The following is a 72,089-nucleotide window of genomic DNA, read 5'->3' as shown; positions in this document are numbered from 1 at the left end:
GAAGGGAAGGGAAGGGAAGGGAAGGGAAGGGAAGGGAAGGGAAGGGAAGGGAAGGGAAGGGAAGGGAAGGGAAGGGAAGGGAAGGGAAGGGAAGGGAAGGGAAGGGAAGGGAAGGGAAGGGGAGGGAAGGGAAGGGAAGGGAAGGGAAGGGAAGGGAAGGGAAGGGAAGGGGAGGGAAGGGGAGGGAAGGGGAGGGGAGGGGAGGGGAGGGGAGGGGAGGGGAGGGGAGGGGAGGGGAGGGGAGGGGAGGGGAGGGGAGGGGAGGGGAGGGGAGGGGAGGGGAGGGGAGGGGAGGGGAGGGGAGGGGAGGGGAGGGGAGGGGAGGGGAGGGGAGGGGAGGGGAGGGGAGGGGAGGGGAGGGGAGGGGAGGGAAGGTGTAGCAGGTGACTGAATGAAAGCTTCAAAACACAGTTCAAATTGGTGACATCTGTTGCACATTGTGCTCCCATGGCCGATACCCAGGAACACCAATTCTATGAAGTTTCAACAAGGGTCCATCAGAGCCCTCTTATTGTGTCTGTGTGATCAAGGCCGCCATGCTCTGCTCTCTGCAGAGCCCTATGCCTCCACCCACAAGGACCATAGAGTTTTTTTTCAGCTGCACTGTTCTTGCAATTTAAGGAAGAGCTGCACACCAAGAACCTTCATCATCATGGATGCAAGAGTACAATCACGGTGTTCAGCTATAGATCAGTGCTTCTTCTGGCATTACATCCCAGAGTCCTGATATCCAGAGCCCAGTCACTTGCAGCAATGCTGATTACCCTTGGTGTAGAAAGCATCCATTAAAATGAGATAATATGAGTCTCTGTACTTTTCATGATGCAGAATGTGGTAACATTACATTTAACATTAAATTTCCATTTACAAATAGCTAAAACCACTAACAGACCTTCTAACTGATGTTATGTCAGTAACATATCTATCTGCTATACTACACAGCTATAGGCAAGTATACAAGCAAACTATGGAATGATGACAGCAAACCATTGGACACGTGCTTCATCTGGAAGAATTCTGAGAAGTTCAATTGTGCAAAACTATCAACAGAAGTTTAAAAAGCTACATAAAGATTTTCTGTTTTTGAGAAAATGGTGTCACTATCTGAGATTTCAGTTTTCAAAAAGAATATTTTCAAGGAATATCTCACTGCAATTGGCCTTAGGATAGCTATTTGAATGGCCCTCCTGGCCTCCTAGACAGTGACTCAGAACTGATATTAAACAAGAAACTCATTGAAAAGCAAGGGGAAATATTTTAAGTGAATGAAATTGTGCAGCAGATTAGAAAACACTATTCTCAATTAAGGTTTTGAATGGTGATGCTGTCATCTCTTATTTTTCCAACCAACTAGGATGCTAATGTTTCAAAACATTTCTAACTGTTAATATATGCAGTAAAATGAAACCTGAACTGACAGGAGGGGACATCGCGTTTGAAGTGGCTGTGCTCCCTCATGATTCTTGTGGAGGCAAAGAAACCATCAGACAAACAAAGAGGCCCAGCACAGGTTTAACAGAGCAGAGATTTTCTTGCTTCACTCAGATATACCAATTAAACCAAATTACTCTCCTCTGGAAGACTATGGGTGGCCCCACTGGACCAGCCTGGCACCTCAAAACCCTTGGAAGCACCGTGCTACCCATGTGATTGAGTAGACATGGAGGGCAGTGAAAGAGGACAGAAGAAAAATAAACTGCAGTTCCTGTGGAGAGCACCATTCTCATGGGGTAGTCTATTGTTACCATACTTGGAAGAGAAATGAAGGCTCAATCAGCACCGTGAAAAGAGCTAAGATTCCCATTTCAGGCTTTCCTGCAACCTCTTCTTTGGTCACATCACTTCTTTCTTCTTCTTGCTCAACCCATTTTTCATCCTTACCTCCTCTTGGCCAGTCCCTCTTCACTCTTCTACACGGACTGCAGAGCTGTCAGCCCCTTCATGCTCACATTTCTTGAGGTGAGACCGACCCCATCACTGCCAGCCACAGGGCAAACCTTTACTCCCAGGACTGGAAAGCAAGTGAGAGAGAGCATGGGAACTAAAGATAGATCAGTGGCCATACATTGGATATGCCCCTATGGTTTTACTGTTGTGGTCCATTCAGACATATGCCTAGCAGAGTCAGAGCAGCCAAGGAAAATCCAGACAAGCACCAGCAAGGAAGAAATGACTGAATATCTTTTCTAGACAACAACAAACATGCATTAGCTTCTTAAACCTACATTTAGGAAGACTTTGTTGATCTGTAATTCAGGAAGCAAACAGGATTTTACTGTTTGATGTATGCATAGACAACTTGCTGAGAACAAAACCTCTTTTGCTGGGTGGAAATTCTGTCCTTCCAGATTTTCTCTTTGCGATGTTTTGTGTTCATTCAAATCATGAAAAAGGTTATAGCCTTTGCAATAATTATCTCAAACAGAGACATTAATGAATCATTCATCAAATGAAAGGGAACAAGTGTTATATAAAATGCTTTAGAAATTTTGCCTTTGTTCCAGTAATTTAGCAGCTGGCAGCTGCCTCATCTTCACACACACACAGAGGGATTAAGCAATGAGAGAAAAATTGGGCTTAAAGCTACCAGGCCAAAGGCTAGAGGGTAAAATTTTCAAACAAGCCTATGTGATTTATACACTTGTTTCCTACCCAAGAGCACAATTTTGAGCTTTTCATTGCAATTCTCTTGCAAATCATTGTGCAGGAATCCAGTTTCTCTGCTGGTACCACAGCCCCCAGTCACGAAGGCAAATGGACAATCCTACCCACAACCATCCTTCTCTGGCCCTAGGAGATCTGGCATGCAGACATGCTCCCTGCAAGGATGAGGACCTCTCAGAGACTGGTCCCAATGAACAAAACCACTGCAACCAAAACAAAAACACAGCTTCACACCATGCCTGGTGCTGCTTCTCCAGGCTGTGTGGAAGCTCTCTTTTGCAACAAATTCAGCCAAAGGGTCAAGCCCATCCACTTGGACAGTTGTATCTGCTTGCTTAATACATGTGTTTTATTATCTTTAACCGCTTAAACAGAAGAGAGATGACAGTCCTTGGGTAGGTTTAGGGATTTTTCCATTTCTCTCCTTAGCGTGATGAGTAGTGTGTCATTGAATAAACAGACAAGACAGATCCTGGGAAAGGTCAGGATTCATTACGAGCAAAAGGAAACAACTTCTCCCCAATGTGCATATAATTGAACCTGACTTCCATTAATACAAGGCAAACAGGCAGCTTCCAACTGGATAACTCAAGGGAGTACTACAAAAATAGCTGCAGGCTCAACCAAGTCAAGCCATACAGGAGAGGATATTAGCACAATAACCAACCAGGACACACAAAGGAGACAAGCAAGAGGTATAAAAGAGACTGCAGGTGACTGCTTTCCCTAGGCACATGTTTTGCTGCATGCATTGTGACAGCTCCCAGGTTAGTCTGGATGGGACAGAGCAGGAAATCTTTCCAAGTACTTTTAGTGCATCTTTTGTGCAGGTCTGATACTAAAACAATTCTGCTTCTTCCAGCTAACACTTCCGTATCCTTAGCATTCTTTCCTTGCTGTCAGCTAGAGTCTACTTTGGTGGTGGTTACCTCAGAAAAATCAACTGGTGGTATACCTATTAACTTTAGGACAGCCTTGTCAGCACGACCAAGGCTGAGTAGAATCAGCTCTACTCTGGATGGAAATAATTGAAACTTGTGTTTGCAAAAAGTTTACAGCCCTGGAAAAGATAGTCAAGAGTATTGTTTCACCAGCATACTTCTGCTTCGTACCAACATATCAGTGTGGTTCTAGCACAGCACAGAAAATGTAATTAGGTGCACTCATTGCTTCAGGAGCCATCACCAAGTGCTTAAAACCAGACACTGACCATGTCATGCTGTGTGTGGATGTGGCTCAATGGGAAGGACTCAATACTCCTTCATCTCCACAACCACAGGGATGTGGAAATTCAGTCAAGCATCTGTCACCTCTCCATACTTACAAGACTGTGCTGTCTTTTCATTAAAATGTCCTGAGACATAGCAATCTCCAGCTTGTACCATCACATATTTAAAGATTAGATCACACATTCTAGTAGAGTTCTGGCCTGAAATTTATGCCTGTCATAGTTCTTCACCTCTATTCAACACAGAGGTCCTGCCACAAATGCTAGATTGACTCCTTGGGGGGAAAATATAATTTAAAAATAAAGTTTCACAAAAATCAGTTTAAGAAAAAAGTAGAAGGTAGACATGCTTAATGTAAAATTTCTGTGAACTCATTTCATTTGTAATCAATAAACAGAACTAAGTACTGAACAAAATGGAACAATGTAATTACAGAACAAGAAGTGAAAGTTCAAACCACACTTGAACTAAGCACAGTGCAATTCCCAAATACATACAGGCTGCATCTCCTACCCAGACCTTACAAGATACGGGACTCTGCTGTTCTACACAGGCAATGGCGTGATTTCCAGCAATAATGTTTTTACTATGAATGTGAATTACAGTGAATGAAAATATAAACCCTTTGCAATATAGATCCATGGCAATATGCAATAGCATAACAGCAACTAGAATTAAAGTACACTAGAACTCATCTACTTGTTGGGTATTTTTGCCCCTCTAAGAGAGTTTTTAGAACCTGATCTGATGCATCTCCACAGAATTGTCCCAAATTTTAGCAGCTAATTGGAAGAACAGCAACGCAAAACAAAATAATTGCTGTATGCTGCCTGGGTTGGACAGTGACAAATCTTCTCAAATAAGCGGAAAAAATGCTCTAGTTGCTCTCTTTGCACTCAGAAGAATTTGTCAGATGAAACATGCTTCCTTTCTCCTATTCCACATTCCTATGAAATTATTGTAGTCTATCAAAATAAGATAGCAAAAAATGGCACCATTCAGGAACATGTGCTTGTTAAATAAAGCGTCATAAACATGCAATTAAAGTTACAACATGCTGAAGTCTCATTAATTTTGGACTAGATGTCAGTGCTGTTCTGAAAGGATGCCCAAATACATCACAAGCTTTGCAGAACATCTTGGCCTTGAAGGACATGAGAGCCAGCTGGAAAAACACAGAAATGTGTGACAAGAAGCATTAAGAATGGTCTGTGAGACATAAGAGCCAGCTCCTCCATGAAAGGTGCTGATACCTCACCTCCCTCTCATATAGGCATATTAAGACAGACAGTGCCATGTCATAAACAGGAGGTCAGAGGAAGTCAACACCAAAGACCTGAGCATTTTCTAATATCCTATGAAGCCCACCTGCCTCTCCATTGACTACATCTGGTTGCCTGTTTCTGACTCAGCGATGGTCAGTGACTGCAGTCACTACAGTATGCCATGGAAGTGCATGTCCACTGACCTTCTTTTCATCCGTGGGCATAGATGTGGCACCAATTAATTGTTAAAACTGATTTGATAAAATGGCCAATAAAATGATGGGACTAAAGATCTTCACTAACAGCTGCAGCTGAAGTGAGCAAGGCCTTACCAAATGATGATGTGTATTGGACTGGTACAGGCACTGAGGAAGCACAATCTGCTTCTGCTGATTTAGCAGAGAAAGGAATTAAAAGGATTTTAATGTATTTTCTGTAGTTCCTAGTGAACAATGTTAATGCTTTCAAGTGATCAGGAACATCCCTGAAATGCAATAAAAGCCCTATTGGTTTAGTTACTTTTGAGAAAAGTCTCAGCATTGGGAAACCCAGACGAGTTTCCAGCAGGTCTCTCACTGAGCACAGATGTGATAGGGGAAAAAAAAACGAGTCCTACTAGACTACTATAAGAAATGCAATATGGTGTTTTGCCTATGACAATTGACAAGTGACATTGCTCTGCCCTCCAAAACACCCTGGTAGCTTCCCTCAAAGGAGAGGTGATTTTTTTTAATCTTTAATGACTCTCAAGTCACACAACAGGCAGTTTAAGTGATTCACCCGACTACATCACTGCATTTCTTGCCAGCAGCAAACAGAAAAACATAGACTTGCCCTTGCACATTTCTGCACCTATCGATTACATCATTAGGTAAGCATAATGGTTACTTCACTTCAGAGTCAGTGCTAAATTATGGTCACTAAGGTTTGTCATCACCTTAATAGGATATTGACTGCAAAGAAAAGAGTATGTTGAAAATCCCTGTATTCCAGGAGAAGATAGTATGAAGGAACACTCCCAGCTGGCACGGGGTAGCACAGATATATTCTATAGCATGCTTCATTTTGTAATAAACTGTAATTTATGGCAAGGTCAAAAATCAAGCCATTTTAAGTGCTGCAAGCATTCATTTTAACAGATTAAATAGGCTTCCTATCAAACACAATTTTTTGTAACAGTTAAATTGCTCTGTCAGTGGTCAGCACACTAGCCTCGCTGCAGACAAGTATTCTCAACGCATTAGTGATGGAGGAGCTTCCTAGAGGCAGAGACAGAGCAGAAACAAGGAAGTCTCCCACAGCAGGGATGCTGCTTTGGTCTTCTCCATCTAACTCTGGGGTTTTATCTCCATCCGTGCCCCTGCCTGCACTGTGGACTCCGGGTTCTGCACACCTCTTTGTGAGAAAAGGGGATCAGACTGCTTTCACCCAACTGGAATACATCTCTAGCAGGGGGAAAAAAAAAAGGCAAAGTGACTGAATTTCACCAGAGTGACTTAATTCCATGTCTGGTTCTTCCCACTCACAGTACGTGTGCATTGAATGTGGACTACAGCCAGCAAACAATCTTCTTCACCCTGCCCTCACACCCAGTTTTCACCTTATAGCATAGATACAATGAGTGTTTCCTTCTTAGGCAGGTTAGCCTTAAACTCTGTGAGAACCTCTGAGAGATACGCAGAGAGCCAGGGTTTATAGCACATCCTGACCTCAGCTGCAGGGAAAATTCATTATCACTGCTCCTCAAAATTACCCCAGTCTGCATCGAAGGGGCAAAGTCACTAACCACTAAGCAGGAAGATGGAGAGAGATGGCTCCAGTCATGACTTTAGAAGATACAAGGCACCCTCCCTAGACTAAGGTCCCCATTCAGCAATCCATACAAACATACACTCCATTTCATCTCAGGAGTGAAAAAGTAGATACCATTTTCTGGAAGGATCTCTCTGTTAGTCACAGAAAATGTTCATTGATTACCATTGGCTTTTAGATTAGCTCTTCGTTACTATTAACTTAGGCTGGGGGTTGGAAAGTAGCTTAGCACCAAATGGGATCCCATTTCTCCTGGTGAGTACCAGAACTGCTCAGTCACCCTGACAAGCATTGTGCTCAAGCTCAGTTCAGGTCTGAGGTAGATGTACAGGTACTCACCTACTTAACTTGCTTTTGTTTGTCTCCATACTCACACAAAGTAGAAAAGCTCACTGCTTTTTCTGGCAGGACATCACCACACCAGTTCAGCGGGATTCAGTAACACACATGTGCTTGAGTATGCAGCTCTGAGGCAGCCACCTAACCATCACAGCTGTGCCTGCCCCAGAATCAATACAAGGAGTGATAACCCAGCTGATCCCAGCTGAGACAACGGCCAAAACCTCCAGTTCTGAGAAGAAACAGAAATGAGCTCATTATAGAGGTTCCTGCGCAGTCTCCTTGGTAAGGGACCTGGGTAACAAGGGATGATGTGAGAGAGATGCAGAAGTTAACAGTGCTTGTGAATAAAGACTCCTATGCTGAGAGAATGCCTGTCCCAGAAATTCATCTTGCCACAAGGAAATAAACAGGAGAGTAAGTTTGGTTCAGGCATGATCACATAGATCGATCAGAAGAGGGAGAATCCCTATGAGACTTCAGAAAAGGAGTTGGGAGGGAAGACAGTTTTAAGAGGGAGTTTAGACATTTATAGGCATTAATTAACATCTAGTAACAGGGTTTACCTTTTGTATTGCTAATACTGACACTGAACATATAGTTCACAGACAGACAGTTTATTAGATGTCTGGAACAGATCAAGCAAATGCTTTAATCTTTTTTTTATTTTAACCATGTAAGTCAAGTAGATTTTCCCTGCAACACACCAGAAATTTTCCTGACTGCAGGGCACAGAATAAGAGGAAGATCAGACTTGTAGATCCAAATCCAAATTGTTTCACTCACCCCGAAATCATCACTCATCCAGCAGTAAAGGCACCCAACATCTGGAAGTTCAGTGCTTCACAGAATGCTATACATAAAAGTATATTGTATGTTTAATTCTTTGGCAGGTGTGACATTCCATGGAGTGGAAGGTAATCAGAGATATCTGAAGGATAACACATTACAACTTTATCTCATAAGTCAACCCATCCAAGCTTAAGTTTTCATCCTGCAAGTCAGACAAAAAACAAAACAAAACAAAAAAAACAGAAACCATCCAGAGGACTTTATTTCTAATGTTATGTTTGATTCCCTTTCAAATATACTTATTAATTTTTTAATTTTTTTTTAAAGAGCTGAAAGAAGTCAGATTAGGTTTTTTTTTGTAGCTTCGAGCAGAGCCATATTGCCATTTGTGCTCCATTCAAGGCAAGACAAATATAGTCCCAAACTCAAGTATGACTAGATAATAAAGTCTGCCATAAGCCAGGCATTTTCTGAGCTGGTACAATCAGATGTTTTCTAACAGAGATTACTTAGCAGCCTTATTTTTCCACAATACTTCTGTATATTCAGATCAAAGGACCCAGGGAATGAACTGCAGCTCAAACCCTGCTCAAAGCCAGAGCCTGAAGCACAGGTTGAGACATGAAGGAAGGAAAGGAGCCTCTGTTTTCTCTTCTTAAGTTCCTCTGGGTCCTGGCAAGCATGAAAAGGACTGCAAAATAAATAAATAAATAGATAAAATGCTTATTCCCAAGATTCCTTATTAAACTAAGGAAAACCATATGATCCCTAAAGCTCCTCAGTCCTGGGTGCACTTGAGTGAAAAAAAAAAAATGTTCCTCCAAAATGTACACCCTGAAAGCAGCTCAGTGCTCTGCAAAGTAGGCGATCAAATCCACCTTTCAGCAGTTCCAGAAGGAGCAGAGGCTCAGCAAATTCCAAGTTTCCATACAAAATTAGGAACCTGTGCCTTGTTCCTGTAACATCTGTCCTGTCATAGGGGCACAGCTGACCTTGCAGCTAATAGTGAATCTGTGGCATGCACTAACCTACTTTTGAATAATATCTCTGTGGCAAATTCAGGAAGCTCACTCTCTTAATTTTCCTGCCCTGAACATTTGCATCAGATAGCAAGTGCCTATAGCACAAAAGCAGATATTTCCTCTGTGATTTCAAATATTTTTGCCCCTAGGCTTTTAAAGCAAATTACATTTTATATGTGGCTTTTATTTTTCCTAAGCTGCGTGTGTGAAGAGCCTCCTACCTCTTTCAAAACCACCAGCAGTAACATACTTTCTCATTAAAAATGTTCTCTAGACAGGAAATTTCTTTTAAAGCAAATTACTTACTGACAATTCAGGTCATCCCCTTAATTTCCAGGCTACCAAATCAGTGACTGTGAGTCCCCAAATGTCTTTTCACTAATTCCAGACTGATGCATGCCCCACTCATGCACACATAGGTTCCTGCCTTTAAAGCCAGCTTTTAATGCCTACTGTGGGACTTCTCAGGAAGTTTTAGTGCCCACCACAGGATTTGGAAACCCCAAGGCCCCAGTCTTGTGCCTTTTGTCAAGACTCTATCAGCAGAGCCAAGAAACTGGATGAGATGAAGGAAGATGAAGATGGAGCTGAGCTGGCAGAATCCACTTCCAGAGCAGGAGGAGGCTGCCCCAAAGGCCACAGCCTGAATCCTCCCTCAACGTGTGTCTCAGGACTAAGCCTTGCAGGCATTTCCTCACAAGAAGCTCTTCAACTTCCACACCTGAGAGCAAAAAACTTTTAAATAAAGTGGCCAGTATAAAAATATTTTCTCTACTCATTATTTTCCTGGAGGGTTGTCTTCCTTCGTGTATATCTGAATTCCACTAGTTACATTCAATCTCAAGAACTGGAAAGCCTTGATTTGCTAGAAGACATAGAGGACCTATTAGGTCACATAACCTATTGCTGTCAAAGCTGGATTACTTTAACTCCATCTGAGTTTAAAATCTAAACATTTTAACCACGTATGTTGCTATGAGGTGATACTCCACGAATAAAGATCAGAGGGATGTACAGAATATATCTCATATTACTCTGGCACCATTTCAGCTATCCAGACCTTTGGAGAGGCTCCCACGAAGCAGAGCTATTTTATATCGGATTCAGCTCTGGTGAGCTTTGTAGTAGATGGAGAGACCTCTTGTGTAAGAACAACGCACTGCAAGTATGGATACTCCAATAGCTTCTACAAATTAATTTCACGCTCAAGTAAGAGGGAACCACCCTCAGAGGACCTGCTCATCCCTGTCCTGCCTGATCAGAAAGGCATCCCTACAGTCACTCTGAACATTTATTCTCCCTGCTGGTTTATCCACTGTAAAAATTTATATCAACAGACTTGAAATCAGATCCATATATATATACATTCAAAATGCTTACAAACACCTGATTTACCTGTTGTTTTTTTTTTTTGGTTCAAGAAACAAGAATGTAAAAAAAAGAAGCAGCAACAACAAAAAGAAGATGTGTGTCAGAGAGCAGGGGAAAATATGTATTTGGTTACAAGAAAGAGACACTGAAAAAGCCAAAAAAAAAAAAAAAAGCATATGAACTTAACTTCTCTAATATGAAAAGCTCTTGTGTATCATATAAAGCTTGGGCTCAGCTGGCTTCTAGCAGAGCTAAGTGCATTACATACTGACAGCAAAAGTGGTCAATGCATGAACAGGTGTTGCGGTAAATCAAGTTCTCACCAAGTATCTGAAAACATACACTTCTGGTAAAACAGGGTGTTACAGCAGCAACAAGCACACTGTCTGTGCATCAGTGCTCCAACAACTCCTATGCCCTAAACCAACTCTCAAAACAGCCTCTTTGGCATCACAGAAAGCTTTTTACACAGTGCAAGCTAAGTTACCGAGCCGTGCAAAGCAAACACACTCCACCAAGCTCAGTGATGGTCCTTTCTTCCTCAGGTTCAAACTCTGACTTCTGAGTGCACCACTACCTGGATGGCAGCTAAGCCGCAGCAGTGGGATGGCTTAAATGCTGGGCTTGAGAGACCAAGTCTCAAAACTTGGGCTAAAAGCACCTGTTAGAATAGCTGGCACGGCCCAAAGAACTGCAGTCTCTGGGAACCAGAGGTGGCTGCAATTATTTTACTAGCCATTCCAAGGTGAAATATTAACAACTGAGGCTCCCCAAGTGCAGCCTGCAAGAAAGAAAGAAATTCTCTATGTGATGTCGTATGAGAGCAGCGGTAAGCAGTTTCAGGATGACTGCGCACAGATGCTTCAGCATTCCCTTCCAGTTTCTGTTCATTTTTAATATAATCCACTATGACAATGGTACTGGTTACCCTCGTTCTCTATATTGAGATACAAACAGACAGTAATTTGGAGAGGCTATCGCTGTCACAGTGCCATGAAATTCACCATGCCTGAAATGCTACCGACTACATCTTAGCTTCCACCTCCTGTGGTGAGCAGAGGAGTGCTCATCAGCACCTCAAAGGCTTTTCCCTACCATGCATCTCATCTTCTCATGCTGATGCTGGAGTCTTCTGGAGAAAATGCATGAATTTGACGAGGAAGACTGCAAAAAAATCCCCGAGTGTTTGCTCCTAACAGGATGACATGGGAAAGAAAAGCAAACTGGGGGCACGGGGACACTCTGGCTGAGGTTGCCCTTTTTGGAGATAATAATCCTTTCTTTCAGCTGCGTATCTCAACTAAGAAAAGGCAGCACCATGGCATCCAAGCTCCAGCAGAGCAGAGTCAGTCTCAGTATGGTGCAGGGACAAAGCTCCTCATCTCTAACTCAGAGGAAAGGACACAGCCCGCAGAGTTTAGGAAGATGAATAACAAAATAACACATTTTACCTTTACCATCTCTGTCCACCCTCAATCTGTTTATGACTCTGAGACATTACTTACAAGACCATCCTCCTGCTTTCCTGCCTGGCATCTAATGGCACTGGATGGCATCTCATCATCTTGTCTTGGCAACAGGCACAAATGTTGGTGGCCATCTTCTAAGCAGATAAAAAATGGGGGGAAAAAAAATCAGGAGCAGGACTAGTTCCCTCAGCTGGGGACACCTTGAGAGACACCAGAGGGAAGAGGTGAGGAGGCTGCCTTAGTGATCACATTTGCAACGTTGGCCTTCTTTCCACAGATGTGCAAAGGAGGTATCAAGAAGATTTCAATTTTAAACTGGGCATTCTTCTGCCTTCTGGAGATGCTGGAAGAATAGCTATATATTTCAACTGTTTTTTTCTGAACTGGATTCAAAGTCGGGGTTAACCTATAGGAAAAAAAAAAAAGGCAAAACAAAACATAAAAGCAACAGCTATTCATGGTACAGTTCGTTTACAAATTAATGCTGTTGCCAAAGCGAAACCTTTCTGCGAAGCCAGTTCCCGGGCAGGACTAGCACCCCGTAGTATCAATTGCTCCCATTCTTGTACCAAGAGCACCATCAGGTGGCCTGCTCCGATCATCGTTCCTTCCCTTAGAAACTAATACAACTGAAAGACCTGAAGGGGAAGGAAAATCACAAGGTTGTGCAAAGAGTAAAAGCCCTGCGTTATATGAAACCCATCCAGACAAAGAGCAATGAACAAAATCCCGTATAAGAAAGACCACAGAAAACTCGCTTCTACAGAAGGGTGTTTTGCAGGCTTGTAGTACATATCTCTAAACTTTGGAGATCTTGAGGTTTAACATTGGGAGTTTAGAATCAGGGAGAATAACATCAGTAGCTATTCATTTCAAGGCAGCGGGGTTTTGTGTGTATTCACAAGCTGCCTGAAGTAAGAACACACTGAAATCATAGAACAGCCTAGGTTGAAAAGGAGCACAATGCTCATCCAGTTCCAACCCCCTGCTGTGTGCAGGGTCGCCAACCAGCAGACCAGGCTGCCCAGAGCCACATCCAGCCTGGCCTTAAATGCCTCCAGGGATGGGGCATCCACAGCCTCCTTGGGCAACCTTTCCTCATAGGAGAGGTGGTCCACCCCTCTGATCATCTTAGTGGCCCTCCTCTGGACCCGCTCCAAGAGCTCCCTTCTCCACAGGGCTGCTCTCAAAGAGATCTTCCCCCAGTTTGTATAAACAGCTGGGATTGCCCCAACCCAAGTGCAGCACCCTGCACTTGGCCTTACTGAACCTCATTGGGTTTTCGTGAGCCCACTTCTCCAGCCTGCCCATGTCCCTCTGGATGGCTTCCCTTCTTTGCAGTGTATCGATTGCATCACTCAGCTTGCTGTCACGTGCAAACTTGTAGAACTGGATAATCATTAAGGTTGGAAATGACTTCTAAGATCATCAACTTCAAAACCCCAGCCCTATGTCATGGCAGCATCTGTTTTCTTCTGAGCACAGGAAACAAACACCTCCCTTCCCTCCTCACTTGATGGCAGGATCTGAACACTTGCACACAATTTGAGGCATGTAGGGTCAACTGATGGGGAACAGCCACCTACACACCTGTGTCCCTAAGCTCTCTTCCCAAGACTGCCCTACCAGAGACTGCAGAGATTGAACCTGTCCAAACTACTTATCACAAGGCACGACTGATAGCCAGCTGTTCTTTGTGCACTGCCACGGAGGGCCTGGCTTCACCTCCAACACTCATTCTGAGGCCAAGGAGAGAACAGGCTGAAGACAGCAGCCCTAATCAGCTTTCCATCCCCCAGGTGCAAAACCCCAGCACCAGGCCCCAAGGAACTCACAGGCCCTCCAACGCACCCCCTGCAGTCCCAGGGCGGCCGCCCAGAGGACGCCAGGCCCTCTCCTCCACACCCCTCTCCTTTGGCATCAGGGCAGAAGAGATGCCACCTTCTCACGCTCCGGGGTCAGAGCTGAGGGATGGCAAAGGACGGCCGATACAAACACAGCAACTCCACTGCTTTTAATGACTGCCTCTCCCTCGGCTGCCTGTGGGGTGTCAGCATGCTTTGCTCCTCCTCCACCCCAGGCAGCTGCAGGGTGCTGCAGAAGCCCCTGCCCCCACTGACCCTCTTGCTACATTCTTGCCACTGCCTCCCAGAAATGGCCGCAGGCCCCAACTGCCAGCCGCCATGTTTGGGCCTGCAGTGGCACTCAGAATCCTGTCGCCATGGGCACCCAACTGCCCTCAACCGCAGTCCCTCAGCTGACACTGCAGGAGACAGCAGCACTTTCCAGTATCGGAAAGAGATACTTTGTACTTCTTTTGATTTCCCAGGACTGGATGGAGCAGCCACCTTTGAAAAAGAGGCGGCTGCTGGAAGAGGCTGTTGACATTGAGCCCATGGAGGTGGACCCGCCTGGCAGCGAAGAGGAGCCCATGGAGGTGGATCCACCCGTGGCAGAAGAGCTGATGGAAGTGGATCCACCTCCATCGGGGCAGACCGGCCACCTCTCTGCTGCTGCCAGGCCAACCAGGAAGAGGTCGCGCCCCAAATTTCATCGCAGGGGCGCCAGGATCCGTCCACCTCCCGCAAAACGGCCGCCTCGACGCCGGCGCTGATCCTCCCGTCCTGTAAGTTTGCCCTTACCCGCGAGAGCCCCAGCTCACGGCCATCCTGCGGGCTCACGGGGAGCCTCCATTGCCTGGTCCTTCTTCTGTTCACAGCCAAGGCTCCTACGAGCCCTTCCTTCCCGACCCCCTCCCTCGTCCCTTCCCAAGTCCTCTCATCTCTTCTTCACCAAGTCCTGAGCAAGAGGGCAGGGCAGGGACTGCCATCCTCGGAGCTGCTGTGCCGGGGCAGCGGGACGAGTCTGACAGAGGGACCTCAAACACCGCAGGGCTGCGAGGATCCCGTAAGTTCACTCTTATCTGGGAGGGACAGCACCAAATCAGGGCCATCCCATGGGCTCACACAGAGCCTCCATTTCCTCATCATCCTTCTCTTGACAGAACAAGGCTCCATGAGCCCATCCTTCCTGCCCCCCTCCCTCATCTCTGCCCAGGGCTGGAGGAGAAGCCTAAGAAGGGACAGAGGCAGCTGCTCCTGGGGAGAACCACACTTCAGTTTGGACACGAAGAAGTGCTGAACTGCAGCAAGAAGGTCCAGCCCAGGTGTTGCATTTGGACGTTTCTGTCAAGCCTGGACAATCATCAGTTTAAAACGACAATACAAAATAAAAAGAAAATCAAAACCGCAGAACAAAATAAACACATTTTCATTTTTAAAAAGAAAAGCACTGATTATGTCTGTGCTTTAGGAACCTTAGAATTTGCACGTAGGTTCCCGCGTCCCCTCCTTGCCTCCCGCACACAGAACGTACCCCGCAGCAGGACACGCTGCCCTCATTGCCAGCCCGAGGAACAGCACCGCACCGCACACACCGCTGGGGCTGCCCCTTGCCCTGCCTCAGCACCCTCTGCTACTTTGCAGGGATCTTTCACACATGCATCATCAAGAAAACAGTCAAGAGCCCCCTTTAACTGTAGAAAAAGTAAATCAGGTAATCAGAAAGCTCACAGTATTTCACTTCAACAATTAAGTGGTTAACGTATAGAAATGCTTGAACTGAAAATAAGATTTTTTTGTAAAATTGCAACTCCATTTGCAGCCAACATAAATGCATTCTCTGCAAATTTTCAAATGGAATGTAGACAGTTGCAATCATTCAACTCAAAATTCTGATCATTTCTCTTTACCAGACATTTATAAGCCCCATCCGACCAGATGGGTCAGTTATCCCACCATGTCTTTTTTGCTCCCTTTTATATTTTAATTAAAAATAAATAAGCAAGTTATTATATATAACACATTACATACAAAGGCTGCTCTGAAAGTAATGCATCTTATTATGTCTGCTCACAACATCAAAGGTGGATGTTGGGGTATAGCAGAAGAGACTGAATCTTCCTGCCAATATTCCATTACATTTTGTTGCAATGTCACAGATGACAGCAGAGGGGAAGTCTGAGCACATGTTTTTTCCTGACGTTAGCAGGTGTATGATGAACCTCATGTTAGAAATATCAAAATAAAGAAATAACGAGGGAGAAAGAGGAAAAAAAAAAAAAAAAAAAAAAAAAAGAGAAAGAAAGCAAGAGAGAGAAGGAGAGAGAGAGAAGGAGAAAACACCAAATTATCTATTTCATTCTTTAAGCTATGTGCAAATCTATTCAGATATATTATTCTGTCCTACACCATTAACTTGAAGGTAAGAGATGAGTTATCACTAAAGCATCATCTGCTTTTAAAACACAGTAGCATTATTGTATTTTACTTTGACACAAGTTGTGATTTCAAGAATATTTGCAGTGTAACATTTGTCAGCAAGTTAATACAGTATTAATATCTAAGGTATGCCCTCTCTTAAACATGATTTTTCATACTGCATTTCATACTGAAACACCTGTCAGCAGTCTACAGCCATATCTATTTTTTAAAGCCGGATTTGCAGGTTGCAGCAATGATGCAGACAAAAAAATGTTTCCACTGCAGCAACTACAGAAATATTTTTTGTTGTTCACTTTCACTGTGAATTTCCAGAGAGATTACTTTTCAACAGCTACATTTTGAGAAAAGTTGATGGATTCTTTTGCTCAGTTGTGAGCTGTAGTTTACACCCCATTTGTATATCCTTCAGGAAAAGTTTACCCAGGAGGGTCTCCAGAAGCTGCTCCACAGTGGATGTTTTACATAGTAATGGTAATGAGGAGTCTTGATCAGCTCAAGCCACTGTTAATACCTGAGAAAGTGATAGCAATCCTGCAGGAGAACAGACTTTACCCATCTCCCCTGTATTTCCCACCTGAAGCCAGTCCTGTTATTCCTCCCAAGAAGTGACTGTGGAGGAACAAAGACGTGCAGAGAGGCTGCTGCAGAGAAAGGGAATAAATAAGCTGCTCTCCAAACCCATTCTGTATGTGGGAGCAATGAGCTAAGATTTTGTCAGAATACTCACTTCAGAAAATTAGAAAACTCTTTCCAACAGCAAGAAGGGTAAAATTCTATGTCTGATTGCCTGGAAAGCATACGTGATCTTCTTCATTAAGACGCTGACCAGTGTTTGTCAGCGATGGCACAGACATCTTACCTTGGAGCAGGAGCAGTGACCTCCTGAAATGCCTTCCTGTCTTCTGGAGAGTCACATTAAAGGCCGAGGGTGGGTTGACAGACAACAGGCTCTCAGGTACATCCTCAAGCCCAAGATTTCCTCTTGGCAACCTCTGCCAGATCAGGTGAGGCCTTTGTGACTTTTTTGCCCTTCTCCGCACCTTGGAGCTGTGGCACACAGCTTCAAACATTGGAGTGTAGGGTGTGGGAAGTGCAAGGAGGGAGCTGAGTTCAGGAGTTCCACACTGGATGCACAAAGCCAGGTGGATCTGCTCAGCATTCTTCTGACTCGAGTTCACTGCAGTACCCTTGGCTGGCCAGGAAGAGTGAATAATACATAATGCTTATAATGTACACTGATATATTCACGTGGTTATAACTAAAAAATGCCATTTGTCAATCACTCTCCAGCTGCCCTCATACTCACATGTCCCAGACACCCAGACAGAAGATGTTTCATCTTTTAAGTATCATCTACTGGCACTCCAAGCATCAACTGCCATTTAGCTCTGCAGTAAGAAACGTTTATCTTGGTACACATCAACCTCAAGCAGCTTATATGACAACATCTTGCAAGAAGGGAAACTGACATTCTTGAGCAGAACAAGAATTCAGAGGAGGAAGTCTGTGCCTTTTCTTGAAGACAGAGCAGCCTCCATGCATCCCTTGCTTCTCTCCCTCCCTCCCTATGGAAATTCCACAAAAAAAGTAGAGCAACATAAGCTTTGTGAGGGTTGCAGAGCTGCTGCACGCAGTTTTGAAGCAGTATCTGCTTTCTGGAGGCTTCCACGTGATCACCCCTTTACCCAGCTAGAGCCTCAGACATCTCTGACCAAAAGCTCTGAAGCTTCCTTTCCTTGAACTTCTTGTGCTGAGCCTCACTTCGATGTCTGCCTTCAGATGCTGAACTTGCTTGGGGAAATCTATTTAATTAGAGATTTAAGTCAATTAGGATGACTGACAGCGGGATTCTGTCTAGCACACTTTTAATTATAAATGCAAACACTCAGCTGGAATAAATACCTGCCTCGTAAGGACTCAGTGAAGCTTAATTAGTTAACGTTTGTGAAGTTTCTGAAGAACAAAGCGCTGTACCAGCACTAAGTGCTCTTCTTACCATTCCCAGTAGCTGAGGCTTCAAAGTTGGACACAGAAAGGGTGAAGTGGAAAGATTTCAAGGAGAGGCAGCCCTGCAGCAGCGCTGCTGCAGACCACACTGCAGGAGTGAGAGAACAAGCTTACGTCAGACTTTGCTCTAAAAGTCTCTGCTTTTCTGTAGTCATGAAGTTTTCCTCGTGCCTCTGCCAGATGGGAACAGCTCCTGACCTCCCCTCCAGACCTCCACACCAGCCTTTTTCCCTGCTCCTGAGCCATCAAGGGATGGGAATCAGACACATCTGGAGGCCAGCAGCCCTCCTTGCTGGTTCTGTGTAAGACAGCCTTTGCTGACTGCACAACTCCTGATGGCCAGGGCTGTCCTCCAGCCAATGATGATATTGCTCCAGGGAAGGAATTAAGGTTGCTCTGCTTTTACAAACAGCCTATTGCAAAGCCATTTACTGAGGCATCAAGGTGCTAATACCTTATTAATAATCAGGGGCTAAGTTCATTAAGGCTTGTGAGGATCCCCAGAACTACCATTACAGTTACAAGAAAGCCAAGGGGTAGGAAAGCTCCCTGTTAACAAAAGACATCCACACACCTCAGCAACACAAACCATTTCTTTTTCTTCATACAAAGCAGCATGTTTAAAATGAGAGTCACCTTGGTGTCCAATATTAGTTCTATCTTGCTAGTGGTGTTCAGCACTAAAAAAGATCACATCTAAAAACTAGTAACATTACATGAAAATAGAAAATGCTTTTTTAAGAGCACGCAGAACTGTCCTTTTCAACAGTGGAAATGGGTACGTATATGTGAACTGGGAAGATTTTAGTTTGGGACTCACAAAATCTAGTTTGGACATAAACTAAATAAATGAATAAATTCCTAGAGCAAAATCGCTCAGGCCTGCCAGCAAGGAGTCTTTTGCTTGAAAGCAAATCTCTTCCAAGCTTGCTTTTCTTCTACCAGTTCATCTGACATTGGAAACAAATTCAAAGGCAGCAAATCCAGATTCCTGATGATTTAGCTTGCTGGAATGAAGTTGCTGAATTCTTTGCTATCTTGTTAACTGTCTGTACTGATCTCACCAGTGGTTCATGACAATACAAAACAATGACTTAATGACAGTTACTGTTAGCTCATTTTGAGTAAGGTATTCTTGTTTCTGCTACATGGGGAGGTAGCAGTAACAGTGGCCAACTGCGTGACTTCAGCAGCAGCTCCATGAATACTACAGAACAGCAGTCACACATCACAACATTCATATCATCAGCACAAACTTGCACTTGCCAGAGGAGCTGCTGACCCAAGAAGCCTCAGGGGAATACTGAGCACCCTGCAGAAAAACAAGAAATAGTCACACACAACTAAAGCTCAAAAGTTTCCACCAGCGTACATCAGTTGCAACCCAGTGAAATCCAAGAAATATTGTCAGAAACACTGAAATACCTTTTAATTTCAAAGTATGCATTTTCAAAGATGTTTGTGATGGAATCTGTAGTGATGGCAACTACATAGATTTCTATGGCACTAAACTCAGGTCCTGTCTTAATAAAATCTTAATAATAAAAAGACCAACAATCGGCAGGAGATGCTTTAAATGAAGAGCGGGATTTTCAAAGCTAATTATTGCAGAAGCAGAAAGCTTATCAGTAACAGAAATCTTACCACTGTTACCACAGAAAGTGATCAGCTGAACCCTTTAACGCTAGTTTTTAAGTTCTTACCCTCAGAATTTCACTGTATTAAAAACAAAAAACAAAACAGGATCATTTGCAGTCACATTCAGCAACCTGCTTGGCAATTAAACAACTGATCGGTTTTTCTGGACATGAAGGGCTTTACCTGCATTATGTTTGCATTGTACTTCCTGAATCCCTTCTGCAGGTGAACTGTGTACCTAAACACAGTTTCTGAAATAGTCTCATTTTACAACCTTACCAGACACTTGCCAAATTTCTGTGAGGATTTATCTGCCAGGAGGAGTTTATTACTGCTACATTCCAGCATCCAGCTCTATTTGTACCTTGCACATTAACTGCATGAGTTATGAAAGCATTTAAGTATCAACTTCTATAAAATTCACTATCTACATGGTGGAGCAGTTTTGGTTTTATTTCTTTTGAGGGACTTAGCTCTGGTACCATTGTTAGGGAGCCATGATGCAGGTGGAGGACGTGAGCAGTTGCTATAGCATCTGCTTCCAACCAGCTATCCCCAGGGCACACTGAGATCACTGGGGAAGCATCACAGGAACTCTACACACCAGTGAGAGTGATGACTTTTGTATTTATTTATTTCACTGGTTAAACCTTTGATAGACTTCTCTGCAGATTTGCTTCAAGGAAACACAACCATCTGAAAAAAGGGGCTTTTGTTTTTAATTTTTTCTCTTGCTTTTTTTTCCAGTCATATTCTTAGTTTCTTGGGGCTACTTTACACAGTTGCTATTTTTTTTTGTTATTGTTAAGTACATTGAAATGACACACTGGAATATATGCTAGGCTTTATCCAAACAGCCTTAAATGCTTACATTTTTAAGGGAGCAGTATTAAACTTCTGTTTTAAATGCCAGTCAGTAATAATTTTCAGTCACCCATCAGTCACCACATGCATTTGTCAGTAAGCTTCCAGCAAAGCTGAAACACATAAAATGTATCTGAGCCATTTAGTTCCATCATTCCACTATGGGTAAGCTTATACGTTGAAGCTTTACAATATCAGTAAAATAGTCAACGCTGCAAGATGTGTAGTTGCAAATGTCCAGCATGATGGAAGGGCACCTTTTGAGAAGTCAGTAATAGGGTTTGCTAAACACCTCACCATAGCAGTTAACAATTGTACACTTCTATTTTCTGGAAAAATTCCCATCACTGAGATCTTTGACACTAAACACTTTTTATAATGTTTTATGCTCGTTTTCGTTCCCATAAGAAAGGCAGTCTTACAATATGATGTAGTCACTGAAATCTAGAAAGCATTACCAACACAGCAAGAACAACATAGAAACAGCCTTTTGTATATGATGTGCTCCATTCTTCCAGTGATTAGAAAGAACTTATTCAGTCCTACACTCCTCATTCAGTACAGCATTCTCCAAGAATTTCTGAAAGTTGATTGTGGTAGCATTTCTCTCTAGCAATGTACTGCATGGCTCTGTATTTCTAGCAGGCAAATAAATGCTCCCATTGCTTGGATTGCTGACTTGCTTACTGCAGGAATACTTTTTCCTTTTCTCTACATTTCTAGTTGTTTCAGTTCTTCATTTCACATTCCACATTCAGAAAACAAAACTTACTTGCAGTAACAGTTCAGGGTTGTTAACTTTTCCATTTTTCTAATTGCTATGCTATCAAAACAGCTCTCACCTTAAAAGACAGAATTCTGCAGGAATACAACACCTGTTTATGAAGCAAGGCGCAGAGTGAATCAGCAGGCTGGATGATACAAGGGATCATCCTTTCTGAACAAACAACACATAGCAGTGACAAGGCTCATTTCAATAAAATATTGCTGGACTCTGACTTCAGCTATTAGCGACATGGGAAATACCCCTAACAACAAAGCATTAAATCAGTTTTAATTAGCCCCTTATATATATAACATTTAAAATGCAGAGCAATAAATTCACGTGGCTACCATAAAAGTCAGTCATTCTTAACAGCCTGCAGTCATTCTAAGAGTAGTGAGGTGGCTGTGGTCTCTTGAATGACCAATATGTAATAAATGAGAACATGTACAGGTTCTCACTAGCACACACTTCATTCCACATGCCCACATCCAGAGAAAAGGCAGGTTCTTCTACAACATCACTGATAGATTAAATACATTTTTATTTCTACAGTTTCAATCAAGATTACAGACCTGCAGGAAAAGAGCATTTTTAACAGAAGTCATACACAAGCAACTAAGAAACTCTCTCCTTTGAATCAGACACTCAAATAACTCAATTTAAAATACTATGCCTGTTTCCCCAAATGAAATCTATTTTTAAATAAATTTGTATCTAACAACAACAACAAAAAATCTATGACAGAATGCAGTTTTGCAGAATAGCTGATGTCAGAAAACCATTGAATCTGCATCTCTGTATAACGCTCTAACCGGCACCATAGGTGTACCTGCCGTATCTGTTATTGCCATTTTGGCTGTGGGCTACAGGGACAGTGGAATCCTCCACTTACCTTATCTATTTGGGAAGTGCATCTTGTGAAAGGTCGGCAATTTGATTACACATCATGTGTACCTTTGTGCACACCTACATTGTGCATCATCCATTCTAGTGCTACAGATGGTGTAGAGTCAGGAGGGCAATACACGTGAGGAGCTGCTGAGGGCCCTTGGTTTGCTCAGCCCAGAGCAGAGGAGCTGAGGGGAGGCCCAATGGCAGCTGCAGCTCATCACAGGGAGCGAAGGGCAGTGCTGAGCTCTGCTCTGTGCGACAGCGACAGGCTGAGGGAACGGCATGGAGCTGTGCCAGGGGAGGGCCAGGTTGGGGGTTAGGGACAGGGTCTGCAGCAGAAGGCGGTGAGCATGGAACAGGCTGCCCAGGGCAGTGGGCACAATCCAAATCCATAGTTCAAGAAGTGTTTGGACAATGCTCTCCGACGTAGGCTTTGAATTTTGTGTGATAGAGGCAGGGTTTGGACTTGATGATCCTCGTGGGTCTGTTCCAGCTTGGGATATTATGTGATTCTATGACTTTTGTGACAGCTGTGGCTGAAAGCTTTGATTCCAAGTGTTGGCATAGTGAAAAGAAAACAGGAACACTGACTGGAGGCATGGGCGTTGCTAGGAAATGAAATACAGATGACCCAGTTCTGTGAAGTGTATATTTGGATGTCGGTGTCTCAGAAGTCAAAGGACACTAAAAGCAATGGAAGAGGCATTTTTCTCAGTAGGAAAGAAAGAGGAGGTGGCAAAAGCCCTGAGAAGCACCTGGAAGCTTTCTGAGCTTCCAACCTGAAGAAGGGGGGCTTAGTGCCACATGTTTAGCAAAACCAAAGCAGACCCTCAGTGCTGCCAGAGCAGCATTGGTGCTTACAGACACTGGTGGCAGCGCACTGTGCTGTCTGTGTTTGGTCAGACTGGGACCTATAGAACATGAGAGAAAAAGATCTTTGAAAAAATATTACTTTCATATTCATCACATGCAACTCCTCTACCTTGAGCACCATGAATAAAGCTGTGGACAGGTTCTTAAAGGCGACAAAGAAACCTGTAACACAATATCAAAGCCCTAAGCTTAATTGTTGATAATAGTTCCATTTTTCCCCACTTCAAACTTGATTCCTAAACTACTATATTAAAAATAAGTACAAAATATAATATTGCAAATCATAACCTGTTTTTCCATAGTTTCATATCCAAGACAGACAAATTAGCACAGGAGATGTTATTACTAGCAATCAAAGAACACAACACATTTAGAATATGAGGTTACACATAGGAAAAGCTCTCAAATTCATTCTTCTTTTCAAGTCTTCTCAACTCAGGGCCTCCAAAGCAGAGGTATGACATGGAATACAAATACCACTTGGGCACACAGTACAGTTTTGATTTGTTTGTTTTACAAATCGTTGAATTCCCCAGCAAGCCTCAATCCAACATGTATTAAAAATAAGCCAGCTTGACTGAAAACGCAGTTCTGTTGTATGAACCAAGTTGCCTCTGCTCTCTTTTCAATCTTGAGGCAAAACTGTCAAAGCTTGAAACAGAAACACAATGACGGCATCACACACAACTTAGTAATTCAGAAAGTTCACAAATGTTAGCACTCAGCAGAAATATTCTTTCTTATAGTTATGGAAGTCTTCTACTGATTCTAAAATGCCTCTGACGTCTGTGATTTTGAAATACCCTCATTCAATTCTACAGTCTATGAACTTGATGCTAGTAGAATTGGTAGTTTTATTGTGTTATTTGCTACCATACAACTCATGGACAAAGCATTATCAGACAACTGAAGTGCTTCTTTGATTCGATTAGTTAACCAAAAGTTTTGAGATTCAAAAGATCTCCCAGGTCACGGTCTTTCTCTGGATGGCATTCTTCCCCACCAGATTTCTTAAAAACTCCAATTATAAGTAACATAAGCAATGAAGCATTTGACACACACCTTGGGAAACCTTCCCATAGAGTAACAAGAAATTGTTTTTCCTGAGTAGAACTGTTATGTCATTTCATACCATTGTACATTCTTGTGGAATTGAGGAGATAGAGTCCTCAAAGATAACTTGGAAAAAAGAAGTTTGTTGAACTACACTGAAAAGTGTATAAAAGCAATTCAACTGTGAATCGTGTTGATAACAAGGAAACCATGAAGGTAAGAGCTAACTTAAGACAAAGAAGCAGCTTCCCAGCTCTCTATTCTCCATCAACTTGAAAAAGTCACAGATCCATGTGGATGGTTCCTAAGAAAGAATTCAGTATGAGAAGAAAGCTTGGGTTAAAATTCTACAAATATACTTTTGAGAAAAGAACTAATGCTTCCTCAGCACCATTAACTTCCCACTTTCCAGAGCAGAAGAAAAGCACTGTGAAAGGTATTACAGCCTTGAAGCTGTATCAGCCATGGTATCTTCCCACCTCTTCTTGTAAAGAACTGAAACTATTGTACTATACAAACTACAGCAGTTTAACAGAACTATTACGCTGATCCTGAGAACACCCCATGAAAAGATGTCGCCAAGGGAGATATCATAAAATAGCTAATTTCCACTATAATGATTTCTTTTTCCCCTCACAACTTAATAAATAGTATTTTTTTTAATCTTACATATCCTATAGCTAAATATTTATTCATTTATTTATATTTCTCTCACCTTCTAAATTGCTAGCAGGAACTGGTGAGAAATCAGTTCAGAGTATTAGCGCCAAATGTGTGAGCAGACAGCTATTTTGACAATGCTACAAACATAACACAACTTCAAAGCAAAAAGAAGAACTCATGAAAGAAGATTCCATACGAAAGGAGACAAGAGAAAGCATTTCACAGTCATCACTGAAGTGAGACAAAAAGAAACATTTGTAATCTAAAAAAGATAACATTAAGTTCAAATCGTTATTTAAAGAAAAATAACAGATACCTTCTGGGAAATATTTAGTACCCACTGCTGTCAGAGACACTTGCAAGTAAAAATACAGGGAGGTGGATGCAAATTTGACCTCTGTCCTTCTTCAGAATCTCAGAATCAACAAAAACAAAAGAGAGGCATTAGCAATTGCCAGCAAAATCCATAAACTAAAGGCCAAATCCATTTAGAAAACATAAATAATTTGTTAATCAATAAAAAAGAAGGGTAGATGAACTCATTGATTTCACGTGTCTTTATCCACAGCCTCCTTCCGGCGCTGGGTCCGGAAATGACGCTCAATATTTATCGTTACTTCCCTTTGCAAATTTCTGTTGTTAGTTTTTCCAGCTGTTCTGATCCAAGGATGCTGAAGTACTTGCCGTGCTGTGTAGCGCTTCTGGGGATCCACTATCAACAGCCTGGTAATGAGGTCTTTTGCTGCTGTTATGAAAGAAAGAGGGGAAAAGAAAAGCAATGTTATGATTCTGAGAGTTACGCCTTACAAAAGTTCCTCATTTTTCTTATTAGTTTTATCATAACGCGTGTGCAAAGAAGGGCAACAAAGCTGTGAGGGGTCTGGAGCACAGGTCTTATGAGGAGCAGCTGAAGGAGCTGGGATTGTTCAATCTGGAGAAGAGGAGGCTCAGGGGAGATCTCACTGCTCTCTATAACTATCTGAAGGGAGACTGCAGTGAGCTGGGGGTTGGCCTCTTCTCTTGTGGAACTGGTGATAGGACTAGAGGGAATGGCTTCAAGCTGCGCCAGGGAAGATTCAGGCTGGATGTTAGGAAATAGTACTCCTCTGAAAGAGTGGTCAGGCACTGGAATGGGCTGCACAGGGAGGTGGTGGAGTCACCGACCCTGGAGGAGTTCAAGGAACAGTTGGATTTTGTGTTGACGGACATGGTGTAGTGAGAACTATTGGTAAAAGGTGGATGGTTGGACTGGATGACCTTGTAGGTCTTTTCCAACCTTGGTGATTCTGTGATAATGATATTTTTTTTATGGCCATCCCCCGGAGGTATTGTAGCAACCAGATCTAGAACTAGTGACAGGACATGTTAGAACTCCAGTACATTCTTTACTGATTCCAATCTTCCCTGAACAATGACAGAAGAAAGGGAAGGGAATTTAATCATGAAGGCATCCTGAAGGCATATGGCTAGGTGTTCTAATTCATAGGAATTAGCATTGGGTATCTTGTCCCTCAAAGAACGTAGAAGTCATACAGCACTGTTGAGCACGGTTTCTAAAAGATAACAGGAGAGGTGGGTTTTGGGGTGTTGGATTTTGAAGAGTGCAGAAAAGACACTACTAGCCTGCAAGAGGAAAGAAACGACCTCAAAAATTATCTCCACAGAAAACTCACACTGCGTTCTGCAGAGCAAGAACCTGATTCTCAGCTTTTGAGATTCTTTTACACACACATCTTTACAATAATGCAACATAAGCCTGGAGATAATTTTGATGCCTTTTGTTCTTCAGGGGCAATTCTTACAAGTAAGGAGAGCAAAATCTTTGTTCTTGCCTCAGAAAGGGAGCAATCTGTTGTATAAATCAGACCTGATATTCATATTCACAGCAGATGCTACTTTGAGAGGATTAAATTCACATGTAAAATATGTAATCATATAAAACAAGTATATTTGCAATATACTCCAAAATCCACCAAAATCACTGTTCTGAAGAAAAGAGGAGTTTAATGCATTCAAGCCACTCTAGGTAAGAGCTTTATCAATTTTCAGAACTGGTATACATGAATCTTACCTGCAGAAATATTGTCCCAGTATGGGGAAAGGAACTCATAGTGACCCAGCTGTATGATTTGAAACAGCTCTTCTTGATCACGCTCCTGACTGCGAAACGGGGGAAAACCACAGAGCAGAATGTAAAGGATCACACCAGCTGCCCACATATCTACTTCGAGCCCATAGCCTAAGGAAGAAAAAACAAATCACAGCTAATTATCTTTTACTGGAAGTTTTGGTGTTTTATTGGGGTGTTTTTTTGTTTGTTTGTTTTAGTTGGTTAGGGTTTTTTTTGTTTAGTTTATTTTGCTTTTTTGAGGGAGGGTGGGGAAGAGGAAAGAAGACAGACAAAAAAAACAACCTTCTTCTCATAATTGGTAAGGAACTATTTCTTTTTTCCTTCCATCCTCAAAGAAACAGAGAAGCTTTGCCCAGTTTCTAAAAAAGACGAGGTCAGCAGAAGAATAAGTGGCTGGTACACCACACTTGCAAGCTGATCCTCCCTGTTAATAATCACAGTTCTCACACAATGCCTCTCTTCTCCAGCATGCTCCACAAGTGTTATCTAACAAGACCAGAGTCAACTGGGGACTAATTGAGAAACATGCAGGATATATTTCTGAAATAGCTCTCTCATTATTTTTAAAAAGAAAAAAAAGAATTAAGAGAGTGCCAAGTTTCCACTGAAATGTAATGTAGTATGAGATGTGCAACCCAGCTCCACAGACCAAGACACAGAAATAGCTTTTCTTGAGTAATTAATAAAAATTGACTCCATTCCAGGTCTGAATCTTTCTGGATATTAAATACCAAAAATTCTCTCTGATATAAACCATGCTTTGGTTTGTGAAATAAGTTTAACATACGTGTTCAACATCCTTTTGCACTATTACAGGGCCTTGAAAAACTGTTTGAGTTACAGACATGAAACAAGGGTGACCATCCTAATGTTCCAAGATAAAATTTTGCTTCTTTCCCCAATTTCAGCAATCGTTATCTATGATGCTGTAATGCTTTGTCTGCTTCAAATGCCTTATCTGCTTCAAAAATCACAGCTATATATCACATAGACCTTAATAAAGAAAATATGACTGATACCATGCTTGTATTTGTCAAAAGCTAATAAGTGTTTTATCCTTTCATAGATTTTGCTGCTAGCCAACCTACCAGTAGGTTGAAACATTCTGGAATATTTCCATGACTACAAGGTTAGAAGTAATTTTATGACTTGCCAGAAATCAGAGATTTATACACTCACCCTTCTCAGCAAGTATCTCAGGGGCAACATAGGTTGGTGTTCCACACACAGTAAATATGGGTTTTGTAACCAGCTTTGCAAGGCCAAAATCTGCTAGTTTCAGTGTAGTAGACTTATCTGCGTTGTGCTGAACCTATACTCAATGAAAAAATAAATATTTAGTTTGCAGGCATTTTAAGATTGCCTGCTAGATAAAGGAAGTAGTACTTTTGTAGTAAAGAGTAAGAGGTTCTAGTAACGGTACCCGCAAGTAAAAGAGAGTGAAATGGAAACCACATTTTGACAAACAGTATTCAGAAACTTTTCTCTTTCCACATAAATAGATGGCACATGTAGTTAGGAGGAAAAGCACTAATGGAAAAGGAAAAGGCTCTACAATTTCTGGCACGCATTTCCAAGAAATGAAAAGGAAGAAGACCGAAATCAAAGGGGAATGAAGCAAAGATTTATTTTTCCCCTTAGGAAAGTGAAGAGGAAAACTGTGGGCCTCAAGATGTACCAAGGCAGGTTTAGAGTGAGCATCAGAATTTCTCTACAAAAGGAATGGTCAGGTGTTGGAATGGGCTGTTCGGGGAAGTGGTGGAGTCCCCATCTCTGGAGAGGTTTAAGAGATACATCTAAGCTTCACTGAAGGACACGGTTTAGCGATGAGACTTGCTAAGTTAGGCCCATGGTTGAACTTGATGATCTTGAAGGTCTTTTTCAACCCCATTCTATGATTTTATAAAAGTGGTATTTCCAAATATGCCACAGATTTTATGCAGACATCTGAAAAGCCTTCCTGCATTGCAGGTCTAAAGTGAGAAACAGGGTTGAAGGAAGTGTTTTATTTTCTTTCCAAATTACTCTGCAAATACCCGCTGCCCTGAAAATGAGAGTCACCGTAATCACACAGTAAGAGCAGGAAAAATTGATCCAACAGAATGCTCTCCAACACGTCTTTCCAGCAGTTTCCACCTCCTGCATCCACACAGATTCTAATTCTGTGTGCATGAGTGTTTAGCATTAATTTGTAATGCAGCTAATGAAACATTATTTTGAGAGAAAGTACTGAAAGGTCAAGCCATGAATAAGGTAGTAGGATAATCAAACACATCGGTATTTTTAATGCTGGTTACTGAAACTCAAATATTCTTTAAGTAAAAAACAAAAACAAAAACATTTTTAATGAGAAATTACCTGTCTCTAACTGCGAGGCAAAAGGACTTCACATGACTACAGGAAAACCAAGAAAATCTGTTTTCAGGTTTTGAACAGACAGAGCAGAATATGATGTGACAGGAATACTTCAGGCTTTAACACCTCATACTTTGCCATCAGGCAGTGCTTGAGGCAGCCAAAAATTCAAGATGCTCTTTTATAACTAGGGGTACAGACAGGATAAAATTTGCACTGCCCTACATTACAGCCAGTTAATTCCCATTTATCTTCCTTACAGAAGCTGTAAGCACTCTTCCAGTTGTAACTAAACAAAAACTTTCGAGGTTTTTTCCTGTTTAAAGAAAAAATGAAGGGTTTCTCAGTGTGAAGAAGTTGCCTAGAGCTGTGCAGACAAAGCTTCCGTAGGACAAAGATAAAATGCTACCTTCTCTTTTATTGAATTTGTTAATTTCATGAAGGTTTTTTTTGTCATCACACAATGTAGGCTCCACAGCTAACAAAAATGAAAAACAAATAACAGTTATTTTCTAGAGCAGCATCTATCCACAAAATCAATATTTTAATAATGTGGTCAACAGTGGTAGAAAGTTACCAAAAAAAAAAAAAATCACAATTGAAATACTCAATTTCATACGTGCTACGTGAGCACGAATACACTTTTTGACCATGTATATAAGGATTTTCAAATTACATAAGGAAATGATGTCACACATGGAATTTCAACTAATATCCTGCACTGCACCAGGACTAATAACCCTGGAAAGTTTATACAATTGAGTTTTTTGGTTTGTTTCTTTTAATCAAATCAGCAAGGGGAGAATATACAGGTCTGAAGTCCAACCCGTAAAAGCCAGTAGTAATTTTGCTTGAAATATACAGTTACACTTTTTACAAGAAAGCCATAGCCCTAATCTCACATCGGAGCACAAGGTGGCAATACTGCACCACATGTTTGCGAGGACAAAAATCACTGAACTTCCCTTTTCCTTCACCAAACAGCCAGGAACACCATGCAACGTAGATATATTTTCACAGCTTTATGATAATAATTTTTAAGACAGCATGAAATCTGTCAGCATGTCTGGAAACCTCAGCATAGACCTCCTCAGCATCCTCACTCAAAATAACTCAAGGGCAGCACAGATCAACTGGGCATACACTTCATCCCAAACGTTGTGTTCTCCAGTTCACCTTTCCATCACCTGGCAGCAAAACAGAAACTGAGGCAAATATGCTTTTTTCAAAGAAAGGCTTCTCAGGATATTCCCTCTTGAGTGTTTACTTACAGAGTAACACAGAAATCTCTTCTCAAAAGAGATCTAACCCCTGATTTCTGCCATATATGCTTTGAAATGGTGCAAAGCAAAAACTCTAACATTAGAGGGTCATACTACCTTTACCACGATACCTGTTACAGCATCTGTATTCAAGACTACACAAAAATGGTTCCACAAGTTCTTCCAAAAGTGCTGCCTCATCTTACCTGCCTAAAGAGCTAACTGAGATGAGGAAGAGCAGCATACAAATACACTTTGTCAACAGATGGCCAGCTTAAGCCAAACAAGTACTTGTGCCGTTCAGCTGCAAGGTAAGTCAGCAGTGGTAACCCCAAATCAAAGGGAATCAGAAATGCTTGCTACTCTCTTGAACACAGGATATCCAAATATTGTCTGTGGATTTCTAGCCACACACCTGAAAGACTGTATTATACTAATACAAAACAAAGCTTGTTTTCAAAAAGGGATAAATCTGGTCTTTCCCTTTTTTTCCTGTTTGCTGATAACTCCAAAGTTCTTGCTTGTTTTCATATCTATGTTGGGAAATCCATCAGGGTGTTTAAAAGATTATTTAAAACATTAATATTCCTCTTTATGCATGTGTGTTTCGTAGTCCAGATTCCTCACATCAACATAATGAAATCAAGCTGATCCATGGGACTTCTTGCATATTACAACAAGAGCTAAGGAGAAAGCACTTCTTACGCACTGGAGCTTTCAGTCATCCCACACTGGTAGACAGAAGAATCTCTCCATCTCTCACAAAGAAATATCTCAGAAAATAAGCTGCCTAGGTTTATCATACTGAAAGCACCCAGCAGGATACTTTTTTTCTTTTTTTTAATGTCTTTATCAATGACTTAGACAGGCATACTGAGCATACCCTCAGCAAGTTTGCTGATGACACTAAGCTGAGTGGTGCAGTTAATGAGATTCAACAAGGCCAAGTGCAAGATGTTGCACTTTGGTCGAGGCAATCCCAGATATGCTTACAGACAGGGAACAGAACTCATTGAAAGCGGCCCTGCAGAGAACTTGGTGGTCCCAGTAAATGAAAAGCTTGACACGAGCTAACATTGTGCATTTGCAACCTACTGTATCCTGGGCTGTGTCAGAAAAGGGGTGGCCAGCAGAGCAAGGGAGGTGACTGCCCCCCTCTGCTCAGTCCTTGTGAGGCCTTGTATAAATCACTTGTGTCCAGGCTGGAGCTACCAACACAGGAAGGATGTGGAGCTTTTGCAACAGGCCCATAAGAAGGCCGTGAAGATGATCAGAGTGCTGGAGAAACTCTCCTACAAAAAAAGGCTGGGCTTGTTCAGCTTAGAGATGAGAAGGCTCTGCAAAAACATCAGTGCAGCTTTGCAGTACTTAAAGGGAGCTTATAAGCAGCAGGGAGATTGACTTTCTACAGTCTGATAGTGAAAGGACAAAGGGGAATGGCTTTAAACTAAAAGAGTGGAGATTTAGATTAGATATTAGGAGATCTTCTAGAGGGTGGTAAGGCACTGGAACAGGTTGCCCAGTGGATGCCCCATCCATGAAACCTATTTAAGGCCAGGCTGGATGGAGCTCTGGGCATCCTGAGATAGCAGTTGGCAACTCTGCCCACAGCAATGGCATTGGAACCAGATGACCTTTAAGGGCCATTCCAACCCAAGCCATTTTCTGATTCTACAGTTGAACAGGATTTTAACTCCAATGCACTTGGAAAACTGTGACAGCGTTTTTTGTATTTGTAAATAGTGTCACAAAACCAAAGTCACTTCATAAAAAGGTTACACTTCACAGTGTCATACACATGAAAACATGAAGAAAAAAGGAGGAGCAGGAAGAGAAAGAAACTCAAACTCATAAGCAGCTACAACACTATTAGTGTGCTTGGGACTGGCACAAGGATATAAGTTTACGGTCACAAATACAGAAATATGCATGCCCAACATCAAAAAAAGGGGACAGGGATGTGGCTTTACATTTTCTACAGTTTTAACCTGGAAAAAGATTCTCTACACTAAGTTTTTGACACACAAGACACCACCTGTGACATTAAACAGCAGCCCCTAGCTAAAAATCTAGTTAGGAAATTCCACTCCCATGCATTTCCAGTTAGCCCTAAAGAAGGGCCCACCTTATTTTGCGAGACCAAATACACCACACTGCAGAAGCTTGGTAGCAAAGGCTTTCTTGCTGAACATTTAATCCTACGCCAGGTGATTCTGTCAGTGGAAAGGGTGGGTTTCAAAGCAGGTGTCTTCACACCAGCTGTCACACAGATTTTGTTTTGGTAGCACAAGTCACCACCTTTCTGCCTCACAGCTATACTGCAAGGAGTTTGAAAGCTGTGAGCAGACACAGTAATGAAAGACGGAGGGAGAAAGGCAAAAAGGATACTGGAGGGCTGTCACAGAAGTCTTTAACTAGAGAATATTGCCATAAGAGCAACAGGAATAGCATAGCAAACCAGTAAAATCAGGTTTCTAGTTCCTGTGTGAACAATTTCACAATTCACTAGACATCAAAGTATATTTGCACCTTTTCCTCTGTAAGGAGGGAAATAGTTTCTCTTTCCCCAGCTGCTTATTTTCATGAAACCTCTGGACTAGATTAGATTGGATATTAGGAAGAACTCCTTCACAGATAGGGTGATGAGGCATTGGAACAAGCTGCCCAGAGAGATGACAGTTGCCATTCCTGTAGGTAATTAAGAGCCATGTGGACATGGTATTAAGGGAGAGGGTTTAGAGGAGGAATTCTTAGTGTTAGGAAATGGTCAGACTTGATGATCTTGAAGATCTTTTCCAACCTAAATGATTCATTGAAAAAGTAAGGGCCTATTTCTGTCCTCTGTGCACAAACTGCCTAGGGAGACCAACTGAGACAGAAATCTGTGGTGTAACAATGTGAAGTGAAGCAAGAGCTATCCCAGAACCAAGGACAAAAAGGAGACATTGCAGGATGTCAGCACTTCCAGCAGACAGCTTCCAGCCCTTCGCCCAATAACAGCAGATAAACCCATAAAATTTGCTTCACAAATGGTTGTTACGGTTCAGCTCTGGCTGTCACTAAGCTCAACTGGAGCTGTCCTTCTACTCTAAGGAGTCAGCACAATAAAATTCAGAAAGCCAGACACCTGCTCAAATGGCCTGTATATTTTTAGGGGCACTTCTTAGATACATGATGAGCTAGCCAATATTACCAACAATCTACAGACTCATTTGACTTTTTGAATATACTAACTTAAAAAAAAAAAAAAAAAAAAAAAAAAAGCTGTTTCTGAAACAGCTATTCAACCAATTAACAAGCAAGGTGAAACCTGAAGAGGTAAAATCTTCTTTCTTGTTTTGTTTGTAATGCAGTTCTTAGATGACAAAATACCTACACAGTGGGGGGCAAGGCTGTCCTTGAAACACATTTTCTGTGCTTGCAGCCAGAGCAGGCAACATAATGACTTCTGTGCTACAAAAATTTGACACGGCCCATGGATCTTTGTATGGCAGTGCTGTGAACTACAAATGAAGACCATCAGATGAGACCTGAACCATGCCTCTCTTTACACTTACTGTATCACTGTGAAGATTACACACGATACACAGAGAAGCATCTGGTCTCATATGTTTCATATGCACCAGATTAATTTCAGTAAAGAGGAAGGAGCAGAACCTGGCTTATAATTGAAAATCAGCTTCTGGAAGAAATTCCTTCAAGTCTGAGTAAAATTTTGCTCTAATAGCAGAACAAGGGAAGACAGCAGGGTCCAGAACCATACTTATTTCTGCAAACCAGCTACTTGCACTCCCTTTTACTTATGCAAACACACCACTTAAGTATTTTTGTCAGACTAATCAGAATGTGTAGCAGGACCAAATATAAACACCACTGGTTAATCAAAAGGTCTGGATATAAACCTTACAGGCCCAGCTTTCTTCCACCTTTGCACAGCCTACAGGCTACACTGCTGCCTTTCTCCAGAAATTCACACTTGCTAACATTAATTCCCTTAAGGAACTGACTGGCACATAGGACTAAATTGTCTATTATCCTTTTTTGGCTAACTACAATCTTCCATCAGCAGATCAAATTAGCTCTGTTAGAGAAAAGCAAATATTTGATGACTGCCGTCGATGAAATTTGGAACCTAGGAGAAGAGCGTAACAAATGACTGGCAAGGAACAGTTGTTTATTTTCACACTCCTATAATGGGTGTCATACCAAGAGTCAATATTGAAAACATTTCCATGCATATTTACATGAGAGTAAGTCTCCTCCATCAGCGACGGATACAAAGAACATGATAGAAGAAAAACTTGTAGAAATCACTACAGTAGAGGACTACCACAGTGCTATTCAGGATGGGTGACTGCAGGGGACAAGAACTCTACCAAATGTATTAAAATTGCTAATGTCACTTCTTAATTTTGATCCACAAGGAAAACAGCTTATGATTCAGTACATGCTTTGTGAATGCAAAACATTGAAGCTTGGGTACCTAAGTCCAGATGACAAACAGCATGGTAGAATTCCAGAAAAATACAAATATTCACTAGCCTTGAAAGCCTGGCTATTTTCATTTGAATTTCTACTTGCAAACATCATCATCTGCTGCATAATGTAGATGTATGCAAAATGATCTGAAAAGCTAATTTCATTTCAAGGTTGCATTCACTTTCCCAAGCAGTTCTGCGACAGTGTATTCTCTCTGCATATTCTTTGCATAAAACTATTCAAACATTCATAATAAAAAGGAAAATAAATGCGACTCCTGCACAGTGTTTGGCAATGCTTACCAAAAGGTTCTCTGGTTTGAGGTCCCTGTGGACAATGTTCTTACTGTGAATATACACCAGGGCTTCACACAGGTCAGTGATCATGACAGCAGCATCGTGCTCTGTGAACTTCACACTTTCTATGATTGCATCAAATAAGTCCCCTCCTGGGACATACTCCAGGATTAGATAGATCTCAGCCTCCGTCTCATATACTTCAATTAAGCTTACTATATTGGGATGAGAAAGACTCCTAATGATCAGAATTTCACTTTCCATCATGTCCTCCTTCCCCTTCAGCTTGGATTTATCAACAATTTTCATGGCGTATATCTGATTTGAGTCACAGCGGCGGCATTCCTTCACCACTGCAAAATTCCCATCCCCAATAGTCCTGCCAATCTCATAGTGGTTTTCTACATCAGTTCTGCTTTTTATAGCATGCCTTCGGCTGGCGATTTCCAGTCCCTGAGCCTTGTTTTCTTCCTTATTCAATCTACGCTCTCCTGTTTTCTCTCGTCGTGTCATGTCACTCTCCCTATGTACAGCATTTCCCTCTCTCCTGGCACCCTCTTCTTTAGCCCTTTGTCCCTCTCTACCATCCTTATGCGTTTTAGATGGTTTCTCAGCATCCCTTGGAGTGTCTTTCATTAGCCAACCATTTTGGTTTGTTACACAGCTACTTCCATTTTCTTCCTTCATTTCATGAGCTATCTGGCGCCCTTCTACAGCACTCTTCTTTATTTTTACTACTTCCTTCTCACGGTTTTCATGTTTCTCCAGATCCCTTTCCTTCTCAATGCTCCTTTTTTGTTTTTCCAGTCCTTCATTAACACTCCTATGTAGAGGCTTCCAGGTCCTCCTACAGCAGTTATCTTTCCAGCCAACGTCTTCATCCTCTAGAGGAATTTCTGAAGCTTTCTGGCAATTCCTGATTTTTGCATTTCTTTCTACGTGGTACCTCTGACACGCACGTGCATTCAGGTCTATGTTCTCAAATGAAGCCTCAGCCTGCCTTTCCCTTTGCAACTTTTGCCTGGCCTGCCTTTCCCGTTCACACTTCTCACACCTCAGTACCTCCACTGAACTCTCTTCTAACCCTTTCTCAGGACTCCTATCTTGGTTAAGGTACCTCTCATCTTCTCGAGCTTTTCTAGAAGGCCTCACTCCTTGTTCACCATTCCAACTCCCTCTGGTCCACTTTTTTTTGGTTCTCATTTTTTCTTCTTGCCTCGTCTTGGATTGATTTTTTCCAGCTACCATTTTGGGAGACACGGCATCACTGCAGGTCTTGGCAACTTCCACCTCATCGAAGCCACCATCCACTTTTGAAGCTTTATCACACAGCCTGCTCTTCAGTTTTTGGGACTGCTCCTCGTTCTGCTGAATTGCACTGGCAGCATACGGATTTTCAGGACAAAGTTCTTGTATTGCCACTTCCAGGTTCTTCAGTGTAAGGGGCTCCCTGCCCAGAGCTATGAATGCATCACCTTCTCTGAAGAAGTCAGAAACACTCTGGATTTCTCTGCCTCTTAGACTGTAAAGCTTTCTCACACGATCATTCTTCCAACGTGGAAATCCCAGAGCTTCTGAAATGTCAGCCATTAGCTGTTCAAAGGTCTGCACTGATCTCCTGTTCAGAAGCAAGGTTATCTTTCTCAGCATATGCCCACAGGGTCTCACCACTGTAATAATCCTTGGCTTCACAGGACTGTGCTCTGAATGTACAGTGTGAAAATCATTCCGGGGATTAAAACATGAAGATCTACAACTGCTTGCATTCACACATTGCTTTCCACAGTTTCCACGACCAACAGGAGGACAAGTCCCACGCAGTTTCCTCTCTGTTACCTTTGAGCTTGCACTTTGTGACATATGCTCAAACATGCTTCGGTGTCCTAAAGCAAAGAAAGAGTGGGTATGTTATTCATTTTGCATCACTAGATCTTTATGAGTAATATTTTCTATGTAAGTGCTGAGGTTACAAACTCAAAGTCAGGATACTTGCATTCAGTGCTTCAACGAAGCCACTAAAAAGTAACTTCACACACACGCAACTACAGGTGCTGTTTGTGAGGAAATACATACTTATGTTTGTGAGAAAACATAAATACAGGATTTACAACAAAGAGATTCTATTTAGAAAAAATACAGTGCCTAAATGCCTTCATCTGCTAAAAATCCCCCTAAAAAGAGGCTTACTTGTTTAACATCCTTTTATAAATTTACCTTCCACGAACTTACTAGTTTCCTTCCTGAACCCAATTACAATTTTCACCTCTAAACCCTGCAGCAAGTTCTATAGTTGTACTGCATGAATTAAAAGATATTAATTAGTTTTGTTTTCAGATTGCTATCAGACGAGTATGTGTGTGCAACCTTATACTCTTTATAAGTACCTCCCCTCTATGTTCCCTGGACCATTTGCTTAGTTTCTAGACTTCTATAACAATTATATAAGTTATTTTATAGTTATTTTTATACTTTTTTTTTTTTAATTACTTTTATTGTATTTTTTCCTTAAAGAAAGGCCATCTTAATTCTGTTTGATATTTTGGTTTGACATTTTCTTCTAAAAACATAAGTAAAACTACAGAGTCTTGAATAACTTTCAGGGACAATGATTCCTCCAACATTTCACCTTTGAACACCAACCAACACAGAAAATTCTTCACATGTATTAATGAAAAGGAAGACCTAAAAACACGATACATGGTTATGGCCAAGTCATCGCATAATTCAGTTTATAAACTCAAGAACACACTAAGAATAATATCACTGTAAGTATTCAGATCTCATGTACTTATTAAAACTTGATTGCCAGGCAATTCTTTTCAGTCTCAGGAAATAAACTTCTATGATGAGATCAGAGAATGCTTCCAACTCCGTTTAATAGTCTTATAATTCAGTAAGGAATAAACATTTAATGAATTTGAACTAACAGGCTCAACCCAAAGGAACCCAAAGAATCACAGTGATTACTGTAATTTACCAGGAAATTCCCATGCTTACCTCCCAGAGAATCCCACCCATTTTTAATACATCATTATGACTACACAGCCACATGACAGGGTTACAATCTGCAAAGGAAAACTCATGCATTTGACAGCTCCTCTTGGGGCTACAGGTAAGATACACATGTTCAAGAGCTCTGGCAAGCTGAAACCTATCATGTTTTGGTTTTCAACTGCTGAAATGCCATTTTCAGTATTTCAAGCTCTGTATTTTTTCTTTCTTCAAGGTAAAACAGAGTGAAAAGCACCTAGGAGAACCAAGAGATGTTGCTGCAGGCCCCCCCTCTGCTACTGCCTACTGTTTAGTGCTACGATGCTGGCATTCCTTCACTGTGATGCTCTCACCCCTAAGTGTTGTGCCCCCTCAGCACGTCCCATAGCTCTTGGCTTCAATTCATCCCTCTGCCAAACAAATATATATTTTCTTCTCCAGATAAATATTACGAAGACACCCGGCTGCCAGTATGCTGATCGAAGACGTAAGCAATTATATAAGAGCTATGTGACTAATGCTTGGTGGTGGCACAAGTTATTTCTGTCTTCATTCTAGTTTTTAAGGATGATCTTGTTACTGAAAGATGATAACATGTGCGAGTAATTTTTAAAGCAGGTATTTACATCGTACGCAGAATAAAAGCCAATTGTGAATGGGGGGGAGGGGGTGAGTCAGATATAATAATAGTTCTTGAAATATAAATTAATTTCAGGCCACGTTGGCTATCAGGAACTGCTGAAACTCTGAATTTAATCAGCGCTTTCAGATTCTTGTATACCCACTGTCAAAGCATCACCTTGCTTACAGGAACAGCACGTGACATTTTTACAGCTTACTATCTCGATGCAACACACAAACAATTGCTGCACTAAGAACGACTTTTCCCATAGATTACGTTCCTCCCAGCTCTGCTAGCATTACCAAGCCTTTTGCAAACCATTCATTTTAAGTGCCTGGTTACACTGTTGATTATTTCAATTACATCAGTAATGTTTCCTCTCTTCACTAAGTCAGCTAAGCTTCAAATGGGAACCACATTTATTTTTTATTCTATAGCTAACAGAGCAAGAGCAGTTTTATTCAATTAAAACTAACAACCCAGGAATGTGCTTTTGTGCTTGTTAAGCTGCCTTCATTCCTAGCCAAAACAGCTTGACACAAATCATAAGTTAAAACACATATATAACCATTGAAGGAGTAAGAATATTATCACATCTTCTTCTAACAGGAAAAAAGAAGTTACATGAATGCCTAAATAAACACAAAGTTATCTCCTACTGTTTCCTGAGGAAAGTGGGAAGTGCCAAACTTTGTCAAAGCGGTTGCAATGACTAATCTGTGTATTACATAAACTAAAAGATAATTTCAATTGCCTGTTGCAGCTATGCATTTTATTCATTTTCTAGTTAAGCAAATTTTAATTATCTGATATGAAGCAAGCCCCAGTCTTTCAGGAAAGAACAACACAAAGCAACAGCAAGCATTTCTAGAAAGCCTTTAAATACCCTAAATGAATCCTAAAGCTTCCAATCATATTGCTTCAAACCTCGTTTCTATATTTAAACAGAAGTGGGAGAGAAAGGAAGAAGGAGGTGGGATTAGAAACACACTTCAATGAGTCTGAGTGCTTGCAACTGATACATCAGAGAATCAAACTTGTTTTCCTTTTCACTGTCTTTGTGAGAGCTAATGGTTATTAAAATTTATAAGAAATATGTGTATTTTATATGCACAGATGCATGCAAATGCAGTGGTTATTCTGTTTTGCTTTTTAACTATATACACTTGCAAACCACTAAGTATTAAAAAATAGGGTGATACAGAAGATGAAGGCAGAGACGTAGGGGAGCAGCAGGGCTGAGACTGCTGCTGGAAGGGCAGAAGCACCGCGTGTCCCACCTAAGCCATCCACGTTGGCACTGAGAAAAGAAAACTAGGGCTCAGAGCAATACAGCATTCCAGATGAAGATGACATGATGGTCTTGTGGGGTAAATTGTTCACATCAAGTCCTTAAAGGAGCAGGGAGGATGAGACAGAGGCATTTGAGGACCCAAGTACACAGCAGGAAGAGTTCAGCTGTCTGCTGAGCACGGTGCAAGTGCTTCCTGGAGAAAATGTCGGTTGCTGCATGGAGCACAGCTTCTGGGGTTCATTTATAAAAGCCAATTCAAAACCCATTTGCAAAGTCACAGTCAATTCTAACGGGAGCGGAAGGTGAGTGTGAAGTATAGAATAGAAAAGCACTAAATTTCCTTTAGAAGACCCCTCCTTGTAGGGGTTTGGTTCACTTAAGCACTGAAGAACATGTGTAGCAGAGTTTGCCAGAGGTGTCCAATCATGACAATTAAAAATTTATTGCTGCTATTTACCCTTCAAAAGTTACCCCTTCCTTTGACTAGTCCAAGATTTGCTCATTAATTAAAATATTTCCACTCATCTTACATTCCTTCTTGGCACTCCAGTTGGAGATCACAGTTTCAGTAATTAACTGAATGGTTTACCCAGCAGCTAATTCTGCTATCAAGTCACAGGTTGTCGTGCAATTAAATTTTTACAAGGAGTATTACAACACAATTGAAAGCAGAAAGAAATAGTGAGGTAAGATTGAGTTATGGCATCACATTCTGCGAGTAAAATGTTGCTGCTTAAGTCCTGTATTTCATTTCGAGGGCTTTGGATCAACATGAGAGTCTTCACTCATGAATGCTCCCTAAAAAGTTATGAGGATTACTCACACAAATAAAGCTGCACACGATAGAAATTGTGTATTGGGAGTGGTTTTGATGTATTGGTCCCAAAACAGCACACTCGAGGCACTGTTTCAAAGAGGAAGTGAAAGAATAGCACTAAAAGCTGCCTTTCCCTTAGGCCCCAGAAATTCCTATTGATGATATACAAAACAAAGATGCCAGGGTGGGGGAACAGTCTCAATCTGAACCAACTCTTCAACTGTGCTGAAGTAATAAAAGCATCTTCAAGTAGTTGGGAGCAAAGAATCTCCTCAACCTTGAACTCAGAACAGCAAAGTGCATAACGGAACAGGTTACCAGCATGCATCAGCAGCCAGATGCCCTGGAAGCCTGCTATCTTGAGCTCCTTTACTTGCTGTAAACCATTAAATGTTGCAAGTTTCAGGGCTAGCCTACACCGTTAATGTCCGAGACTGAAGTAGTAGCATGACCAGTCTTAAGGCACTAAATTAGTTACACGGAAACAAAATATGATCACAGGCATCCTTTTACAGCAAGTAAATTTTACATGGGCATTATTTACAGCTCCACAATTGGAAACACTGGTGTTGATTTTTTTTTTTTCTTCTCTCTCTCTCAAAATAGCCATAGCTCCCTGTCTTTTCTGCCCTCCTGATCACTGTGCCTCCCTGCCAGGCTTTACAGCATTTTAAGAAGGGATTTTCTTTGAGTCAGGAATTTATTATAGTAACAATGAAAGGCTGCTACCCTGCATCAAATAACCAAATAACATCCTATGCAGAAAAAGGAAGGCAGAACTCACAAGGTGTGGATAGAGACAGCGTTAAAGACTGCAGGACAATCCCAGCTGCTCCTAAGAAAGCTCTAAAGGCTTACACGGCTCAGATCCAATGAAGGCCTTTAGGACTCAAGCATGCCTTAGCCCTAGCAGGATCAGGAATTATTTGTGAAATGTGGGATAAAGAGGCCTGGAAAATGGGTTAAAAATGGAAGCTGACAAGCGAGGAATGCAGAAAAAACAAACACACACCACCACAAAAGGCAATGGGACGTAGAGTTTGTGGGGAGAGAACAAGATTGGGAGTAGGAAAAGGACCTTGCTCTTCTGATATCACCATTCAAAAGCCAGCCTCCACGTAGCTGAAGAAGGAAACCTAGCTGAAATTTGCCATGAGATAATATGAGAAAAGAGAGGACCAAGAAGTCACAAGTGGGGACTGGGACAGACTGCAGAGAACATGGCAAATAGGCCCATAGTTAGATCTTGACTAGCAGCAATTTCTGGGAACTTTGCTGACCCAGTGAGAGCAGATGGAGACTGTAATTTGGATGCAATAAAACATGAGAATATGAGCAGGCTGGGAAGTCAACCTAGGTGCTGAACTTTGGCAAAAGGACAGGACTGGGAGCTGTAACAGAACTGTCCTCACTCCCTGGCAGGCTTCTCTGCAGTTCTGGTCATCTACCTCTTTCTATTGCCACTTCATTCTTTTGTAGATAAACTGGAATCAGGACTGCATGGACAAAAAGCATTCTCTATAGAAACTTAATCTCTGCAATTTGAAGAGTTGAAAAGAAGTAAAGAATATAGGAAGAAGAGTTATACTGCCTAAGGGAGCACAGGCCTGGAGAACTGGGCAGTGTCTGAAGCAACTCTACAGAGTTTCAAAGCAACCAACCTAATCTAGATTTTTCAGAGTGAATTATATTCTGGTGACCCAAACAACATCTGGAGAGTTGATCTGCAGAACTGCTCAGTGCCCATACTTGTAAGGGAAGTTGCTAGAAGCTGTGTGTCAGACACCAAGTAATACAACATAACACATATGTAACACTAAGCCATCCCCAAATCCTCAGCCTGTGCATCTCAAGTGATGTTTCTGCCCACGTTAAAGTTTTTTTTCACTTCATATTTTTGTATCTTCTGCTGAACAAAACACAGTCAATGTCCTCCCTTTAGTGCTTTCACAGAGATATCAACCCACATTTGCTGCTGGAGCAAAAGCCACAGCAGAAAATCCTACAAGTTAATAAACCAGCAATAAAAGCGGGGTTCAAAAAGCATGCAGTGAAAGGCATGAACAGCCAGGGTAAACTGCAAGCAGACGCTCATTATTAAAGCTTCGTCCATCCTATGCACTGATGGAGCCAGAGACCCTGGGGAAAAAAGCAGCCTCTGATAATTTAATTAATGGTTATATCATAATGCACAGGAACAGGAGTAGGTGGCAGCACCACTCATCAATAGTCATAAAGGCTTGACTTTGTAACCTGAATAATGTTAGATTCTAAGTACCTGGCCTGGTGGAAATATATTGAGTAACTATACACGTTTGGAATATCTTTGATGCTAAGACAGCTCTAAAACATACTACATGATAAAATATTACTGTAAATCATACTGGATCATAAACATGATCTACAAAAACAAACAAAATAAGCATGATGTAAATAGTTGTAGACGAAGTGTATTTTATCAGATGACAACAGAAATCAATCCATCATGCTGTTTGCATGTATTCCAATCTATTAGCTATTGGTGCAGCAGGAAAACAAAAACACATTCCATCTTCCAAATACTCCTTCTCACGTGGACACCTTCAAGAACAGCTGTAATACTATCACAATCAAAAAAGGAATTTAGTTTAATCTCTACAGCATCACTTCTACTACCCTAGTGGGCATCTCCAATCATGCTCATGCCAGCATATTCGTGTTCAGTTTGTAGTAGCATAACAGAGATAACTGCTGACCCAGTCTAACCCAATCTACAGAAAACTAAAATCCCTCAGCAGCTCAGGCAGCATTCTAAGTTCACTGAAGAAAAACTAATCTGAACTTATCCACAAAAAGGAGAAACAAACTAGAATAATACATCTGCCTCATAAGTATACAGTTTTAGCCCTAAAAGATCCTATAAAATTAGTAAGATGGGCTTCCAAGTTCATTGTATTTCATGATTTCACATCAAGCATGCTTATCTTTGCATGAAGTATTATTTCTTAACTGTCAGCCCAGCAAATTCAGCTGTGTGTCAAGTTGGGTTCCTTCTTTCCCACACGTCACCAACAGAACTAAAGTTTCTGCTGGGCAAATTATGTCTGGTCCTATTAAGCGACAGCTAACGTGTCAGCTGTGAGGAAAGACAACATCCTTGGAACTGATCATGAAGTACAAAAGAGTGGGAAACACACACATTCGCACCCACTCCCTGATCTCAGAAGCCCTAGGCAGGCACCGAGCAAGCTTTTGATTTTAAGAATGAAATAAACATTATGCCATGCAAATCAGAAGCTAGACATCTCCCAATCTTTCTGTTCCCAAAACGTCTATTCTCATTCTTTCACACATTTACTTCCTTCTTGTCCATTTCCCTCTCTCTGTTCACTACCAGCTGTGGGACAGCAGCACCCAAAAAGCAGGCAGATGTAGAGATGTTAAGATGGGAAGGACTGTCTGGTGGGACAGCCTGGCTGAAGAATCTTGTATCCAACTGCACTATGGGCAAGGGAGGAAGCCTGAGGGATACCCACCCTGGATCTCTTGCTGTACCTACACGATCTCTGGATTCTTCCATTCTGAGGACTGATGCTGCCTCTGTGTCACCCACAGCCCAGCGTGGGTGCCAACCTGCAGTGGAACACATGTAGGAGGCTCAGCACGCAGGAGCATGTGACCGTATTTACTGTATTTGGGAATCATGAGGGATAAATGACATTTAGCAGCTATCCTTCCTTCTTTCTCCTTAAAGAAGGTAAACTCGAGAGTTCTCCTTTCCTCTTCTTTATCTTCCCTGCACTTCTGTGAAATGCCCAGAGTCGCTGCTGCCCTGTTCCTTTCCCATCTGGCTCCCCCCAGAGACTGCTGCAGGGCAGCCAGATTTGCCCTGATGGTTTCACACTCCCTTTCCCCATCTGCCAATGGAGCTTGGGCAAAAATAACCCTCCTGTCCACTCATCTGCTCCCCCTGCAGGCCCTCAGCAACCCCACTACACTGAGATTTTTCTAAACCAAGCCATTTGTAATTAAAAAAATAAAATATTTACAGCAAACACAGATGGCTATTGCCATGTTAGTGTTAAACTGAGCTGAATCACTCAGATCAGCAGATGAAAGTAAAGATTACATGTAGTCTGGTAATGAGTCACAAGTGCCATCACTTTTATGGGTTTTTTTTTTAAGAGTAGAACTCCACTTTCATTATATATTCTTTCTGACATTTTAAGGGTAGAAAATCAAAAAAGTGAGCATGAAGAAAGTCCTTTAAAGAAGTATACAAATGCATAATCTGTAAAGACTAAGTGCACTACGTGTGAAATCAATCAATGCTTTCAGACACACGAAGCTTGTTTAACTTATAACCCTGCAAAATGCCAAAAAAGGAACATTATGAAACTGCTCATTTATTTCTTTTTTTTTTTTTTTCCCCCCAAAGATGACAGGCAGAATATTTTACTGGGAAGAGACTTGCCTGCTTTTTGGAGTTTGACAGGTTTAGGGTCAGCCTCAGTAAGCAGAGAAGTGAGCTCTGCAGTCTGGGACCTTCCAGCACAAGAAGGCAGAACTGATGGAGGGAAACAAAAGCATCTTACACAACAGCAAGGTTTGCCAGGATCCAGCTGGCAAAATTCTCCATCTGTTTCTCAAGGCTCAATGCACAGGCAGTTTCACTTCCACACAGATGCTCCTGACCTCTAAACTGCCACAGACGTAGGTTGCTCCGAAAGTAATGCCTCCTATTTATTTCCATGGAAACTACAACAGATCCAAGGAGCACAATGACACCACTTGATAGAGCAAATTCTTAGCTACAAAGCACTATTTTTCAACATCGTCACCACCATCAGCTATGTATTTTCACCAGCAGCAAACAAGAGCCTGCATGCCATGCTTATAAACGTCTGCACCAGCAGAGTTGACCCACTGTTGTGGCCTGCTAAAACACATCACTCGCCACCTCTCTGTGCTCATATCTACTGTTGGGTCTCCATAAACATTCAGCTAGTGGCAATGAACGTCAGTGGGTGCCATATTTTCCATACAGATGAATTCAGTGACACATCTTTGCTTCTTACAAGCTTCCACGTCAGATGCCTATTGGTCAGACTGCCTCTCTGCTGCCACCTTTCACATCACAACAAAACGTAATGAGGTACTGGTGGGAAGATTCAACCCCTACTGCCACACCACCAACATGCACCTCTGACATCGTGGGCCAACATAACAAAATGGGAGGCATTACTTTTGGAGCAGCACTAGTATTTCTAATTAATTGCTGCTGTTTCACCACAGGTAAGTTTCCACTGCTTCTTGTTACTCTTAGCCAGCTTTGTCTCAATCAAATGAGCAGGAATCCGTTTCTTTCAGTTTGGGATTTTACTTCCATTGCTTCCTAAACCTCAATTCGATGACTAATCAGTTGCAACTGAGCAGACCCAGTGGAAAAATAGAGAGCATGCAGAGGTGTCACTGAGGGTTTAATTAGGCTTCCAGATCCTTTATTACCGTAACTTTGTTGCATAACTAAAGGAAAGACCTGCCAGAGCCTGATTCTCCATCTGCTTTACAAAAGGGTGATTTACCCCATTTTTTTACTTGAAAATCCAGCACATTCAGGAGAGGTTAACTCACAAATGTTACAAACCTCACTGTTATAGAACTGTGTTTTCAGAGGAGAGTCACATACTGAAGTAAACATGGCAAAACAAATGGTTTTGCAATACTTTTAGAAGAAAACGGGTTTCCTAGGCAAATCTCTCAGGCCTGCATTGATTATACTTACAAACACAACGACAAGCAGAAAGATTGGGATTTGGACATCGCTGGACATTTCTCTGCATTTCTATTTACTATATCATTTGAGGTGATAAGAAAACTTAAGAAAAAAAAGGAATCTGAGTTCATGTGCAGGCTATCAATACTGACAGAATAAGAGACAGTGTTTTCAGAATGATTACTGAGAGCTGCTTCTAAGAATATATGACATTGGCAATTGTTCAGCAATCCTTACCACAATTAGACAACTAAATTACACTTAGTAACAGAGGGAAACAGGTAAATGCACCTGACTTTCATTTGCAATGATGGTAAATTGCTGCTAGATAAGATGAACAATTTGCAAATACTACCAAAGCCTCACATTTACATCAGAACCAGTTGAGGCAGAAGCTCTCCTGTCCTTTGGTTAGTATTTCCATTATCAGATGAACATTCTCCAAATGGAGAACGGAGCACATATTCTGAGAACAAAAAAAGCCTGGAAAGCAGTATGACTTTACAATACAAGAAATGTCACATTCACCTCTTTCAACCATCACGTTCTCAGCTCTGATGCAAGTTACACTGGAGCTAATTAAAAGATCCACATTATCTACAGTAAGAGCAAGAACAGAGCTAAGTGAGACTGCTAGTCACCATAATGTTCTCGTGCTAATTGCATGTACAAGAAAATCTATACGACACTGACTTGAAATGTTTTTAAACGTTTAGGAATCAAATCAAAGCAAAAGGGCAAAAGCAGCAACAGAAACCAAGTCAATTAGCCCTGGAACTGTTGGAAAAGAAGGAAGGACCACCAGCTTCCTTGTTTCCTACCACACTGCATGTATTTCTGTAGAAAACACACTGAGCTTAGTGATCTGAGAAATGGGGAAATGAATGCCACACAACTTCCCTCAGTCACCACGTGCTGAAAGCCCCACAGATGCCAAAAAAGTGAAGCTCCACAGAATGCAACTAGAAAAAGCAGCGGTGCAGCCATTACAAAGCAGATAGGGTCAGCGCTAAAGATACATTCAAAATGCAGCTTAGGGTGCCTAAAGCAATTCCCTTGAAAAACAGCTAACAACAAGACAAGGTAACTTCTGCACAGTTCAAATTCAGAGTCTTGAACAGTAGCCAATAAGCTGAATTAAAACCAAGTTATCTTCCCCGACAGTTTAAGCCCAATTATCCAATTCAGGTTAATGAACCACAGATGGAGATTCATCAGAAGCTATCTCTCAGCGGAGATGTGTCGGCATCCTATGAACATCTTCATGGCAAGTACTGAGCCATTCTGGTAGATCCACACCCACTGCACTGCAAGAAAGAAATTCTGTGGGATCAGTCCTACCCAAAGAGCTGCAGGATAGCTTCCTGAGCTGTAAAACACAGCTGCTTCTTCAGAAGACTGTGACAAAGTTGCTGTAATAAGTGCACTTGCACCACAGAAAGCAGCTCTAACATGTGCTGTAAGCTTTGTTGCGCCTGCTGTTCTGTCAGTCTCTGCTGGTTCTCAATGTTTCAGAGTCAAAACTGCATTTCAACTACGTAAAAAACACGCTGAGAGGAAAAAGCGGAGCTGAATAAAAAGATAAAAAGGAGGTGGGAAAAGAAACCCACATGCAACCAAACACAGGCATTTCTACATAAAGCCCAAAGCAAAAGCATGCAAGATGCACTACCAGATTCAGTATTAAACTCTTAGATTGGTCCCTCACAAAATAAATTCAAAAAGGCTCAGAGTTCGGTTACGCTGTTGTTCGGTTTGCCTTATCTCCGGGTTTCCCCTTTTAATGAACTTCTCAGTACACAGAAGTTTCTCTCTAGGAGGTTATCCCAAGCTCGGCATCTCACAAGATGAAAACCACCAGCCCAAAACCAGCAGCCCAGCCACATTCAGGGGCATTGCTCACCGTACGCCCCCAGAGCCCGGCAGAAATTAAGGCTGCGCCAAGTTAAGGGGCACCTCTCTTAGAAATACCGGTTCTGTTCTTAAGAAACGAACACAACCGATCCCGCTACACAAGGCGACGCAACCGGGGCGGTTCGGCTGCCTCACGCCTCAGCACCCCGACGTGGGGCACCCCGACCCTCCACACCCTCCGAGCCCACGCGGAGACCGCGGGGGCGACTTCCAAGCCCACCAGCCCTACCCTGCAGCCCGGCTGCGGCGCTCCCCCACCTCCCCACACGACCCTCGCGGGCCGCGGCGAGGCGGGAAAGGCACTCACCCGCGCAGTGGCCGTAGGGGCGGCAGCAGCCCGCCGCGGGGTGCAGCGGGGGCGGCGCGGCGGCCGGCATGGCGCGGAGCTTGGGCTCGTCGTCTCGCCAGCCACACCGCGCCTCCCGGCTGCGAGGGCTGGGAAAGGGAGGAGAAGCGGCGGCGGGAGGCGGTGCCACGCAGCGGTCACACCGACGGTCACGCCCCTCCGCCTCCCCGAGGCGGCCCGGCGGGCGGCTCTGCGTCGTTTGATTTGGGATAGGTGAAGAACCTGGTAGAAGTGAAGAAACCTGGTAGCCTTCTATGATGTTGTCTCTGGCTGGGTGGATAGGGGGAGAGCAGTGGATGTAGTCTACCTTGATTTCAGCAAGGCATTTGATACTGTCCCCCATGACGTCCTTATAACAAAGCTGAGGAAGTGTGGGATAGATGAGTGGACAGTGAGGTGGGTTGAGAACTGGCTGACTGGCAGAGCGCAGAGGGTCGTTGTTGGTGGTGCAGAGTCCGGTTGGAGGCCTGTAAGCAGCGGTGTTCCTCAGGGGTCTGTGCTGGGTCCGCTCTTGTTCAACATCTTCATCAATGACCTTGATGAGGGGATAATGGCCACCCTCAGCAAGTTTGCCGATGATACGAAGTTGGGAGGATTGGCTGACACGCCTGAAGGCTGTGTTGCCATTCAGCAAGACCTGGATAGGCTGGAGAGCTGGGCAGAAAAAAACCGGATGAGGTTTAACAAAAGCAAGTGTAGAGTCTTGCATCTGGGGAGGAATAATTCCATGCACCAGTACAGGTTGGGGGATGAGCTGCTGGAGGGGAGCTCTGCGGAAAGGGACCTGGGTGTCCTGTGCTATTCAGCACTCGTCAGGCCGCACCTCGAGTACTGTGTCCAGTTTTGGGCCCCTCACTGCAAGAAAGATATTGAGGCCCTGGAGCGTGTTCAAAGAAGGGCAACGAAGCTGGTGAGGGGTCTGGAGCACAGGCCATATGAGGAGAGGCTGAAGGAGCTGGGAATGTTCAGCCTGGAGAAGAGGAGGCTCAGGGGAGACCTCATTGCTCTCTATAACTTCCTGAAGGGAGGTTGTAGTGAGCTGGGGGTCGGCCTCTTCTCTCGTGTCATTAGTGATAGGACCAGGGGGAATGGTTTCAAGCTACGCCAGGGGAAATTCAGGCTGGACATGAGGAAGTATTACTTTTCAGAAAGGGTGGTCAGGCACTGGAATGGACTGCCCAGGGAGGTGGTGGAATCACCGACCCTGGGGGTGTTCAAGGAAAGACTGGATGTTGCGTTGAGGGACATGGTTTAGTAGGAGCTATTGGGAATAGGTGAACGGTTGGACTGGGTGATCTTCTAGGTCTTTTCCAACCTTAGTGATTCTATGATTCTATGATTCTATGATAGGTTGGCCATGAGCCAGCAGTGTGCCCTTGTGGCCAAAAAGGCCAATGGCTTACTGGGGTGCATTAAAAAGAGCGTGGCCAGCAGGTCAAAGGAGGTGATCCTCCCCCTCTACTCTGCCCTGGTAAGACCTCATCTGGAGTACTGCGTCCAGTTCTGGGCTCCCCAGTACAAAAAAGACAAGGATCTCTTGGAAAGAGTCCAGCGGAGGGCCACGAAGATGGTGAAGGGCCTGGAGCATCTCCCCTATGAGGAAAGGCTGAGTGAACTGGGTCTGTTCAGCCTTGAGAAAAGGAGACTGAGAGGGGACCTGATCTTGGTCTATAAATATCTAAGGTGTGGGGGGCAGAATGGCGAGGCCGGACTCTTTTCAGTGGTGAGTGGAGACAGGACAAGGGGAAATGGCCAGAAACTGGAGCATAGGAAGTTCCGCACAAACATGCGCAAGAACTTCTTTACAGTGAGGGTGACGGAGCACTGGAACAGGCTGCCCAGGGAGGTGGTGGAGTCTCCTTCTCTGGAGATGTTCAAGACCTGCCTGGATGCCTACCTGTGCTACCTGATGTAGGGAACCTGCTTTGGCAGGGGGGTTGGACTCGATGATCTCAGGAGGTCCCTTCCAACCCCTACAGTTCTGTGATTCTGTGATTCTGTGAAGAAGGCGAGCGCTAAACCGTGTAAACAAAGCGTGTATTGGATGCGCGGATCTGTTATTGAGGTGAAGGAGGTGTAATTTTATAGCTGTGCGTACGTGTCTTCGCAGGGGAAAATGCCAGGAGCTGAAAGGTCCTTTCATCTTGTAAAGAATAAGGAGAGTCAGTGGCTGGAAGCTGAAGTCAGTCAAATTCAAATCGCAGATATTATCAGTGAGAGTGAATAATCGCTGGCACAAATTACAGAATGAAGCTGTGTTTTCTTCCGCTCCTGAGATCTTCAACTAAAACAAGATCTCTGGAAAATACGCTTTATCCCAGTAGCGGTAATCAGACTTAGCACAGGGATAACTGGATAACATTTAGTGGGCACGTAGTAGGTCACATTAAAAAACTTAGTACTCCATCATCCTGGCCTCAAATTGCATAAGCAAGACAAAGCAGAACATGTGAAACATATCCCTTATGCTCCTGTTTTCTGAAAGATTTGTCCTGCTGTCCATTTTAACTAATTTGCCTCCGATGATTTTACTTCCAAAGTACTTCATCAATGCAACCTGACACGCTCCCATTTGTTTTAGTTTTCATTAGTATCTATCCTGAAATGTAGTTTACTGTACTTCTAAAGAATTGAGTGGGAAGACCTGGACACAAAGCTCAAATACCCTCTCTGGCTCTTCGAGAAAGTGTGTACATTTTGCTAGACTGTCTGGTAAAGGAAACCATGTAAAACAAAGTCTTAGATAAAATCTATAACATAAGCTTGTCAAGAAGTAGACTGTCAAAACCTGTGTCATGTTATGGTACCAAATCAGCATGTTGCTAACTAGAAGCTTAGCATAATTACACTTCTATTTAAAACCTGCCAGTTTGATTAAAATTTCTAGTTAGTTATTGTTCTATGCTTATTTTTTTATGTTTCCCTTGCCCCACTGTTTAAAGCTCGTTAAGCCTACAGTCATCATTTCTTTGCCTTGAGTACCAAAGTTACATTAAAGTCTTCAGGATTAGAACTGCCTGTCAGAGTCTGGGCTCCAATAAAGTCAATGGGAGTTGGATTCTGCTGCTGCTCATCTTTCCTTTGGATCTGTAAGCAATTTCTGCAGTTCTTGGCATCTTGGTGCCTTCTGGATGAAGCAACTGCGACGCTGTTGGCATATTACTGGGGCATATTACTGTCACCAGTATGTTTTAATAGTGATCACAATAGCAAAAGTGTTTCCATAGTGGTAAAATAAAATATTTCATCTTTCCGAATCTATAAACAAAATACAGACAAAATATAAATTTAAATACGCTCTAAGAGATGATTTCTCTTCCTCAACTTTCCTATGCTTTATTAAGAGCGTGACTATGTCCAAAAAAGCAGACCAAGAATACGTCAATGTCTTGAGAATTCAGGGACTGTGATCTATTCCTGGCTTTCTAAATGCTACCATCAAATTACTGCAGATTTGTAAGTGACCCTTTCCACCTGTAAAATGTTGGTAATTACAGCTATTAACGAGATCTGCTGTAGATGCAAAATCCTTAGAAGGATCTTAGTATCAAGATCTTCAATTAGAAGACCTACGTATCAATCCTAATTATCTGGTTTTACTCCCTACAGCTGGTTTCCAAACTAAGAATGCAACACTGAAGCACTCAAAAGTCAACATTGCTTGGCGACATGCACGTTCTTATGGCAGAATAAAAAGAGGTAAAAAGAGAATGCAGACTTCTGAAGACATCTCATTCCTATGAGCTTCTGGAAAATCCTTACCTCTGTTCAATGGACAATGAGCCTCTCTTCAATCCACTTTTCTACTAGCCAGTATCTCAGCCATCCCATCCCACTACTGGATCATTTGCAACTTCCTGTCTCTGTCTTCATAAGCATAAATGAGACCAAAAGATTTGTTTCTCACTGGTAGGCTTTTAATTTCTGAAAATACTTCATGTCTTTGTTCACAAACTGAACTTGAAGGCTAACGGCCCCATTTCCAGAAAGCTGTCAAATACATGTCTCTGTGTGTTCCACACCCAGGTCATACGCAGTCCCTAAATGTGGCAAGATGCAGAATAGAATAAAATAATATATCTTATTTATTATATATATTAGTATATATATATATTTATGCGGATATAACCTCAGAAAAATATGGTCAAGCTCTTTTAGAAAGAAAACCTGCTTTGTCTTGACCTTGTCCTAAATTCAGTGACTTCTTTCTGTCTTAGAAATCACCTGCTCTTTCCCTGTCCTCTTCCTGTCCCCTGAGACCCAGGCTGTTGCTGGCACCTGTTCTGTTTCAAGGATTGTATTTAAATTAAAGGAGATCTGTGAAAGAAAAGATCCTGCTGATCCAGTGGAGGAATTATTCTCTCTAAATGTTCATGCTCTGGCATTGCATTTGCGTGTTTCTCATCATGCTCTTAGGAAAATTTAATTAAACTAAAACCCACTTATTTTTCTTTTCATAATGGATCTATTAAGTTGTACCCTAGATATGACAATTCTTTCTGATATCACAGCATACTACTTTGAGAATGTTAATTCACCCCTACACATATCAAGTCTGGAAAAAGTAGCAAGAGCTGAGGGACAAATGAACTATGTATATTTTTTTGCCTCTGTTTTCTGTGTAAATTAAAAGGCATTACAATTGCCACAGACAAAAAAACAAACAACAACAACAAAACAAACAACTAAAAACACCCACACACGACAACTTTAAGCTTAATTTCTTCTTCATTTTCAGTGTCTGATGAGAGTTGTTTTCCAAATGTCCAGACATCTGATGTAGAATATTGAACAAATCAGCATCAAAGTAGCAGTTTCATCATACATTTTCAGTAATGAAAATGTTAGCTTGTCATTTCTGTGAGAAAGTCATTTGTACACAATGGCTTTCCAGCTTGCTAACAGTCCTCAACGAGGCAAATTAAGCTCAACATCTTGAGACCCTGCACTATAACATAAGCTGCCCTTAGTCCATAAAGAAAAGTTTGCGTATCCTTTTCAGATGAATCTCAGCACTGTGGCACAGGAGTATTCTAAACACAAAAGAGCCAGTGGCTGCCTTGGGCATTTTAAGCTTTGTCCCATCGTGTGGCTCCAGCCAACACAGAACTTGAAATGCAGGCATCTGTGACAGGCATCCTGACACAGCTGCTATTGGCAGAACTACAGAAATGATTTCGTATTTGCAAAATGTCTGTATTTTAAGTAAGACAGCAGTTAATATGTCTGTCTTTAAAAAAAGAACCCGATGCATTTCAGATAAAAATAAAGACAAAACACTTGACCTTTAGAGAGGGCTGGAAATAAGACTAAAATATATCTTAACTGAGATCTCACTGAACCATGTTTCTATCTCCTGTTTTATGGCTTTAATATATGAAATACAAGGGGCAAAAGATGAAGGAATTAATATGGATGAAGGTGAGAGTGGCCAATGAAAGTCAGGTGCTGTTAGAACTCTGGAGGCAATTTTTTCAGGCATTCTCAAGAAGTAATAAAATGTCAGTAAGAAAGTGAAACAGGGAGGCATTATCTAAAGCGCAATAAAATCATGCCTAACTACATGGAACAGGATGGATTTTAGCCTCCATGCTCGACAATTATTTTAAAAAATCAGAGTTTACATCTATGCTGTTCCATAGATGTACACCAAATGTAATGAAGAAAATAACTGCCAATAGAAACTGAGTCCTAGTACCTGAATGGAACCAAGAAAAGGTATCATTTGGCTAAAACAATGACATTACAGTCATTTACACAATAGCACTGAAAAAAATCACAAAATCAAGACATCCAAAACTTCATTCACGCACAGTAGACCAGACTCAAAGCAAAACCCCAACTTTAGCAACTTACCACTGTGCAACCAGGAATAATTGCAATTTACGTAAGCCTGTACTTCTTTTACACAATCACACAGGATGGCCAGGGTTGGAAGGGACCTCAAGGATGATGAATCTCCAACCCCCTGCCACATGCAGGGCCACCAACCTCCACATTTAATACCAGCCCAGGCTGCCCAGGGCCCCATCCAACCTGGCCTTGAACACCTCCTGGATGGGGCATCCACAGCCTCTCTGGGCAGCTGTTCCAGCACCTCACCACTCTCTATGTGAAGAACTTTCATAGTAAAGATCTTTTCAGAATTAACTTTTCATTTAAAGCACGTATTCAGAAAAAAAGCACTCTAGTTTCACAAAGTAAGCTGTGTTATCTAACATACTGACTTATTTCAGTTTCTAAGTCTAATATCAGCATCAATTGCACATTATTAGAAGTTGCAGTGGAAGGAGTATTGATAATATTGCAATTTAGGCAATAGTTTGATGTGGTGGGGTGATTCTCAATAGATTGCTTTCAAAAGCAGTTGGTATGTTTTTGGAAGACAGACTTAGTGGTATCAAATCAGTAGAAACGTGACTGACTGACGTTCCCTGGCACCCTGAATTTGTATAATTCCTGTGCTAAATGAAGAAATGCTGGATTATGACTCTTGCCCTCTAAAAAGACTTGCAGGGTAGCATGATCCTCACTAAGGCACTTTTCAGAGGAGACATTTTGTATACTAATGATGTCCTTCACTTAAAGATCTCAAAGCTTATCAACATTGACTGAAATCTCATACAGTGAGGTAAGGTAATACATATAAGATCTTCATTAGCAGGTGACCTGATCATAATGTGGAGCTAGAACAAAACAGTTACGATTCGTGGACGTTAATTAGGTTAATCTGGAATGAATATTAGAATAGAGAAGACTGAGGCACGAAGAGCCCTGATGGGGGCCACACAGCAAGCCACAAGCAGATAGAGAACTCAAGCTGCCTGGCTTTCTGTGCAATACTTTCTTTTCAATATTTATCATTACTGTTACAGATACTTGATCCTGGATGCCTTTTCTGAAAGTACTCTGGATTTTCAAAGGTACTTAGACACCTACATACACATATATCTCCTTGTGAATTCTTAAGAAGCCAAATTCCCTGGTTGACAACATAGCTTTAAAAATATTCTCCCTTCCTTGCTCAGAAGTTGTGAACGTTCTTCCTGCTATGAATATCTCTACTTGGTACATATCTGTTTACCTCATGCCCTCATATTAATTGAAGAGGAACCTTAGCTTATAGGAGATATTGATTTTTGTTGCCACTAATGGCTCAGGCAGCAGAGAATTTAGCTGCAAACAGCATGAGATAATGTTTGTACTCATATATTTGTAAATTACACAATTTACAGCATTTGGAAGCAGCTAGTGTGTAGTTTTTAATCATGTCTGCATTCTTACTGTAGAAATGGAATACTATGAAGAAAATAGGAGACGGGAAAAACAAATCAGTAAACTCTAAGCGCTGGCATGACACACTGTTTCATCTCAAGGTCATTTAATCTAGCATGGATCAGCACTGATGAAGATGTCTGACTTCTGAGCACTGCCAGAGCCAAACAGCTGCTACTTACAGAGTCATCACTGATTTTCTAGGCACTTCTTCAGGATCCTTGATGGCAGTATATGTTCTTCTTGATGGGAAATTCAACTCCTCACTTCCTTATCGACTGAAAAGGCTGAAACAGGAAATATTTCTGTTTCCAATAGTGGGTGGATTGGACTCAAACCACCCAGTCTCTGTTGCATCTCTGGGAAATGTGGCAACTGCCTGTTATCTACCTAGACGTATAAGAAAGGGATGCACCAACATATTGCTGTTTGTCTCCTGTGTAACACAGCTGTAGGTTCTTCCTGAAGTAATTCTTGCTCAAGTCAACACATCTTTTAAAACAAGGACTTGTCTTGACTCATGTTTGGTGGGAAAAACAAGAATTTGAAAACTGGAGATTTGATCTGAATAATTTCCCAAATTATATGAAATAAGGGATGACATACGAGTATGAAGAATACCTTTGCATCATCCTAAGAAACATCTTATTTCTTGTGCCTTCATAAAGAACGTTTGAAAAGTATCTTTTGAGAAAGGTCCAGTCTGATTAAGAATGCTTATGGTTCTTAGGAAATATGGATAAGTAATCCGTATTTTCCTCCTCACTCTTGAATACAGTCAGTGCACCTAAAATTCAGATAGCGAGTGAGGCACCATCACCGCTGCTTTCTGCTTGTTTGCGTCATGCCTTTTGTATTTCTTCTCCAGGACAGAACTGGTTGCTTCCTCATGTTTTTGCAGTGCTGACTATAGAGGAGACTATAGAGGGTGGCCTTCTCAGCTTCTCCAAAAGAAGCACGAGTGATGCAAAAGGATCATAGAATCACAGAATCACGGAATGGTCAGAGTTGGAAGTGACCTCAAGGATCACGAATCTCCAACCCCCCCTGCCACATGCAGGGCCACTAACCTCCACATTTAATACTACACCAGGCTGCTCAGGGCCCCATCCAAATCTTAGGCAAACAAACTGATTCAGCAATTTGCCACCCCTTCCCAAGGAGAATTCATGAGATAAATCTATACAGGTGGTGATCTCCCAGACACAGACCTTAGGGAGAGTCCTCAGCAAGTACTTCAGGCTGGGAAAACCATGAGGGAAGACATTTTAAGACCAGCCAGCTCTTACTATATACTTATGAGAGCTGAAAATGGCCAGAACTCTGTACAGAACCTGTACAGACTCCAGACACAGACCCTGCAGCAAGTGGCAATCTGTTCTTTTGTAACCAGCAGGGAAGAGAGTTCAGAGCATGAAACATCCCTTTACTTGTACTACCCTAATACCCAAAAAAGATTGTCATGCAATCCTAATTATTCCATTCTTTATCATCGTAGTACAATACTGAGAGGTGGTGATGTGAACTAAAGTATCTCTGTACATCAAATTATTATGAATGCATTGAGACCCACAGGATGTGGTGTGATGAGGATAGTGTGATGAGCTGGGACCAAAATTACACTTCAATTAATTATGGTATGTCAGTTGTGATAGGAAAGAAGTAGAGTGTTAAACTACATGGAGTAAGAATGTTTTTAATGGCTTACAACCTACACACGGAGAAGTTAAGATATTTGTTTTTATGACTCATAACCTCTTTCATATCCATAGGAATTTACATTTAGCTATTTAGTTCAGAAGAATAGAGAAATAAAGATCATTTGCAATCCAAGTCAATAACAAAGAAAGAAAAGTTCTACAAGAAAGGAAAGCTTATTAAGAAAATAATGTGATGGGAAAGCAGTTGTATCTCTTTGACAAGGCCAGGAGACAAGACAAGCCTGTGCATGGTGAATGCATGGAGTGTTCATGTATTTGTGCTAATGTATGAACTTAACAGGACTGCTACTCTCAGGAGATGTCACAGCAGCATGACATGATTGAAAAGCATGAGAGGTAGCTGAACTCTTGAAATAAACTTACATCTTTTTTCTTTTTCCTTTTTTTTTCTCTTCTCTCGACAGAAACTTTAACAACGCTGCACAGAAGATAATGAGGACAGCAGAGCCATATTCTAAGACACGGTGTATTTCAAGCACTTCACACAGCCTTCTACCTTTTAAGTATTTATGTTTCCTAAACTTTTGAGTTCTGTAAAGCCGTGCTCAAAATGCAACACTTTCTGGGGTCCCTGTAGGGTGGCAGAGTCCACGGAAGAGATTCTGACGGAGAGGGAGAGACTGAGCTCTATTCCCAGCTCAGACACTGAGCTGCTTTGGAGTCTGGCACGAGTCACTTTGTGGTGCCTGTCTTTCCTCATCCACCCTTTGCCTAATTAGCAATTATGATATTTCAGGGGAAAGGGATAGGAGGGAACTGGAGAAAGGATTATCTCCTGCTGCACGTAGATACAAAAAATAGTATCTTCAGTCTCTACTTTCAGCTAGGACTTCTTGGCATTACTCAATTATAGATCAAAATATTACATTACAAAGCATCCTTCAATATTTAGGGAAGATGTCTAAAATCAATCACCAGCTGCTGCTTTTCTACATGCTTAGGATGATTGGTATATCCAGATATTCCATATCTCTTGGAAGCTCTGGTTAGAAACAGCTATTTATTCTGGACTCTGATGGAAAGACATCAATTCACCAAGAGTTTTTCAAATCAGAAGAACCACTTCTGGCAGCACTTTAAAAAAAATGAATCTCGGAATACAGCAATGATTTTTGAAGCCTCAGCTATGGTTATATGAGTAAGAGCACCTTGAAAATAAGAGCCCTAGAGATAGAAGAACAAGTAGACAAATACACAATACAGGCATTGACTGCTTCAAGCTTGACTTCCTGAGGAAGAAACACATCCTGGCTGTGATTTTCTCCACCTGCCTTATTTTGAATTTCCCTCTTCTCACCCAAAACTAACAAGAGGGCAGATATTTGGAATGTAACTGTTTTGCATGTATTCTGTGAAAACATGAAGCTAGATGGAACACGGTAAGCCAATTTACTTTCTCTCATGAGGGAAAAGTAGCCCAGATGTTGCTGCTCCTCGCTTATGGCTGCCACCTGATTGCTGGGTGAGCACATACAGTCACCCCTGGGTAGATTTGCACAAGCACTGTCCCTGTTTTTTAGTGCTGGCACCAACAGCTGCTGCATTAAGAGCTCGCAGTAGAGACTGACATTACTCTAATTGAAGCAAAGCTTAACCTGAGGCAAAGAAAGTTCATAGGGAAACCATGACTGCTGTCTGCTCAAACAAAACTTGCTCATTGGTTATAATGTAGGGGCCACTCCACAGCCCAGACTCTATTCCAATTTTAGAAGTCCAAAAGCAGTATAATGCACATGGCATTGATTTCAACACCACAAAGAAGCTTTAAAAGCCATGCCACCTTTTTGGATAGCACTTTCCTTTGCTTCCTGTGTCAATATTCAGTGTTACATTATTTACAAGCTTTTGAGCCTTTTATGCAGTCATTTCATTTGCCTTCATGACTGAGACTTGGAAAACAAAAGTGCAAGCAATGCAGATGGATGAGGTGAAATATCATGAGAAAGTATGTGCTTTTCCACTGGCCTTACTGAACTTTGCTCAACCCCAGAGGACAGAGCTGAAGTACTGAAAGTGCTTTTATACAGCTGACAAGTTATCCAGAGCCAAGCAAAGGAGAAAGACTCGAGAGGTCAGAGCAGGCTGTTAAATGCTTTGCTGGAGTCTTGGTGCAGGTGGTGTTTCAGCACACAGCCACATGGCAGCATGCCATTTTTCCTCTGATGTTTTGCCCTTCTCCTTGTAGTGGAGTGAAAGAAAGTGGAGAAAAAAGGCTGAGGGATCTTCTAAACCAAGGCCACCCAGACAAGACTATACCTAATACAGCTTTTCCTGTGCTGTGCATCCTTCTGATACAGTAACAGACCCATGGGGGAAAGGGGAAATGATCTCCTTTCCCTGCTCCTACCCACATATGTCTCACATGCACAATCCTCTGTTCCCCTTCCCAGCTCAGTTCAGACCAGAGCTTTATATGCTGAATAATGAGGAACAGTGCATTGATGTGAATGCTTTTTCAATCTCCTCAGACAGAAGACATGGAGGAAGTACTAAATCTACAGTCTACGCTATTTATCGTTACAGCCACAGATGGCTACAACCTTTTATTTATACTTTTCTCACAGTCTCCATCTATGCCACGGAAAACCTGACTTGACATTTCAGTGGTGAAAAGGTGACAAAGGAAAAACAGGTGGCAATTTTCTTCCCTCTGAGAGAATGGCTGTCTACAAAGCCGGTATAAATCCATTGCAAACCGCTTCAGAGGTGACAAACGGCACCTCACTTCATGCACCACCAGAGCAGTGCAACCTGTGTCCTTTTATCTTGTCTAAGTCACTCAAAAACTTGAGTTCACTTCAGAATTTTCCCCTGCAACAAACAACATTTTTCCTTCCCTTAAACAACCAGCAAGTCTCACTCGAATAAGGAAGCAGAAGAGAAACAGATCAAAGTAAGCAACTGGTTTCTAATCCCTCTACACTTGTTAAGAACTGGCCCACAGTGGAGTATTTGCTCATACCCTGGGAGCCTGGGGACTGCATTTTGCTACCCAGGCAACTTATTCACATCATCAGTAAAGCCCAATGGACAGTATCTGCAAACTGATTTGAATGAAAAATCCTGCATCTCACCCAGCTGTCTGTCTTTTCTTTACTTAACAAAATGTGAATACAGTGTCAGTTTGAAGGCTTTTATACACAAAGTAGTGAAGATCAGAATGAAAACATGAGCAGACTGGTTAGACGTTGCTTTATCCTCTGGTGTTTGTGCTGCAGATCATCATAAGACTATGAAAGGATGCAGTTCCCTTACGTGAAGCTTGTGCTGAGAAGTGGCGTGCCTTACACCCTCGAGAGAAATGGAAGATTTGATTCCAAACACCATCAACGTATAAGGGTGTATCTGCAATGATCTGTTTGAGTTCTACCATCAGAGGTGAACAAAAAGAGCAAGATGTGAAAATTCCTAGTCTGCCTGTTGAATGAGATGCCTTTATGGATAACTTTGATCTTTTTAGGGACAAACCTAGAGATGCTGTTCTCCAAAGAGAAAACAAGCATTCCCTGTACGCATTCTTCCCACTTCATGTACTTGATGAAGCCTATCTGGAGTTTCAGCTGTTTTTAAATACTGTCTGGATAAAGTGCATAGGCCGTGCACGTGAGAATGCACACCTTGGCCATAGGCCAGCACCATACAGCGTGTGACAAGTTGCCAGGAATCAGTGCTGAGGAAGTGAATGCAGTCGATGCAGAGCTGCCTTTAGCATTATGTTCTGAATACAGTCTAGGCTCCTTTGCCCCTTCGTGGGAAGATTTAAGGAGGCTACAGCCATTATTTCACTTTACTCAGTGTTTCATGTACCACGATGAGTATGAATTGCACTGCAAAGTCAAGCCTTTCACGACAAAACTGCCTCCCCAGAGCACCGATCAGGCAAAGAACATCACCATGTGAACAAATTCTTGCTTTACATTTTCAACATTGTTTTAAAGGCAGGAATGGGTGTATATTTAGCTTTGATATTAAAAAAAAAATAATGTTTCATTCAAATTTCAACATTGCAGTATTAAATACACCTACATTGTGAGAGCATAGGAGCATCTGGAGACAACATTATCCCCTGAGCAGTTTGGAATATTCGGTGAGTGCTCCAATGGAGGTTCATCCAGAGAGAATCACGCTGTAGTAAGTGCTGAAGGTTTTCAATCAGAATTCTTTCAGAATAAAGTCAGTCTGAGGCTGGGTTTTCCTGCAACCATTTGCTGAGGTGATAATTTAAAGGAAAGCTGAACCTGTCTGTTATAAAATCAACGAGTGGGTTCTGTTAATGACAGGATTATTATATAGGATAAGGATGTTTCCACATGACTTAAAGTTGTGTCTACTTACAGAGCACTTTTTAAAACAACACAGCCTAACTGCAAAGGGAAACAATTAGTAGCCATCTCCTGAGAAACAAAACTGTGCTGGTCCCAGACTCTCAGAGGAGTGACCGAGGGCTAGATATAAGCAGGAACTGAAAGGTGCAGAGGTAAGGCTTAAATTTACTGAACCGAAATGATGTTCTTGAACATCATCTCTTCCCTCAGCCACCTCTAAATACTCTCAGCTCCTGCATTCTGGGGCTCTAGGCAGCCTGGTCTGGTATTAAATGTGGAGGTTGGTGGCCCTGCCTGTGGCAGGGGGGGTTGGAGATTCATTGATCCTTGAAGTCCCTTCCAACCCTGTGATTCTGTGATTCTCTCCAGTAGCCTTTTAAGTGTAAGATGCAGAATCATCAAGAAGCGTGTGCAGGCTTTGTCATGAAGTGACCTCAGTGCTAGTCCTGCTCCCTGCATCCCGTCCCCTGCTCACCTAGTAAATCTCTTAGTGACTCTTCATGTAAAAGAGCCAAGTGGAAACCTTGCGTTCAGCTTGGCTTTCTGTCATGGTGTCAGGACGGGAAATGTTGCTTTGAATATATGGGCAAGGAAGAGTTTGACTGTACTCCCATTTTCTGTCCAAATGCTCCCCCCAGTTCCATGTTGTTCTCAGGATGGAACTTTAGAGAGATGGATCCTGTGTAGACCAAGGCAAATCTAATGGAGTCTCATTCACCTCTGCAGCATTTCCACGCATTTCACTTGAGGCAGCTGTCTGTGTGTTCTAGTGGTCTCATAAGTCAGGGTAATGGCTGCACTGGGTCACATCCTGAAGCACCTTATGCTGTATTTGAATTGCGTGCATGTCTGAACTGAGGATTCTGGATTTCACTGCAGAGCCATGCACTTAGGATTGGAGGGCCTAACACATTTGCTGGAAATATTAGCTGTAGTGTGCTTTGAATGGAAAAGAGAAAGAAGCAGGCTTGAGGTCACGCATCATTTGAGACCAGCGGTTAATTCTTCATTACTCAACTGGTATCAGAGAGAAATCCTAAAAACATTAAGCTCAACAATGCAGCTATCATCAAATCCACACAAAGCCTCCAGGAGCTCAAATAGAAAGGTACCATATGGGTAAGGCTGCAGAAGCTAATTTTAACATTATTCGGTTCAGCAAAGAACACATCCTGATCCAAAATGTGGCTTTATTCTTAGCTCACATTTGTTATACTTACTTATTTTTTCTGAAGATTGATTCTCACTTTTAGTAATTATTAAGACGTGCTTTTTTGATAGTAAGTGAGGTGTTTTTACTAAATCTGGTGCTTTTTCTTTGCTAACTAGGAGAATGTATAATTAGGTATCTTAATTTTTAGACTGCATTCTATTAGGAAAAAAGCAGATAAAGCTTCTCATTTCTAAGGGGATTGCCTTTTATTCATTATTTAAGGTAATCTGGGTGGAAATTCCAATTACAATATGCTTTAATCAGTTAAATATAATTACACAGAATATTATGAATACAAAATATTTACTGAATGATATTTTGAAGTAAAAACTTTGAATTAGGAATTCTTTCTGACCATGTGCCCTTCAAGATGCCCAGAAGCAGAGGAGGTTAACTACTTATTTTCTAGGCTTTGTTATATGTCATAAGCTATAAACATTCTAGTAGAAAACATTCACTGCACTTCTTTTTGAAGCCATCATTTTTTCAGCCTACCTTTTCTCACTGAGGCAGAAAAATAAACTCAAATTTTAGTTCCTTTGTTAATCTACTCCTAAGTCAGCCTGGACATCAGTCAGTTAATACTTTTTTATTTTGCTGAAGATTTATTTTTTTTTTTCTTATAAATGATGAAAACAAAAATCTATGTTTGTTTGTTTGTAAAACTGTTTTGGCTCAAGGCTCTGTATCTCTTCATATCAATCAGCCAACACTAATATGCGTGACAGAAAGTAGGACAGAGATCCCCAAAGAGGGATGAAAAAATGAAATGACAAACAAGTTGGAAAAGATGCAGGGTCGTTTCCCTTTCAGCTCCAGTGAAATACCTTGCTTTATGAGTCAGCATTTGAGATGCAAATAGTTTGCCATTATAAAATTAGTAAGATGATGAATGCCAGATATTTGCAGAATGTATTTTGGTAGCCCAGTTGAGCGAAGCTGGAACAAACAGAACTGATTTTTTAGAGATAAGCATTAGAAAGCACCAACCCAGGAGCTGTTTCCACTTTGGATATCTGATCAAGCAATCAGAACATCAAGCTGTTGTGAGACAGGAGTAAACACCTATCAGAGAAAAACAGCCAAGTCTCGTTTGGGGAACTCTGTTTCAGAAATCACTGTATATAGAGAGAGCCATTCTCCTAAGACACAATGATCAATTCCTTCTAAAGGCCACTGAGAAAGCTAGAGGTTCCTTGACCCAAGGCCTTCAGCAGCAGTTCTGTACTGTCAACGTCAGTCAAAATGCCAAGAGAACATTACTTTCCCACAAGCACAAATGAACAGCAGAACTTGCAGATCCTTCTGAGCCCACGTTTGAACATTTCACCCAAATACATCTCCACACAGTCATGGTACTGACCTTTCGTCTTTGCAGCAGCAGCCCAAGTCGGCAGGGACCCACTAGGATCACCAAGTCCAACTCCTGGCTCCACACAGGACCATCCAAAATTCAAACCCTGTATCTGAGAGCTCTGTCCAGATGCTCCTTGAACTCTGGCACTCGAGGCCATGCCTACCCCCTCTGGTGAGGAACCTTTTCCTAATGCTCTATCTGTGGAAAGCTGATGGATTTATATTGCAACAAGTTATCAGAGATACTTCCTTCCTCCACCCTTTCCCCCGTCCTCCTGTTCAAACAAATTCTGAGAAGAAAAGTTAAGATTTTGCAGGTTGTAACAGCACAGATACCCTCACGTAGTGATTTTTTCTCTACCGAAAACTCATTTTCTAGGAAAGCTTTAAAGTCATCAGCTCTAATGAAAGTGACAGATAAATTAAGCTTGATTTGGGAAAATAAGTGACGGTGTATTCCAGGGGAAGGCTGGGTCAGGCACATGTGGAATTGCTTGTGTTAATGCCAGGCAGCTTGTCTGAGTCTGAACAACATGTATCAAAAGTGAGGTCCTGTACTGAGAGCAGAGGGAGCCAATCAGATGAGGTCCAGCCCTACAATCAATATCCTTGTGCATCTAAACCTCATCACATCGTTCCCAAATTTCTCTATTTCTAAACAGAACGATCGATTCATGCCTACTGGGACACCGTTAAGCTCAGCTGCCTAATGTTTGCAAAGCATGTTGATAGCCCCAGGTGAGATCTGCTCCATAATTACAAGAGCTGCACATATCTCCTTGATGCCGTTGCACTTTTTAACCCACCCTTTTATCACCCGGTATTTCCTGCACCCTCCCCTGCAGGCAAAGCGATGAGTGAACAGAAATGACAAAGTGCGCTCCCAAACTTCCCTCCCACTCTCCTCTCCTCCATCTGTCGGAGAGAGAGATTTTATTTGCTGCAGGAGTACTGTCTGGCTAAAAATGTGAGCACTTTTTACAGCATGATCTCACTCTCTCCTCCACGCACACCCACTGCTCAAGGGCTTCGTTTCGAAGTATGACATTGCTTCCTAGCTAACACCCAGTGGAAGAAGAGACTTCTAAAGATGTTCTATTAGGTGCTGACTAAAAGGTGGCTTTAACATCCCACATGCTGTTCACCGCTGATCATCTGCACGCTACCTCTTGGGAACAGAAAGAAGCGGAGGATATCCGACAATTAAGGTTATTTTGCTTTCTCTTTCCCCATCACAAACAGTCCATTTCAGTCATACGCCTCACCATTTCCAAATTTCGAGGTGCAGCCCCGAGTCTCATGATGAATTGGCACTCCTCTTTAATTCCAGGTACTCCTCCTGGAATGAAATGTCTCCTCTTCCTTTGAAGGAAAGCAGTGCACAAATACAATTTGGGACTTTCTTGAGGGTGATTGGCCAAATGAGCGATCCTTCTCCAGCATGCACAATGCTCTATCAACCTAGATAGATTTTATCCCGTATTTTTCTTCTTCATTTTATAGTAGCCTTAGCAGAGGACAAAACGGGGACTGTTGGAAGATAAATGTCAATAAGAAGTGGCAATTTTTCCTTAATTTCATCCCAGTTTTGTTAGCAGGAATATGGAGATGAGAGATCCATAGATTTGGTCAGACAAAGATTGTGTCCTTTCCTTCCAAAGAACACAATTTCTTCATATTATGCTCTAGCAATTCCTATAAAAAGGCTTCAACCAAGAAAGCAGATGTATTACTGATGCCAATTAAAGACACAGGCTGTATTTCCAGATGATTACAGCTCTTATTTAAAGCTTCTTACACCTGGAAGGAAATGGTTTCCAGTTGGGGAATGATGACCAGACAACTGGTGACCCCAGCTTTGGACAAGCTTGAGTCAAATCCTGCTCAAGTCACAGCTCCTCCAGGCCAAAGGGGATCGCCCAAAGCACTACTTACTGAAGTTTCAGCATCATTGACATCTTGGCAACTCAGAAGCCACAAAAGATTCAAGAAGATGCCCCATCAAAAATAGGTAGAGAGAACAATTTATGAATGATAAAACACAAAATGAGCAAGGTGAAGGGAAGAGGAAAGATTTACAGCCTTAAAGCAAGGGGTAGAAAGAGGTGGTATTCTCCTTTCTCTTCACCCATGTTCACAGCTCTGTGAAACAGAAAGCAAGTTTGAATTGCCATCACAAAACTACTCCACACAACAAAGCCTTTTCCCCACTGCAACAAGACTGCTGCAGAGCTATGAATACCCTGGCTCACAGGTACAGCTCATCGTACTACAAGTTTATTCATTCTTTAAGCATCAGTGACTCCTCTAGCCAAAATAGAGTGGTGAGAAACTGTGAATGTAACATATTGGGAAAGTCCTTCCTATTAGCTGGTGTTTAATCTTATTTGAACAGCATCAGACTGAATAGAAACACATCTAAAGTGACAGGGTCAAAAAGCTGTGAGAGCTGCCCAGGCACTTTATTTACCAAGACAAGCTGAGCAACTGGAAGCTTATAGCTTTTTCATTACTTCCTTATGCACTTCAGCTTGATTCCCTCTGCTCTCTATGCAGGTCTCAAGCCAAGAGTTCTTTTAACGGCGTAAAATACATCTGTAAGGAAACTTGTCTGTGATTATATCTATGAACTGTGGAAAACAGTTCTGCATGATTTGCTCAAAGATCTAAATGCTTTCTATCTGTCTGGCAATCATGGTTCAAATGAATACAACAGCACCGATAAGCTATTGCATCACTTTTAAAGGAGAAAAAAAAAAAAAGATTGCAAAGGATTAGTTGTCCTAAAACTTCACAGTTCCAAGAACTGATGGAGTTGTGTAAGCAGTATTAAAATATAAATAAATATATAAAATATAAATAAATAAAATATAAATGTCCACATTTACTGGACCCAGGGCAGGAATTCCTAGTCTTGAAAGTAACGTCACATCATAGTTGATCCTGTCAAGGAGCAAATTGAGTGAGGAAATGGAAAGAGCTTTTGAAGAAAATGGGTAAAATCAGCCATCGTCCAACGCTAAAACCAAGATACTGGGCTGCATCACCATTAGTACGACCCAGTTCTTCTCTTCCTAAACATGCAGAAATGTCATATTATGACAAGGCTGAGTAGCTCAACAAATTACCTACCTGTAAGTCCAGCCAGGCCCATAAGGCAGGCAGCTCCTTCTCAGCTTCTGCCTCCACCCTGTGAAGCATTCCCAGAAATGTGTGCGCAGCAGTAGAATGAGGGTCTCCCTACAACGCATGGAAGGGGTCACCATTGACAAGTCCCTGAATCACAGTGCTCTCCCAGGAAACAGGGGATCCAGGCTTAGCAGAGGATGAGCCTGGCTTCTAGGCTGCTGGTATCTCCACCTGAGGCAACAACAAAAAAGTTCTGCAGTCTCTTATCAGAGAACAGGGGCTCAACCTTACCCTCACAAACACGATCCACTGACACAGGAGCTGAAGATCTCTTTTCAAGGTCCAGTTTGTTGGTTTGTTTTAAATGCAGGACTACTAGTGCTGACATCTGCAACTAGAGTGTACATCCTCCTTTCCTAAACGAGTCCCTCCTCACTCTCCCTTCGGCCAAAAATACCCCTCATTAACTCATCTTCGTCAATAGCTGAAGGCATATCAGCATGTAGCTCAGCATCCTCCCGGCAGAGGCCAGTTTAAAACCTGACTTCCCAGAAAACAGAAGTACTCATCATCATTTTGTCCTCTAAGTCTCATTTGGCTGCCTCTAAATGAAAATAAGTAACTCTGATCTGTCCTTTTGAAGGAGAGACTAATGCAAGCCTCTAGGCTGTGCACTACAGACACCCCGGCTCCCTGGTTCCCCCACTCTCAGTTCCAAAGATAGGGAGGGGATCTGAAACCTACCTTTACTCAGTATCTTCCTTTCTACATGCCTCTTGCAGACACACACCATTTCAGATTGCCAGCAGCTCTCCTCTTAGTGCCCTTTTTCTCTGCATCTTGCATCTTCTTAATGGGAAAAAGCGACTTCATCCACTTCTGCTTCAGTGTCCTTTTAGGCAACTCTATGTTCAAGGGCTCCTCTCTTTTTAGGGACCCTGTTTAAGACTACTAAAAATGTAAACTTCCCAAGAGAAAGGCAATACAGTGCATGCAAAGTGCACCAAACTATATAGATAGTGACTTTGACTGGGATGTCATTAATGATATTGGAGCATCTCAGAGCTCAGCATTATTTAAACTGACTACTTGGTAGCAGATCTCCTTAAAATGTTTTGCTCTAACCTATTTCTATGGAAACTGCCAACTTTTAAACCACTCAAACATTCTATCCCAGTTTGAAGGCAAAACAAAACAAAACCTTAATCTCACAATTTCATGATGCATTTCTAGCACAGGACAACCAAATATTACGATTAATAACTTGCAGAGAGGCGCAAGTCACTGAACTTGAATGACACAGCTTCAGTGAAGTTGAATTCATCCCTTTGCAAAAGTGAATTGCAAGCTCTAACTGCTACAAGATTTAAAGAAAACTGCATTAAAAGTAATTTGTGAATGTCTGAAAAATTGACATTATTTAAATATACACAACACATTCTGGAGAGTGGACTAAAAGCAGTGTCAGTGGACTAAATCCCATGCTGGCTGGGCTAGATCCCCTGGTAGTCTCACAACTTCTTGCGGAAGTACATTTCCACACACCGATACATTTCTTCATGGGTGTTATGTGAGACACGCAGAACTGACATATCAACTATACCAAGACAAAGAAGTGAAGAGTATGTACGTTGCCTTGTGCTTTGCTAATACATTTCTGTATTACATGTTGACTGAAAGCCTGAGTGACAGAGTTGCCATAAATCCAACACACAGCAAGACCTGCAGATGCTTTAGTAATTGTGGGTGTGAAGGTTTCCACAAAAACTGAATGCTCCCAGAAGCAAGGCAGAAGCCAGGCAGCAATGTCTGTTGTCCCCACTCCTGTAAGGAAGGGGGATTCACAATCGGTTTGGAGCAAATAACTTCATAGGGTTTGCTGGCAGGAAAACCTTCTATTTTATTTACACTAAGACAATTTCCTTCCTCCTACATTTTCTGTGAGCGTAAAGGCAATAGGTTTCCCTGCGAGAATGAAAGCAAATACTGAAAACGTAGCAAGTGCTTGAATGTCTTGCTGAGTTGGAGTTTCTAACAGATGATTACCAGAAGAGTGTTTTGAAGTAAAATTATGTGCACACTTACACAACAATGCTTTTAAGAGGTGTACAGGAAAAAGTTGAAAAGTGCCCCTCACTTACCACACATCCCCCAGCATTAATATGAGGTTCAAATAAATAAGAGATCTTTTACTTCTTGAGGAATTCGGAATTTTAGACCCAAAGCTACCTTCCAACTATTTTAAGTGGGTGTTCCTTCTTTTTCATTTTGATGTCATTTTTGTATCCCCAGGGAAAGAGATTTTCAAGCCATCAGTTTCTGTACTTTTGAAGCCTTCTCTAAATTCTTTTCAGCTCAATAAGGTTTAGACAGGCAGAAGTGGGTGGATCAGCTTGACAGCCTGCATCCACTACTCAACTCCAAGGGTTTCAGTGCAACATGCATCTTGCATGTACCAAGGCACCTGTCACAGCTCTTAAGCCTCTTAGAGTCAAGGCTGTTAGCTGGTCTAGAATGCTGTGGCTTCCACCAGGGGCCAGAAGGATTTTTAAGCAAGTGAAAAGCCAAGGGTGTATCCCTTTTTGCTAATTAAACACTCAAACAGGATTAACACACACAGATAATTATTATCTGAATAGACTGACATGGAAAAGAGAGGTCTGTGTTTATTTAAGCGCAATGACACTGGAGGAAAAAAAATTGTAAGCACTGTCACTAGACAGGAAATCCAACTAGATTTCCCTTTTCAGCTTGAATATTGCTCACGTCTTGGTCTAATATGTCTCTAAAACTGTGAGTTTGAAATTTAACCTGCCTGTAATTTTGGCTATCAGCAATCCAATGACCAAGGATCTCGGGTTCCTGCACTAAAGAAATGCACTCCAAATGAAGTTATCAACACAATGTAATTTCTGTTCTTTCTTCTCTTTGCTTTCTTTTTGCTTAGTGTTTTACAGTGATACTTTTAAAGCTTCCCTTTTCCTGTAAAGGGAAAGAAAAAATACGATCCCTGGATCTTTAAACTGAAGAGTGAGGAGTTTTAAACTGTAATTACCTTAGAAAGTGTAGGTAACATCTACTGCCACAAATGAGTAAATACTTGAGTAAACACTCAGGTCAAGAAACTAATCAGCAAAATTTCTAAGAGTAATTTCAAATGCAAAATACATTCTGTTATAGAAAATAAAGCCAGTGATGTTACATTAATGCTCTAGCTTGCCTAATCCTTGATTTCTACAGTGCAAGTGACCAGCACTACATTTCATGCATGAGTATTTTTAAACCGCTTTCTAGACACCTAAGCAACAAGGCTTCTTTAATAAGCAGCACTTAGTAAAGAGTCTTCTGGCACACAACAGCACTTACAGTGCAATAGAAAACCATCACTGCTGCTCACGTTGCTCCATTCTTCAGCAGCACTTCATTTTGATCCATAGAAATTGTCCCACTTTGAAAACATCAGGCATAAGAGGCAGCTCCTGAGCTTTCGGCAAAGGGTAATTATTAAAACAATTTGTTCAGTATACAAGCAGCTCACTTTTCAAGAGAAAATATTTCAACAACTAAATAACACTGTAATTACGCACGTGTGACATACAAATCCATCTAAAATGAGGAGATGAGGGCATGTTGGAGATGCTGAAGTCCCAGAAGTGAAATAGTGTCATCGTGAACTGATACTCTGGCCCAAATTGTGCCCTGCTCATATGGTTGTTCAGTCAGCTGTGGCTTTCCCAAAGCATTCAAAAATAAGACAAAAATCACACAGTTTTAACCATCTTACAAATTTTATAAAATGTTATTGAA

The 72,089-nt window shown here is 41.9% G+C and overlaps 1 protein-coding gene across 1 annotated transcript; it reads right to left on the bottom strand.

Moving 5' to 3' along the window:
* Nucleotides 1–25,549: 25,549 nt before the first annotated feature.
* DCLK3 (doublecortin like kinase 3) lies at nt 25,550–49,294 on the bottom strand (the record flags this gene model as incomplete). Its single annotated transcript, XM_079538214.1, has 5 exons — nt 25,550–25,746; nt 27,073–27,240; nt 28,312–28,444; nt 35,531–37,407; nt 49,225–49,294. The coding sequence occupies 5 exons, from the start codon at nt 49,292–49,294 to the stop codon at nt 25,550–25,552; spliced, it is 2,445 nt and encodes an 814-aa protein (XP_079394340.1).
* Nucleotides 49,295–72,089: the final 22,795 nt, after the last annotated feature.

The sequence above is a fragment of the Tetrao urogallus genome, assembly GCF_951394365.1.
Source record: "Tetrao urogallus genome assembly, chromosome: 7".
In the NCBI taxonomy this organism is placed as follows: domain Eukaryota; kingdom Metazoa; phylum Chordata; class Aves; order Galliformes; family Phasianidae; genus Tetrao; species Tetrao urogallus.
The sequence above is the reverse complement of the archived record's forward strand: the minus strand, read 5'-3'. Positions and strand labels throughout refer to the sequence as shown.